This window comes from Sapajus apella, unplaced genomic scaffold, assembly GCF_009761245.1.
Source record: "Sapajus apella isolate SASKATOON/1434 unplaced genomic scaffold, GSC_monkey_1.0 scaffold16, whole genome shotgun sequence".
Taxonomy (NCBI): Eukaryota; Metazoa; Chordata; class Mammalia; order Primates; family Cebidae; genus Sapajus; species Sapajus apella.
The window spans coordinates 13,370,040-13,442,128 of record NW_022436956.1 but is presented as its reverse complement, the minus strand read 5'-3'; the positions used below and the strand labels follow the sequence as shown (position 1 = coordinate 13,442,128).

Genomic DNA, 72,089 nt, shown 5'->3' with positions numbered 1-72,089 from the left:
CATTTGACCATTTGCCTTCGCCTGAGCCTTGGGTCCACAGCCCATCTCCTGCCACATAAGAAGTACCAGAAGAACCAAAGTTTCTGTCACTCTTATCTTTTAAAAGATGGCAGCACTGAACTCAATATCAAATATCAGCTGTTGGGGGAGAATTTCAGACCACAGACAGGAAATATATATAGGGGTTAGGGCCCCAGTAGGTCAGATAGTAGACTGAGATGGGTCAAACACAAAAAGGTTCAGGACAAAAGTTGAAACCCTGGCAAGAGTAAGAGAGAACCTGTGCTCATTAGGATGTAGCCACATGGAAAGGTGCTGCGTCCAACACAATTTTCTATCTTCTACATCAAGGGAAGTTATGTACTGCCCAGAAAGTGGGGGATAGATATGAATGCTTTCTGTTTGTGTAATGCTTTGTAGTTTACCAAACCTTGCTGCATAAACCATCCCATTTGAACCGGTCAACAACCCCACAAGGTACGCAGAACAGGTGGTATTGTTCCAATTTAATTAATATTGAAAATCAGAGTAAGAGAGATGAAGAGAGTTGCCTACCACTACAAATGGCAGGGGTAGACCTAGAACTCAGGTCTGGTGATGCTCAGTTTGATGCCGTGCCTACTGTGTCATATGACTCGATCATGTAACATCGTTTATAGAGAATTAAAACACAAGGGAGGTACAGGAAGTAATCCCCTGCCTGTTTACAACGTCTCACTTCAGGCTAGTTACATCCTGAAGTACCAAGAAAAATTACAGCTGAAAACAATGATGCGAAGACTAAAACAGCATTAAAGAATTAGGAAGTCTTAGGGAAATATTAGCAATAGATGATGCTGTCCTATTTTCATAAAGGGGAACAGTCTGCAAATGATGGTAAATTTGGCATTGACATCTAAGACAGTTTTTTTTCTTTTTTTTTTTTGTGAGCTGGAGCCTTGCTCTGTCACCCAGGCTGGAGTGCAGTGGCATGATCTCAGCTCACGGCAACCTCTGCCTTCCGGAGTGGTTCTCCTGCCTCAGCCTCCTCAGTAGCTGGGATTACAGGCACACACCACCACACCTGGCTAATTTTTGTATTTTTAGTAAAGATAGGGTTTCACTATGTTGGTCAGGCTGGTCTTGAACTCCTAACCTTGTGATCCACCCACTTCAGCCTCCCAAAGTGCTGGGATTACAGGCATGAGCCACCGCACCTGGCCTAGGACACTTTAAAACAGATTATTAAATGTGTGATTCTCAAATAATCAGAAAAGAAGTTCCTGGCACTGGGACCAAGAATGGGCTCACTAGGAGCAATTAATGTAACTGTGAGCTGCTATCATTTTGATAGTTATTTGACTGGTAAATTAGGAAAATTGTTAGACAACATAAATCTGGAACTTAGGGAATGTTTGGGATAAATCAATTTTGATATTTTAGTGGAGAAAATAGAGAAATGTGGGCCAGATTATATAATTAGTTGCATTTGTACATGTTTAACAGGGGGGCAAAAACTCAATAAGTGCCCAGTACTTGGAGACTGGGAAACTCTGCAGAGAAAAGGGCTCCTTCTGAGGCTGATGGGGCATCAGCTCAGGCCTAATGGGACCAGTCCAAGAGGTCTGAGGCAAAATTATGTGAAAGTTAGCACGTCTGATGGATCTGATCCAAGATCATTTCAAGGTTTCTGAACTGTGTCTCTTCTGTCAGGCGAGAATTCAAAATTTTAAATTAGAAACTCAATCGAACGCCAGGAACCCAGGAAGATGGTCCAAACTCAGGAAGAAGGAGTCAGGGGCCCTGGTGACCTCAGACTGTGGCTGCAGTGTTGACCCTGGGATTTTGTCTCCACTGACTAAGGCGGGGCCAGGAATTGGTAGATGGCCCAGTCTTGCTCCACACAAAGGGAATAGACAATGCTCTTGACAACACTTCCTATTTATGTCCAGGCACTTGGACAACAGATAGAGGGAGGAAACCACTGATATGCTACCAGAATGACTCTTACTGATCTTAGGAACAGCCAGGGCTGAGGTACACGTAGCTTGTGATCACCAGTATAGCCGCAGAAGGCTCATGGGCATGGAGGTGCCCACTCACTGCAGGCCCACCGTCAGTGAGGGAGAGGACGTTGTCCGGGGGTTGAACCAAGTGGTCTTTGAGGTTTTCTCCAAGACTCTGATTTTCTCGAGGAATGGAAAGCCCATTTTAAGCCTTTCTAATACCATAGATCAGCTATTAATCCGCAGCAACTTTTCATTCTAAATTCAGTTGAAAAGGTCCCATGTGCTAGTTCCCATTTTCCATACTATGGAAGTAGCAGCTCATAGTTACAATAAATTAAGACACAGTGGAGAAAGTACTGGAAGTCTGGGTTCTAGCCATGATTTGCCAGTCCGCTTTTTATGTATCATTTAACCTCCTTGGGCCTTAGATTTCATTGATAAAAAAAATCATTTTATTGTGAGATATTCTATACATGAAATATATTAATATATTCATGGACAGATACAACATTAATACAACACATCACATTTCACCTCATCCTCTAGCTTAAGGGAACATTACAAGAGTCTTCAATGACTTTTATCTGATTCTCCTGACCATTTTCTCTTTCCTTGCCCCTAAGTATAAGCATTCTCCTATGCCTTTTATATTTTTCATCTCCTTTGTTTTTGTTAGAATCTTATTACCTATATATGTGTTTCTAAAAAATACATTACTAAGTTCTGTATGTTTTGGACTTTACATGAATGATTTCAACTCTACATAGAGCTTTAGTTTTCTTAGGTGTAAACTGGAGATATTAATTTCATTTTTAGGGCTCTTTGCTTCTAAGCATCAGAAACTGAGCTTGGGTTTATAAAGAAAGACATTTGCTGGCAGGATCTAGTGCCATTCAGACTCAGAGGAGGCACTCAACAACCAGACCTCAGGAAGGGCGGGATAAGGCAGTTGCTGGAATTTCAGTACCAGCAGTTGGTAAAGCTTTCCAGCAATGCTACTATTGACTAAAGTAGCTCCAGCAGGTTTTAGTCCCTTGGATTTTCTTCTTCAAAGTGCAACCTTGGTGGAAATTATTTATTTGGCTCAGTCTGGACATGTGCTCTACCTTGCACTCAGGAGAAAGGTGTCCCCTGACTGGCAGCCCAGCAGATGTCCATGGTGCTATAGAAGAGCATATCTTCCAAGGAAGGGGTCCTGGGCTTAGTTTGCCTCTCTCTGAGGGTTAGTATGAGGAGTTCATGAAACCATAAATATGGAAGTCCTTCTAAAAGTATGAAGCACTGTACATATTCTTTTATTTGTTAAATGAAAAAAATTTTTTAAATGCCTGCACTGTGCTAGGTACCCTGCTAGGTACTATGGATACACAGATGACAAAATCTATCCAAATACAGAAATGAAAAAATGTGGTAAAAGCAAGGAATTTATTGCTTGGTGACTTTGTCCCATGTACTGCATAAAGCCCTGGACACAGACTATTTTTCATTAGACCCTAAAAAGGCAGTTATTATTCCAATTTTACAAATGAGGCCCAGAAGTTAAGTAACCTGCCCAAGAAAGGGGTAGCCTAGATTGGAAGCCTGGTATCCTGACTCCAGGATGAGTGACCTTGCCTCCTGAGATGAGCTATAATAGAGCCAGACACACAGGCAATGAGAGAAGGACAATGATGAGGGCACTGGTACAGGCTTCATAGAAAAGCTATCTTTGCGGGTCCGTGAGGGATTTACTAGGAGGCAAAGTGGTGGCAGGAGGAACATCCCAGGCTGAGCGAAGAGCATGGGGAATGTTAATTGTGGGTGTGTAGACCAAGAACAGGCAATGGCCAGCAAGGAGCTATTTCTTCCTCTGCCTCTTCCTTTTTCAGGTTCATTTCTCAAGTTTAATCTCGAGGCAGAGAAAACCTCTGCTGCAAATTTCAGTGTTTGTCTTTCCACTGAGGAATAATTCCATTCAAAGAAAAACCATTCTGGGTGGTAAGGAGGGTTGCTATTTATTTATTTAAGATGTGGGCAAACTCCTAATCAAAACTTCTACCATCCTCTTAGCTGGCATTCCCAATGCGCTTTGTGAAAACTTTTGCCTAAGGCTTGCAGATTTGGTTTTCTATTTAAAATAATATAATTTGGCAATTGCTGAGGCTTTTTGTGCATTTGTTATGTGTTTAAGTGGAACCTCATGGAAGATTGGAAACTCAGTCCACAAAGGCAGCCTTAGAGCTGCCTTCCATTGGATTCATGGTAGGAGTCCATCACTATTACCATTTTCAACATAGAGTTAATCATCATCATGATCATTGTTTTCAGCCACAGGCTGTGTAGACTTCAGTTGTCATTACGAGACCACAGAGTACTGTTCTCTGAGAGAAAACCGTTTGCACTGTGTATTGATATGGACAAACAGAAATAAACGGGTATTTATGCAGGATACATAAAAGAAACCAGGAAACTCTGAAATCAAGTTAGAAGGTTGAACATTTATAGGAGTTTAGTTTGCAAGAGGATTTAGGTGGGCTGTGGGAAGTGGGGCTGAGTGGGAAGGCAAACTAGCATATTTGAATATTTCTATCCTCACTTGAAATTCCATAGTTAATTTAAAAACTTATCTTTTAAGTATTTACTGTTCAAATCTATTGTCTATAGGAGGAATAATGTATATCATGGTGCTTTGTACCTTATAAAGTCCTGGTGAATGGTTAGTGGTTCCCACTTTTATTTTGGGACCTAAGGCTTGTGCTTGTTATTTTCATGCTCCAGAAAGCAACCATCAGAAATCTGGTGACCAGGGCAGAATTGCTGAAGAAATTAACAGAAAAGGATGGAACTAAAATTCAGGTCTTACAACTTTCCATGCATTGAGTTTCACGTGAGATCTCCTCACCAATCTGTATCTTACTTTCACTCATTGGGAATCCCCTTCGCAGTATATAGGATTTCAGGTAGAAATACGATTGGCAGAATAGTTCATTTGCAGAACCTATTTATAACACTAGAATCTACCCCTCTGGGGACCTATTTTAAAATCATGTGATTTAAAAGAATGCCTCCCTATCCTGAAGCAGGGATGTATCTCAAATGATCTTGATCATGACCTATGATTTTATATTGTGCTGAGTAGTGTCTCTTGTCTTCATGATGATAAAGAAAGTGGAGAACATTGCACTCAGCCACTATTATCTTTATTAACCCAGGCAAAGCATTGACCTTCGACTGCTCCCACATTTCTTCCTATTGCCTCCACCAGTTGCATGTTCTTAATGTTGTACATAAATGAGTCTAATTAGGAACACAAGTCTCAGACTTCAGAAAAGCACTTAGCAGCTCTCCATGGATGCTGTGTTTAAAGGAAATAGAATTACAACGTGGAGCAGTATTACAGTATCAGTTTCTCTCTCTTTCTCTATCCTCCTCTCTCTGTTTCCCTCTCTGTGCCTCTGTTGCCTTCTTTTCTCTTATGCTTTCCAACTACAGTGATTGTCTTGACTCAATATTCCTAACCAACATCTTGCCTGTTGGATTTTTATCTCAACTCATTCTTTTTTCATAGTCTTTTCCTGCGCCTTACAGATAATGTGAAGCAGATATATTCTAAAATGTACTCCTGCTTTCCATAGTAAATCATTTCCAGAGGCAAACTCTTCTCTTTTGTTCTTCAGGATGTTTTCCCCAAGTTCTATGTGAATCCATTCGTCCATCCAACCATCGATCTTAAGTAATGGTTTATCAAGAGCAGACCTACTCAAACCAAGTGTCAGCCAACACACAGGAAACATGATTTATACCTTGCACCCACCTCTCTCACTGTGCATGATGGAGGATGGGGGAAAACTGTGTGCTCAGTTTTCTGCAGAATGCACGTAGTATGCTTTCCATAAATGCAAAATTTGTGGGTGCTACTATTGGTATCATCCTTTTTCTAAGGCATATCCAGATGAAACAAAGTTAAAAAAAATTATTCCCTGTCCCCTATTTAGGAGATTGATCTATAAGGAAAATTGTAAACCAATTTGGGATAGTGCATAAGATGCAATTAGATATCAAAAAAGATAGATGCAGGCCTAAAAGCATGTGCATATTTAGAGAAGGCTTGCATTGTCCAAAGAAAGCTCATTAAGGAATTAAATTGGGTTTCGAAAGATGGAAAATATTTGGATAATTAAAAAGGAGAATAAAGGACAATAACATAAAATATTTACTATTTTCTAGATTGTTCTAAGTGCTTTTAGGCACATATTAACTCATTTAATCATTTAATTCTTACAGAAACTTATAGTGTAGTACTATTAATATATTGCTTTTGTGGATAAGTAAATTGAAGAACAGAAAGGTTAAGTAACACTTCCTAGCTAGGAATTGGCAATTAGAGTTTGAACCCAGACAGACTTGAGGTAGGGCATGTGCTCTTAACTATTGTACAGTTGGACTCTTGAAAGTAGACGAGGTGGGTAAAATAGGGAAGGGTGGATGGGAGAGGCCTGTGGAAGGAAGACTCAACCATGGCTGCCTTCCACAGGGAAGATGAGATGTTAGCATTCTTTATTTCACTAAAGAAATGAATCATTTCAAAGAGTAAATAAAATCTTGCTATTTACCATGGTTTTTCAAAGGAATATTTACTGATTCTTGATAAGTTCAGCCCCAGGGAGCCTCAACAATGGGTTAAGGTTAATTTTTTTTTCTTGAGTTGAGTTTTATTTTTTCCCTGGTAAAAATAATATTTAATACAGAGCTCAGACCATATGATTTATTGCCTGTTTGAAAATCCTTTTCATCACTGTATGTTTTACCAGTAAATATTTGATCCTTGGCACCAAGTGCCACCCTGTTTATTAAATTTAGAGTTCATATTTTACAGTCAACTAAATTCTAAAATTTCCTATGAAGAGAAAGACATTGCATCTACATAGCCCACTGAGAAATTTTGCCAAAAGAAACCCCATGTTATACTGCTTGGTCATATCACCCCTTTGATTAGTGGAAAGCCTGATCACTAGGAAAGCAAACTTTCCTTCCCAATAATGTCAATATTATATTACACTTGCTGTGGAATCCCAAGTTTTCATCCCAAACAATTGTCTCACACCCAAAGACACGATCAGAATAAATGGCCGGGATAGAGGCTTCATGCTTTTGCATGGGTGGTCCCCTCTGACTGACGATTCCGTTTTCCTGTCTTGAAGGCTATGGTTTCAAAAACTTAAAACCACCAGACCCAGAAAAGATAAATCTCTCTCAGTTTGCTTCAGAAAATCTAAACTCAATAAAATCTACGTTGGTGGCTTCTGGAGAGAGTTACTCAACGGTCTGTCAGGAATGGGCCTTTTGGGTCTCATTGACTCAATCTGGGACTGTTGGAGTTTTGCTCTAAAGCAGGGTTCTGAATCAGTGCTTGTGAGTTTCCTCTCACTGCCTCAGCACATACTCATTTAATTTTTAAATTTTTTTTCTCCTCTCTTTTTTTTCACTTTTGGTTTGGGTTTAGGGGTACACATGTAGGTTTGTTATATGGGTAAATTGCATGTTGTGAGGGTTTGGTGCACACATTATTTTGCCATGCAGGCAATCAGCATAGTACTCCATAGGCAGTTTTTCCATCCTCACCTTCCTCCCATCCTCCACCCTCAAGCAGCCCTGGTGTCTGTTGTTCCCTTCTTTGTATCCATATGTACTCAGTGTGTAGCTCCCATTTGTAAGCGGGAACATGTGGTATTTAGTTTTCTGTTCCTGTGTTAGTTTGCTTAGGATAATGGCCTCCAGCTCCACTGATTTTGCTGCAGAGGACATGATCTTGTTCTTTTTTATGGCTGCACAGTATTCTACAGTGTATATGAACCACATATGCTTTATCCAGTCCACCATTGATGGGCAATTAGGATGTTTCCATGTCTTTGCTATTGCAAATAGTGCTGTGATGAACATGTGAGTTCATGTGACTTTATGGTAGAATGATTTCTATTTCTTTGGATATGAACCCGACAATGGGGCTGCTAGGTTAAATGGTAATTGTGTTTTAAGTTCTTTGAGAAATTGCCAAACGGCTTTCCACAATGGCTGAACTGATTTACATTCCCACCAGCAGTGTATTCAGTGTTCTTTTTTGTCTGCAACCTTATCGGCATCTGTTAATTTTTGACTTTTTAATAATTGCCATTCTGGCTGGTGTGAGATGGTATCTCATTGTGGTTTTGATTTGCATTTTTCTAATAATTAGTGATGTTGGATATTTTTTCATATGCTTGTTGGCCATGTGTATGCCTTCTTTAGAAAAGTGTCTCTTCATGTCCTTTGTCCACTTTCACACAGGACTGTTTTTTGCTTATAAATCTTTAAGTTCCTTATAGAGTCTGGATATTAGAACTTTGTTGGATGCAGCGTTTGTAAATTTTTTCTCTCATTCTGTAAGTTGTCTGTTTATCTGTGGATAGTTTTTATTTTTATTTATTTATTTTTTTCTGGGCAGGAGGTCTTTAGTTTAATTAGGTCCCATTTGTCAATTTTGTTTTTGTTTCAATTGCTTTTGGTGCCTTGGACATGAAATCTTGGCCAGGCCCTATGTTCAGAATGATATTTACTAAGTTATTGTCTGGAGTTTTTATAGTTTTAGGTATTACATTTAACCCTTTAATCCATCTTGAGTTGTTTTTTATATATGGTATAAGGAAGGTGTCCAGTTTCAATCTTCTGCAGATGACTAGCCAGTTATCCCAGGAGAATTTATTGAATAGGGAGTCCTTTTCCCATTGCTTGTTTTTTATTAATTTTGTCTTGGATCAGATGGTTATAGATGTGCAGCATTATTTCCCAGATCTCTATTCTATTCCATTGGTGTGTGTGTGTTTGTGTGTTTGTGTGTGTTTTAACCAGTACCATGCTGTTTTGGTGACTGTAGCCTTATAATATAGTTTGAAATTGGGTAATGTGATGTTTCCAGCTTTGTTTTTTTGTTTTTTGTTTTTTTGCTCAGGATTGCCTTGGCCATTCACGATTTGTTTTTGTTTCATATAAACTTTACAGCAGTTTTTTTTTTCTAATTCTGTGATGAATGTCATTGGCGGTTTGATAGGAATAGTACTGAATCTGTAAATTGCTTTGGGCAGTATGGCCATTTTAGCAATATTGATTCTTCCTATCCATGAGCATGGAATGTTTTTCCATTTGTTTGTGTAATCTCTGATTTCTTTGAGCAGTGTTTTATAATTCCTCTTGTAGAGATCTTTTACCTCCTTGGCTATCTGTATTCCTAGGCATTTTGTTATTTTTGTGGCTGTTGTGAAGAAAACTGAGTTCTTGATTTGGCTCTTAGCTTGGATATTGTTGGTGTATAGAAATACTACTGATTTTTGTACATTGATTTTGTATGCTGAAACTTTACTTAAGTTGTTTATCAGATCAAAGAGCTTTTGAGCAGAGACTATGAGGTTTTCCAGATAGAGAATCCTATCATCTGCAAACAGGGATAGCTTGACTTCCTCTCTTCCTGTTTGGATGCCTTTTATTTATTTCCCTAGACTGATTTCTCTGGCTAGGACCTTCATTATTATGTTGAATAGGAGTGGTGAGAGAGAACCTGCTTGTCTTGTTCCAGTTTTCAAGGGGAATGCTTCCAGCTTTTGCCCATTCAGTATGATGCCGTCTGTGGGTTTTTCATAGATGGCTCTTACTATTTTGAAGTATGCTTCTTTAATGCCTAGTTTGTTGAGGGTTTTTAATATGAAGGGATGCTGAATTTTATTGTAAGCCTTTTCTTCATCTATTGGGATGATCATGTGATTTTTGTTTTTAGTTCTGTTTATGTGGTGAATTGCATTTATTGATTTGTATATGTTGAACCAACCTTGCATTCCAGGGATAAAGCCTACTTGATCTTGGTGGATTAGATTTTTGATGTGCTGCTGGATTTGGTTTGCTAGTATTCTGTTGCATGCTCTCTACTTTAAAACATACTATATGAGGACATGCCTTTCTTTACCCACTCATTTCCTCAGTTATTAAAATTATATCCATTCTTAAAGTCTAACTCCAATGACCATTATTTTACCCAAAATTTAATATGAAGTTCATCTTTCATGAAGCTTTCCCTTATTTTAAGATGTTAAATATATAATTCTATAGAAGTATCATAATTCTTAACATATCAACACTTTTACTGATTTATTTTTCAGTGTCAATATTTCTCATTTTTTAAATATTTACTAGAAATCTTAAATTGTCTAAGTTGTTGTAATGGGGAAGATTTAAGGAGATTGGAGAAAGATCAAATCTATTAAAGCAACTTCAATTAAAGTGAAGTAAAAAGAATAGAAAATAACTACACACATAACTGTTCATCGTTTGATTTACTTTTAGTTTATTACACTTATTAAATGCCTGGAAAAAAGGGGATTTACAAAGAGTGGCTTGTGTGTACCTGGTAATGTGTGTGATAGAATGCTGTAAACAATAAAGCATGTTATAGATGATCATTATTAATATTATTGTGTATAGCAGAAACTCTTTTAACATGCCTCTGTTTAATTGACTTGCTAGATTAATGAATGTTCTTCATTCCCTCTAAGACATTCTAATTAATGTCCTTAGCAGAGTAAGCACTTATAACTAGCAGGCTACTTTCTAGTAAGCCTGTACAATTCTGCTCAGAAAAAAATTGTATGCTTACTGAGAGAGCCAGTTGAGTTTTTTCCAAAAGCTGTTTATTCTAGTTGCACTTGAAATTATAATTGTAAAATTTAATTTGATATTATATAAAGCAATAGAATGATTCTGAAAAGATGTTTGCTATTTATTTACAAACTTGAAATATTTTTGAATGACTCAATAAAGATGGATTACTTTACAAAGCTGCTATTGATTTTATAGTTACGGGACCACTACAAAAATGTTGACCAAAAAATCTTGAATTCTGCACTTAACTTTTTTTTCCCCCTATGTGGTTTTCTTTATAAATGACTTGAAGTTCTGGCCTCACTTTAAAGAAACAAAAACCAGAGATCATGGGTGATGCTTAAAAGTGTATTGTTTATACAGTAAGAACTAAGCAGAATTCTGATCAGAAGATTCAAAGAAAAAGTTGTGGCCTTATTATCATAAGATTGGTAAATAAATTTACATTTCTATTTGCTTTAGTTAAAATTATAAGCTATAGTACTTTTTTATAAGTTCCCATCCACATATTCTCATTTTAAATGGCCTTTTGTTTAACTATTAAACCTTAGGTTTCTGCTAGAACATGTTTCTGGTTAACTATCTCAATGCTGGATGGTACTAGGTGCTAATGAGGCTAACCTTGTTTGATACTTTCCAAACAATGACTCCTAAATATGGGAAGATCTGGGTATTGGCTGGAGACAACATCGAACTTACTAACTTAGGATCTAAGACACACACACACAAAAGACTGTCCCTCTGATGCAATAGCCTTCTTTATGTTCTTGCATGGTATGACTCCTTAGGCCTAGTCTAGATGAAAAACACAAATGGGAGCTTTGGCAGCCTGCAAGCCCAGATGTCAAGTTAAATCAGGTGAGCCATTGACCCAGGATGATTGAAGGCTATGGAACTGGAAGGAAAATGTGAATCATATTTGAAAGGAGAATCAAAAGGTCATGTCCAGGGAAGTTGCGCCAAATGTTGAGTCTAAGAGCTAATTGAAGTTGTAAATGGAAAGGTGAGTCAAAGGCACAAAACTCGCGTGGTTAGGAGCAGGATGAGAAGTTTTATATGAAATTAGTCATGGAGAAGGTTGTGATCAGTGTAGGAGTTTTAGGAACCTAATTTCTTTCCCTGGTCAATTTTGGCTTACAAACCAAGTAGGTGGGGAGAAACTAGGGGAAGTTTAAACTTAGAATCTTTTTTGGGAGATATATGTATATAAAACTTTAATATATGTAACTAATTTATTGGTGAATTGCATTTTGTTGGATATATAAAGTTTAAAAAATTTACTTCTTTATCTCTGCTCCCACGTCATGTTGAATTCACTTTTCATCTCGGATAGTGGCTCACTTAATGATAGCTTGGCATGGTTGTATAACTTCTATTGCTGTTAGTTATTTAGGCAGTTTTATATTGGTTTCTGAGATCCAGTACTTTCAACGTAAAACTTTCATCTCACATTATATTCAAAGCAGTTCTTCTCTCCTCCACCAATACTGGGGCTTTACTGTCTTGGAGCGAGGATCCGTGTTGTGTGGACTGGCTCTCAGAGAGTTCTACACAGTTCTCCTTCCTGCAAGTAATTTCTTAGATGTTAGGACAGGTGAAAGGAAAAAAAGAAAAATGGAAACTTTGTTCGTGACTGAGCCATGTTGCAGTCTTGCCCTTGGATGGTCATGATGGCTGCTCTTGCTCATTGTCCATGAACTCCAAGTACATGGATAATTGCTAAACATGGCTTGCAGACAAGGAACTCTTCCATAGAGTAGTAGCTTCCTTAGTCATTGGTAACGTCTTATAAGATTTGGCTGTATCTTCCTGCTGATTTCCAGGAGGTGGCATCACACTTCACTTCTATATGGCCCTCTTACCTTGCTGTGTCAGTTCTGGGGAGACTATAGCTCTTAATCTTCTCAACTCATGTCTAGTTCCAGCCACAGAATGAAATATCAGCCTCTCCATCTTGCTGATACCCTCAAATTTTATAAAGTGATTTGTTCTCAGTTATGGGGCAAGAGAAGTTCCCTCAGATGAGGCAAGGAATAGCTCTTCTTCACAAGCCCTGCAATGTCCTACTCAATGTTTTTCATCAAGCTTTCTTCTCATATTCGCAGGGCTGAATAGAGGCACCAGTTTGTAGTATGGGTAGTCCTTGGAATTGGTACTTTTTAGTAGCCTTGAGAGTGACACTTCCCTGAATTAAGAAGTGAAATGCAGGGGCCAAGTGCAATAACTCACACCTGTAATCCTAGCACTTTGGGAGGCCGAGGCAGGTGGATCACTTGAGGTCAGGAGTTTGAGACCAGCCTGGGCAACATGGAGAAACCTCATCTCTACTAAAAATACAAAAATTAACTGTGTGTGGTGGAAGGCACCTGTAATCCCAGCTACTTGGGAGGCTGAGGCCAGTGAGCTGAGATTGAACCATTGCACTCCAGCCTGGGTGACAACAACAAAACTCAGCCTCAAGAATAAGAATAGAAGAAAGAAGAAGAAGAAGACAAAGACGATGACGAAGAAGAAGAAGAAGGAGGAGGAGGAGGAGGAGGAGGAGGAGAAGGGGAGGAGAAGGAGGGGGAAGGGGGTGAAGGGGAGGAGGAGGAGGAGGGGGAGGAGGCGGAGTGGGGGAGGAGGGGAAGAAGGCCGCAGCTTGGTTCTTTAGTTGTCTTCAGCCTTAAGTCTTAGACAGTAAGAAAAACCAAATTTGATTTCTCTGACACATGCTTTGGTGGCAGTGATTTTGAATTTTTTTCCTTTGCATCCTTGCCATTGGTGAAGTAAAGGAGTTTTTTAGTTCCAGGTAACTTCTTTGTTCCAGATTATCCAGAGAATCCTGGGCCATACAGACTGCAAATGAAGTCCACTAACCTTATCTCAGAATACATGAATGTCAGTTCATCACCATAGACCAATTTATTGTGCATTTTGAGTGGAAATTATCACATTTTTTTTTTTTTTTTTGCTTTCCTACTGTATGCAAGTGCTGCAGAGTGACAAACAAGGTTCATGGTCACAAAATGCAAAGTACTTTAGGCAGGTAGAAATCACTCTTTACCTATATATAATGTAGTATTTGGGGAAAAGTAATTGGACATGTGTTCAGGTGAATTATCTTATGCCAGGACATGCCAAAAATTGTGAGGCTGTATGAGTTTTAACAAGCTGCATCAGCTCTCTGTGTCTCAAGTTCTTTGTTTGTAATACAGAATCTTGGGCAAGGCGATTTCTAGGGATGCAGCTCTAATATTTCTTAGTAATAGGAACCATAGAGACCTATTTCCCTTTGCTCATGTTGTCTTGCATTAAGGTACCCTCTCTGCTTCCTTTTTGTTTTAAAACTTTCTTCTGAAGAATATTTAATTCAAAAAAAGATTAAGAATCTCTACACTTCACATTCTCTCTGAGCAGTGAAAAGGAAAGATGTCCTAGAAGTGTATTGAAGTATTTTAGATACATAGATAATTGAGGATAATTGAAATCTTAACAAGATTAAGTCTTCTAATCCATGAACATGGTATACACCTTCATTTGTTTAGGTCTTCTTTCACAGTGTTTTCAAGTTTTCAGCATACAGAGTAAGCACATATATATATGTGTTTTTTAAAACACCCATACTTAAGTATAGTATAATATTTATTTTTGGTGCTTTTATAAATTATATTTTGAAAATATTCAGTTTCAAAGTATTCATTACTGGTATGTAGAAATAAAATTGATTTTTTTGTATATTGACTTGCAACCTTGCTACACTAACATATTAATTCTAGTAGTTCTTTCATATTGTCCATGAATAGAGGCAGTTTTGTTTCTTCCTTTCAATTTGCATATCTTTTATTTATTTTTCTGCATTATTGCATTGACTGGGACCTTCAGTATGATGTTGAGTAGAAGTGATGAGAGAAGACATCCTTGCCTTGCTCCCAAACTTAGGGGAGCATTCAATCTCTTCATCATTAAGAGTCATGCTATGCAGGTTTTCTTGGTAGATGCCTTTTATAAGGCTAAGGAAGTCTCTTTCTATTTTTAGTTTATTGGGAGGTTTTTTTTTTTAATCATGAATGCATGTTGAATTTGGTTAAGTGATCTTTGTACCTATATTTAGATATGCATTTTATTCTGTTAATATCATAAATTACATTATTTTATATTTCAATGTTGAACCGACCTTGCATTTCTGAGATAAATCTATTATGATGATTTTTAAAAATATACTGCTGTTTTTGATTTCTTAATATTTTGTTAAGGATTTTGGTAAATTGTTGGTGAGATATTTTGTAACATAATTTTCTTTTCTTGTAATGTCTTTGTTTTGTCTTGGTGTAAGGATAATACTGGCCTTATAAAATGAGTTGAGGAATATTCCCTTCAGTTTTTTGTTTGGATGAACATGTGTATAATTTACAGTTATTCTTTAAGTTATTGAATTTTATATTAGAAAATATCTCTTGTGAATATTGAAAATGTCATTTCTTTTTCTTGTTTTATTGCATCGTTTCAATATTCCAAAAATATGTTAAATATTAGTACACTGCTTTATTCATTTAATGAGGGTGCCTCCAGTATTTTACTATAAAAATGCTAAAATATAATATTAGTTTGATATTCCCTATTGTGCTAAACAATTATTAAATTCCACTTTGCAAAGTTTCGTTTCTATCATAAATAAATTTAGAATTTTATCAAATTACTTTCCAGCATTTATTTTAACAGTGTGGAGATGTAGTTCACACACATACCATTTACCTATTTAAAGTATAGACTCAACCTAGTTTTTTGTATATTTACAGAATTATACAACCATTACCACATTTTAATTTTAAACTTTTTCACCACCCCAAAAAGAAACAAGTTCATTTATTATCACTTCCCATTTCTACCTCCCTCTGTCTCCTGGAAACTGCTAATGTACTTTGCATCTCTGTATTTGCCTCTTCTGAGCATATTATATTTTGTGTGTGTGTGTCTGGAGTCTTTTATTTAGCATGACGGTTTTAAAGTTTATCTATGTTGCAGCATGTATCAGTATTTTCTCAAATTATATTTTATTCTTTGGATATACTACATTTTGTTTACTATTCATCAGTTGATGGACATGCGGGTTGTTTCTACTCTTTGGTTATGCTGCTGTGAATATGTCATTGTGTGGACATATGTTTTCATTTCTCTTGGGTATATATCTAGAAGCGGAATTGCTTGGTCATATGGTAACTCTATGTTTAACATATTGAAGGATTTCCAGACCAAAGCGTCTGCCTCATTTTAATTCTCCTCAGCAGTGGATGAGGGTTCCAATTTCATTCACATTTTTATTTGTCTTTCTGATTATAACCATCCTAGTGGGTGTGTAGTTGTATGGTTTTGATTTACATTTCTTAATGACTAATGACATTGAACATCTTTTTAGATATTTATTGACAATTTGTTTATCTTCTTTGGAGAAATGCCTATTCACATGCTTTGCCAGCTTTTCAATTAGATTACTCATCTTTTATTATTGAGCTTTAAGTTTCCTTATTCTAGATACTCATCCTTTATCAGACATATGATTTGCAATATTCTCTCTCATTCTGTGGGATGTCTTTTAATTTTCCTGATGGTTTCACTTGCAACATGAAAGTTTGTAATTTTGATGATGTCTATCTTACCTGTTTATTTCTTTTTCTGTTGGTAACTTTGACAGTGTTATGCCTAAAAAATATCATTGCCTAAGCCAAGGTCATGAAGATTTACTTCTACGTTTTTTTTTTTTTTTTTCTAAGAATTACATAGTTTCAACTCTTACATTCATTTTGAACTAATTTTGTGTATGACTTGAGGAAGGGGACCAAATTCATTCTTTTACAGGTAGACATTTATTTTTTCCAGCACTACGTGTTAAGAAGACTATGGACTATTGTTTTCCCTATTGAATTGTATTGGATCCCTTGTCTAAAATCAACTGACCACAACTATAAGGGTTTATTTTTGGGTTTTAAATTTTATTGCATTGATCAATCTGTTTATCCTTATGTTAATACCACACTGTCTTGATCACTACAGCTTTGTAGTAACCTTTGATGTTTAAGAAGTGAAAGCCTTCTAACTTTGTTCTTTTTCAAGAGTCTTTTGGCTATCCTAGGTCTTCAAAAATTATTGATGTAATAAATTATACAAATGGATGTCCTGTCAATCAATCATCATTATTGAAACCATACAGAAAAAAATTAGAATGCTTGACTACAAACTTATATATGTAATAAAGTATTGTAAATCAACCTACAAGGCAAAGTATAAAAATATTTGTAAATATGTTAAAAGCACTGAGTCAATATATGTAATTTGTAAAGTATTGTAATAAGTTAATAGAAACATGATATATGTTTAAATTTAGAAATAGCAGAGAACTGATAATTTATGAGTGAAATATGAATGACCAATAAGCTTAGACAAAAATTTTGTCATGATCATAAAAGAGATTAGAATTAGAACAATCTAATATCCTTTCACCCTCTTTTGAAATTTACTTTTATTTTTACTTTTCCATTAGGCAACTGTATGTATCTTTTTCGTGACAACAATCAATGTTAGCATCGTTAAAACAAAACTCAGGTCTTGTGGCTGGAGAGTATATATTTATTGAAGGGTAATTTGGCAGTACTTGTCAAGAACCATTTATGCTTATACTCTTTGATCAACTAATTTCACTACAAAGTATTGCAGATTCTCACAGAGAGTCATATACTAACAAATACAACATGGTATTAGTTATTATGGTGAAAAACTGGAAAACATAATGGTCAATGATTAGTAATAAGTAAGTATAATTTAGCTGTATAATAAGATATCTTGGAGACATTAAAAATAAAGAATTAGAGTCAAATTTACAAGACAAAATGCTCTTGAATTATATGCATATATGTGCCTTATAGTATTTGGTTGCACACAACTACAAATGGTACAAATGCTCTCATTTTCCACCATTCATTACCTTAAATCATATTTTATCAGATCTGGAGAAAGTCCTCATAAACTGGGGCTAGAAGTCAGCTAAAACTATGTAGAAAATTAAATTCAATTGGTTGTATTTTAAAATATCCTTAAAGTTGTATGAACCTAGTAATGTTGAATAATGCACAGTCTCATCACACTCAAAGGTTTTTGTTTCTAGATTATACAGAACTACCTATAAAAAATTCTTGAAACATTAAGGAACTGACTAGAGAAGCTAAAGAGAAACCAGAACTCTTGAAAGGAAAGTTGACCATGGAAGCTTATTTTCTTCTGAGGGTATTCTTTCACTTTTAAACTATTGTTTTGATGTAAGAAGAGGATTACAGAGGTAAAACTCCAGGTTTCAAACAAGGTGAGAAATCTGATAAAAGACAAAACAAGGTGGTTCTCGATTGATGGTTCTTTTGGGCACCTGACAGAAGAAAATCCAAGTATTCTATGAAGAAAGCCTGAGATCATTCCTGCATTTTTCTTTTCAAGTAGAAAGGTCATAACACTGCTAAAAATAACCAAGCCTATAGGAAAACAAATTGACATGCATAAGAACCAATAAAAACAAACAAAAAACAAAATGAAAAAGTCTTGCAAATGTTTCAGTTATTGGAATATTGGAGAAAGCCTGTAAAACAACCATGTGAAATATGCTTAGAAAAATAGAAGGCAAGTTTGAAAATGACTTCAAGTAATAGGATACTATAAAAATGATGTCACAAATTTGATGAAAGAACCAAACAGAAAACCCCTAGAAATAAAAATGTCATAACTAGTATTATAGGTCTTTCAGAATTTGTCCCCAACTGCATAAATAAAAAGATATCTATACCTAGACACATCATAGGAAAACTGTACAACACCAGAGACAAAGAGAAAAATCTTAAAAGCAGCCAGAGAAGAAAGATATATTATCTTTAAAAGAATAAGAGTCTCAGGTTGACTTCTTGGTATTAACAATAGAAGACAGAAGAGAGTGGATTATTCTCAATTTGATGTAATTGCCAACCAAGAATTCCACTCTCAGGGAAAGCATATTTCAAAATAAAAATAAATAAAGTTATTTTTAAATAAACAAAAACTGAGTTTGTCATCAGCACATTTTCTTTAGAGGAAATTCTAACGTGTTTTTCATGCAGAAGGAAAATTGTAGATAGAAGGTCTAAGGTACAAGAAAAAGTCAGGAAAGTAGTAAATACATGGTAAATGTAACTTAAATTGAAATAATATTAACTTGAGGGTTTTTTTTTTATCACAGAATTTAAAAACAGGAAAACATTAGCATATTCATTGCAGAGTGTCTGGAGCAGCCTCTTATGGACCTGAGGTGATTATCCTGAGAAGAAAATTGTGACAGACACAAGGAAGCAAAAGAGTGATCTCTTGAATGAAGAGTTGGCTGATTGAAAGCAAAGGCTGAAGTGTCCTTAAGAAGAGCAGCAAAACCAGTTTCTCTGCATCAGGGCAAAGAGTGAGGAGGAATAAGATGCTTGGATCAGTGGGACCAGAAATATGAAAGCAGGAGAGGATGGGATGAGGACACTCAGAACACTAATATTTCCCCCCAAATTGCTCATCTCCTGTGGAGGGACTCCATGACGTTAGAATTACTTCCTGTCTTGTTTTTTCTACCGCCTGTGATCCATACAGAGAGGCGCTGGGGAAAAGGCACGGCAGACAGACTGGTGTAAGAAGGCTAAAAGAAGATGACATGTCAGCAGCATAAACATGAGTTTCAGAATCTGACTGGCTGCTAGTGTGAAAATGTCAGAAGTGAGCTCTGCCCCAAGATGCTGAGGAGGTGTGATGTTAATGCTGATGACACAGATGGAGTCAGCAGGAAGCTTTGGCAGCAGCATCTCCAATACAGCTCCAGCCTTGTGTGGGCTTCTGATGGCTTGAGTCATTGTTATAGAGGTGGCTGAACATTTCACCCCTCATCCTTGTGGTTTTTGGTTATGGATCCAACTGTTCAAGGAGCTGGTGTGAACTGATTCCTAAAGCTAGAATTAGTCCAACTCTGTTGCGGGTGTGATGGCTTGTGGTGGGGAAAGCACTCAACTCTAAATTAGAATTATCTGATTATTTCACTATCTCCTTCCATAAGTACAGTGTCAACTCCTTCAGGGAAGAACAGTATTCTTTATCTTCATATCACCCGACACATGTAAGTGCTCAATAATAGGGTGTTTTGTTTTTTTTTTAAACTGACTAAGCTCCTAATAAGTTGCAGCTGTTGAAATTCAGATTTGATTTTGTGCAGTATCACTGGCATCTCTATTTTCTCTTTCTCCTATTCAGCACCTTTTGGGGAGATCATTTGGTATTATCAAAACTGGGGGGAATGTTTGATGTCTTTTGCTTTTCATGTAGTCCCTGGTCAGAGTCATAAAATAGTTTTGTACGAGGATTGTGTTAGTCTTTTTTACATCATCAAGATAAGGAGTGGGACTGCTCATCAGTTTTAACCTAAAAACAAGGCCAGGCAGTCCAATTTTGTCAACATTAATGGGTACACAATAGCTATAGTCAAAGAATTTTCCATTAGAGGAATTTGAAAACTATGATTTATCAGTGAAAAACCTACCTACTGGTATTGGAGAGAATGAAATGACTGGGCTGATGTCATTTTGTATTCTTTTGCTCTATGCGTAAGGGTTAGAAGCTAACGTTTTCTGTAAATCTGAAAAAAAATATTTTCATGGGCAGAATGAGTTAACAAGTGATGATTAAAATGGTCTCCTCTCTCCCTTCTTTTCCCATGACCAGCTCTGGAAATGGGTTTATTTTCTTCTTAATCTCAAATGATTCGGTCACCTGTAATAGTATTATGCTATGGTTTCTCAGGCATACAAAGGACTAGTACCCTTAGGCAGGGTAGTTAGCAATTTAACAATGTCCTTGGTTTTAAAGAAAGTCTCCAGCCTTGGATAGATAAAGCAGATGGATTTTATTATGACATTTTCTCCTTTAATTTTACTTTGGTTACAAAGTAAATTTGGGTAGAGATAATAAAGATCTAGGAGAGACGATATTGAAGTGGAAAGTGAAATCCCAGAAGCAAAGGTGCCACGAAGAAGAGAAAATGCCAGGTCTTGGAGCTTTAAATGAGACAATGCTCTGTGTTACTAAGTCAGGTGAATACCAAGGAACTTTTCCTCCACACATTTTGTGATGGTTAAGAAAATGCAACTTTTCATCCCTGAAACCAACTCTTAGTCAATTAGTCAATTTATAGGGATGAAATGGGTTTTAGATGTAAAACAATAAATTTATTTTAAAGCAGAGGATTAGCAGGACAGAGATTTTGAATGAGTTGCCCACTATTTACTGCCCAAATTATGATCAGAACCTAGTTTTCCAGTCCATTACTTAATTCACAGTACTTGCTGATTTTCTACTTCACAAAGACAGTATGGAACACTTTGTAGATTAAAATAAAATGTTTAAAAGCAGTGTGTTAATTATTCTTTCAAAAGGCTGAAAGAGATATAATAGACAGGTAGTAGGGTGGTTAAACTTGAGCTTTGATAGGCTGGGTTCATGCCACTTCCTTGCTATATAACCTGAGGTAAGTTTTAAAATCTCTTTAAGCTTTTTTTTTTTCTTTCTGTGCAATGGTGATAATGAGTGTATCTATCTCAGAGTTATGAGATAGCTAGATAATGCACACAAAATACCAAGCTCAGAGCCTGGCATGTATCATCTCATTCAATGTCTTGGCCATTATTTTGTGTACATGCACAATATGATGACTTAAAACACCTTGGCTGCTCTATGCAATGGCTGGCCTGCGTGCAATGACAACTCACCAATCTTTTCTCCTTGTTTTTCTGGCCTGTAATCACTCTACACTAGCTTCAGCACTTGTTGGATGTCCTTTCTGAACAAATTAATGATGATTGCACAACCAGTAGAAATGGTGAATGATGGCTTGAGATATTTAATTATAAAATAAAGACTTGGTACCTTAGAATCGAAGTGATCTTTGGAGGTTATGAAGCTAAATGCTCCTTGAAACATCTTCTGTATAATACTCCAAGGTAAAACAAGAAACAAACAATAACAGAAAGAACCCATCTGAATATCTTAGGTCTCCTCCCTCAATTTAATCTGACCTTGTTTATATCACAGCTAGTATTTACAGAGCACATCCCTTGTACCAGGCATTGTATTATATGGCCTATGTGTGTCATCTCAGTTAATTCTCACAATAGCCTTGTAAAAGTTGCTCTATTTGCATCCAATTTTAAAGATGTGCACACTAAGGTTCACAGAAGTTAGCAATTTGCCTTTGGACACAAGAACATCATGATTTGAAGCTAGCTCTATTGGACTTCAAATATTGTGCTCTGAACCACTTTCCACACAAAGAACAAACCTTGAATCATCCCCTCTGGACCACGTATATGTTTATTTGCTCAAATATACCTGTTCTTGACAGTTCAGACAGATGAGATTGCACTAAGGCAAATTTAAGGTGATTTCTCATCTAATTCCTTAAATGCTATACTACCTTTGAAAAAATAGCCAGAACTTTGGCTTATAGCATATCATTGAGTTAAACAAAACAAAATAAAAATATACATGGCTAACTGCAGTCACCACTGGTGCCCGTATTCCCTACTCAGGGACCTGAGGACTGCCCTGTCTGACTTGTTGTTGCCATTACTAGCACCACATACCCCATCTGGGGTCCAAAGACTGATTCACTAGGGGAAAGCCATCACCACTGCTGGTGTCCCCACATGTGATCTAAGGGCCTGAGGACTGGCCCAAATGGTGCATCCCTCCCCAGAAAAGCCACATTATAGGCTCCACAAAAAACCATAGCCTACTCAGGAACTCAGGAACTCACAGACACTGCTGATATTGATTACAGCTGAAATAATCATTCAGTAACTACACTACAATGCCCACCCAGAACCAAAGCCAACTGACATTATAGATACATCTACAAGAAAATATTTTTCTTTATGAAGCCACTCTATAAAATTGGAAGAAGCAAGAACCATACCAGATGAATAGATATAAATGTAAGGACACAAGAAACATGAAAAAGCAAGGAAACATGAACACTTCCAAAGGAACACAATAATTCTCCATTTCCAAACCTCTGGAGAAAATAAAATTTATGAAATGCCCAAAAATAAATTCAAATAATGATCTTAAGAAAGCCCAGTGAGATATAAGAGAACAGAGAAATATAGTACAAAGAAAACAGGAAAACAATTCATGATCTGAATTAGAAATTCAATAAGGAGATACATATAAAAAAGAACCAGTCAGAAATCCTGGAACTGAAAAAGTCAATGAATCAAATAAAAAATTCAATCAAGAACTTCAAAAATAGACTAAATTAAACAAAAGAAATAATTTTTGTACTTGAAGACAGTTCTTTTGAAATAATCAGAAAAATAGAAAAATAAAAAAGACTGAAGAAAACTTAGGTGAAATATGGAACACTATCAAGCAAACAAACTTTCAAATGTTTGGAATTTCAGAAAGAGAAAATATGGAAAAAGGCATAGAAAACCCATTTAATAAAATAATAACTGCAATCTTCTCAAATCTTGGAAGATATATATATATATATATATATATATCCACATAGAGGAGGCTGAAAAAACCTTAAAAGGTACTCTGTGAGACACATTATTGTCAAACTGTCATAATTGAAAGACAAAGGGAAAATGATAAAAACAGGAGGAGAAAAGCATCAAGTCATGTATAAGCGAATGCCCTTCAGACAAATGGTGGACTTCTCAGTAGAAATCTTACAGGCCAGGAGAAAATGAGATGATATATTCAAAGTGCTGAAAGAAAAGAATGGCCAGCCAAGGACATTATCCACAGCAAAATATTCTTCAGAAATGAAGGAGAAATAAAGTCTTTCCCAGAGAAACAAAAGCAAGGGAAATTAATCACCAGTAGATTGGCACTGTAAGAAATGCTTTAGGGAGTCCTATGTTTGGAAAAGAAAGGACAATGTCCATTATCATGAAAACACACTAAAATATAAAACTTGCTGGAAAAGCAGATACACAAATGAAAGAGAAAAAGAAATTAAACATCATCACTATATAAAAAGTCACCAAATTGCAAAGATAAACAGTAACAGAGGATGAAAGGAACAAAAGCTATACAAAACAACCCCAAAAATTAACAAAATGACAGGAGCAAATCCTTACCTATTAATAGCAACCTTGAATGTAAACAGTTTAAATTCTCCAACTAAAAAATATAGACTGGCTGAATGGATTTAAAAAAAACACAAGACTCGACTATATGCTGCCTTATAAGAAACTCACTTCACCTGTAAAGACACCCATATACTGAAAGTGAAAAGATGAAAAAATGTATTACATGCAAACAAAAACCAATAGCATGTAGAAGTAGCAGACTTATGTCAAACTAAATAGGCTTCGAGTCAAAAAACATGAAAAGAGAAAAATAAGATAACTATATAATGATAAAGGGATCAATTCAGCAAGAACCTGGAAAAATTGCAAATGCATATGCATCAAATACTGGAGGACTAGCTATATAAAGCAAATACTAGTAGAACAAAAGAGAGAGACTCCAATACAACAAGAATTGAGGACTTCAACCCCACTTTTAGCCTTGGACAGATCATCTAGACAGAAAATTAACAAAGAAACAGCAGACGTAAACTGTGCTATACACCAAATAGATTTAACAGACAAATCTTAGAACGTTTCATCCACCAGCTGCAGAACACACATTCCTCTCGTGAACCCATGGAACATTCTTCAGAATAGCTCACATGTTAGGCCAACAAACTAGTCTTGAAAATTATTTTAAAATTGACATTATATCAAGCATCTACTCAGATAGCAATGGAATAAGTCAGAAATCATTAACAAGAGGAACTTTAGAAATTTTGGAATACAGGGAAATTAAATAATATGCTCCTAAATGAATACTGGGTCAATGAAGAAATTAAAGGAAATAAAAAACTTTCTTAAAACAAATAAAAATTTAAACACAATGTACCAAAGCCTATGAAATACAACAACAGTGGCACTAAGAGGGAAGCTTATAGAGATAAATGCCTATACAAAAAGTAGAAAGATTTTAAATAAATGCCCTAATAATGCACGTCAAGGAAATAGAAAAGCAAGAATAATTAAATCAAACATTAGTAAAAGGAAATAAATAGTGAAGATCACAGCAAAACTAAAAACAGAAACTAAAAAAAAAAAAAGAGAAAATCAGCAAAACAAATTTTGTTTTTTTAAAAAGATAAAACCCACAGACTGTTAGCTAGACTCATAAGAAACAAAAAAAGGGAAGACCCAAATAAATGAAATCTGAAACAAGGAGACAACTGATATCACAGAAATGCAAAGGATCATTAGATACTATCATGAACAACTATATACTAACAAATGCAAAAACCTAGAGGAAATGGTCAATATCCTGTACACGTATTATCTACCTAGATTGAACAGGAAGAAATAGAAAACCTGAACAGATCAATAATTAATAAAAAAGACTGCATCAGTAATAAAAAGCCTCCCAACAAAGAAAAACCTAGGACCAGGTTACTTTGCTGTTGAACTCTACCAAAATTTTTTTAATATATATTTTTTATTTTACTTTAGGTTCTGGGGTACATGTGCAGATCATGCAGGATTGTTGCATAGGTACACACATGGCGATGTGGTTTGCTGCCTCCATCCCTCCGCCACCTATATCTGGCATTTCTCCCCATGTTATCCCTCCCCAACCTCCCTATCCTCCCCTGCTGCTGCCTCTCCCCTAGTCTCCTGAACAGACCTGTGTGTGATGCTCCCCTCTCTGTGTCCATGTATCATTGTTCAACACCTGCCTGTAAGTAAAAACATGCAGTGTTTGATTTTCTGCTCTTGTGTCAGTTTGCTGAGAATGATGGTTGCCAGGTTCAACCATGTCCTCACAAAGGACACGAACTCATTGTTTTTGATTGCTGTATAATATTCCATGGTGTATATGTGCCACATTTTCCCTGTCCAGTCTATCATTGATGGGTATTTGGGTTGGTTCCATGTCTTTGCTATTGTAAACAGTGCCGCAATGAACATTCGTGTGCATGTGTCCTTATAGGAGAACGATTTAGAATCCTTTGGATATATACCCAGTAATGGGATTGCTGGGTCAAATGGAATTTCTATTTCTAGGTCCTTGAGGAATTGCCACACTGTATTCCACAATGGTTGAACTGATTTACACTCCCACCAACAGTGTAAAAGTGTTCCTATTTCTCCACATCCTCTCCAGCATCTGTTGTCTGCAGATTTTTTAATGATCGCCACTCTAACTGGCGTGAGATGGTATCTCAATGTAGTTTTGATTTGCATTTCTCTAATGACCAGTGATGATGAACATTTTTTCATATGTTTGTTGGCCTCATGTATGTCTTCTTTTGTAAAGTGTCTGTTCATATCCTTCCCCTACTTTTGAATGGGCTTGTTTGTTTTTTTCCTGTAAATCTCTTTTAGTTCTTTGTAGATTCTGGATATCAGCCCTTTGTCAGATAGGTAGACTGCAAAATTTATTTTCCCATTCTGTTGGTTGCCAATTCACTCTAATGACTGTTTCTTTTGCCGTGCAGAAGCTGTGGAGTTTGATTAGGTCCATTTGTCTATTTTGGCTTTTGTTGCCAATGCTTTTGGTGTTTTAGTCATGAAGTCCTGGCCTACGCCTATGTCCTGAATGATTTTGCCTAGGTATTCTTCTAGGGTTTTTATGGTATTAGGTCTTATGTTTAAGTCTTTAATCCATCTGGAGTTAATTTTAGTGTAAGGTGTCAGGAAGGGGTCCAGTTTCTGCTTTCTGCACATGGCTAGCCAGTTTTCCCAACACCATTTATTAAGCATGGACTCCTTTCCCCATTGCTTGTTTTTGTCACGTTTGTCAAAGATCAGATGGTTGTAGATGTGTTGTGTTGCCTCCGAGACCTCTGTTCTCTTCCATTGGTCTATATCTCTGTTTTGGTACCAGTACCATGCTGTTTTGATTACTGTAGCCGTGTAGTATAGTTTGAAGTCTGGTAGTGTGATGCCTCCCGCTTTGTTCTTTTTGCTTAGAATTGACTTGGCTATGCAGGCTCTCTTTTGATTCCATATGAAGTTTACGGTGGTTTTTTCCAGTTCTGTGAAGAAGGTCATTGGTAGTTTGATGGGGATAGCGTTGAATCTGTAAATTACTTTGGGCAATATGGCCATTTTCACAATATTGATTCTTCCTAACCATAAACATGGAATGTTTCTCCATCCGTTTGTGTCCTCTCTTATTTTGTTGAACAGTGGTTTGTAATTCTCCTTGAAGAGGTCCTTTATGTTCCTTGTTAGTTGTGTTCCTAGGTATTTTATAATCTTTGTAGCAATTGTTAATGGCAGTTCGTTCTTGATTTTGCTCTCTTTAAGTATATTATTGGTGTATAGGAATGCTTGTGATTTTTGCACATTGATTTTTTATCCTGAGACTTTGCTGAAGTTGCTTATCAGTTTCAGGAGATTTTGGGCTGAGATGATGGGGTCTTCTAGATATACAATCACATCGTCTGCAAATAGAGACAATTTGACTTCCTCCTTTCCTATTTGAATACCCTTTATTTCTTTTTCTTGCCTGATTGTTCTGGATAGAGCTTCTAATACTGTATTGAATAGGAGTAGTGAGAGAGGGCATCCTTGTCTAGTGCCAGATTTCAAAGGGAATGCTTCCAGTTTTTGCCCATTTATTATGATACTGGCTGTTGGTTTGTTGTAAATAGCTTTTATTATTTTAAGGTATGTTCCATCAATACCTAGTTTATCGAGGGTTTTTAGCATAAAGGGCTGTTGAATTTTGTCAAAGGCTTTCTCTGCATCAATTGAGATAATCATGTGTTTTTTGTCTTTGGTTCTGTTTATGTGGTGAATTACATTTATAGACTTGCGTATGTTGAACCAGCCTTGCATTCCTGGGATGAAGCCTACTCGATCGTGGTGGATAAGCTTTTTGATGTGCTGTTGCAAATGGTTTGCCAGTATTTTATTGAAGATTTTTGCATCTATGTTCATCATGGATATTGGCGTGAAGTTTTCTTTTCTTATTGAGTCTTTCCTGGGTTTTCGTATCAGGATGATGTTGGTTTCATAAAATGATTTGGGAAGGATTCCCTCTTTTTTGATTGTTGGAATAGTTTCAGAAGGAATGTTACCAGCTCCTCTTTGTATGTCTGGTAGAATTCAGCTGTGAACCCATCTGGACCTGGGCTTTTTTTGGGTGGTAGGCTCTTAATTGCTGCCTCCACTTCAGACCTTGTTATTGGTCTATTCAGGGTTTCAACTTCTTCCTGGTTTAGGCTAGGGAGGATGCCAGTGTCCAGGAATTTATCCATTTCTTCCAGTTTTATTAGTTTATGTGCATAGAATTATTTGTAATAATCTCTGATCATGGTTTGTATTTCTGTGGAATCTGTGGTGATATCCCCTTTATCGTTTTTTATTGCATCTATTTGATTATTCTCTTTTCTTTTTTATTAATCTGGCTAGTGGTCTATTTTGTTGATCTTTTCAAAAAACCAGCTCCTGGATTTATTGATTTTTTGAAGGGTTTTTTGTGTCTCTACCTCCTTCAGTTCTGCTTTGATCTTAGTTATTTCTTGTCTTCTGCTAGGTTTTGAGTTTTTTTGATCTTGCTCCTGTAGCTCTTTCAATTTTGATGATAGGGTGTTGATTTTAGATCTCTCCTTGCTTCTCATGTGGGCATTGATTGCTATATATTTTCCCCTAGAGACTGCTTTAAATGTGTCCCCGAGATTCTGGTATGCTGTGTCTTTGCTCTCGTTGGTTTCAAAGAACATCTTTATTTCTGCCTTCATTTCATTGTTTATCCAGTCAACATTCAAGAGCAAGTTGTTCAGTTGCCATGAAGCTGTGCAGTTCTGGGTTAGTTTCTAAATTTTGAGTTCTAACTTGATTGCACTGTGGTCTGAGAGACTGTTTGTTATGATTTCTGTTCTTTTGCATTTGCTGAGGAGTGATTTACTTCCAATTATGTGGTCAATTTTAGAGTAAGTGTGATGTGGTGCTGAGAAGAATGTATATTCTGTGGATTTGGGGTGGAGAGTTCTGTAAATGCCTATTAGGTTTGCTAGGTCCAGGTCTGAGTTCAAGTCCTGGATATCCTTGTTAATTTTCTGTCTCGTTGATCTGCCTAATATTGACAATGGGGTGTTAAAATATCCCACTATTATTGTGTGGGAGTCTAGGTATTTTTGTAAGTCATTAAGAACTTGCCTTATGTATCTGGGTGCTCCTGGATTGGGTCCGTATATATTTAGGATCGTTAGCTCTTCTTATTGCATTGATCCTTTTACCATTATGTAATGTCCTTCTTTGTCTCTTTTGATCTTTGTTGGTTTAAAGGCTATTTTATCAGAGATGAGAATTGCAACTCCTGCTTTTTTTGCTCAGCATTTGCTTGGTAAATCTTCCTCCATCCCTTTATTTTGAGCCTTTGTGTATCCTTGCATGTGACAAGGGTTTCCTGGATACAGCACACTGTTGGGTTTTGGCTTTATATACAATTTGTCAGTCTGTGTCTTTTTATTGGGGCATTTAGCCCATTTATATTTAGGGTTAATATTGTTATGTGTGAATTTGATCCTACCATTTTGATGCTTGCTGGCTCTTTTGCCCGTTATTTGATGCAGTTTCTTCATTGTGTTGATGCTGTTTACCATTTGGTATGTTTTTGGAGTGGCTGGTACTGGTTGTTCCTTTCTATGTTTAGTGCCTCTTTCAGGAGCTCTTGTAAAGCAGTCCTGGTGGTGATGAAACCTCTGAGTACTTGCTTGTTCGCAAAGGATTTTATTTTTCCTTCACTTATGAGGCTTAGTTTGGCTGGATATGAAATTCTGGGTTGAAAGTTCTTTTCTTTAAGGATGTTGAATTTTGGCACCCACTCTCTTCTGGCTTGTAGGGTTTCTGCTGAGAGATCTGCTGTGAGTCTGATGGGCTTCCCTTTGTGGGTAACCTGACCTTTCTCTCTGGCTGCCCTTAGCATTTTCTCCTTCATTTCAACACTGGTGAATCTGATGATTATGTGCCTTGGGGTTGCTCTTCTTGAATATCTTTGTGGTGTTCTCTGTATTCCCTGGACTTGAATATTGGTCTGCCTTGCTAGGTTGGGGAAATTTTCCTGGATAATATACTGAAGAGTATTTTCCGCTTGGATTCATTCTCTCTGTCACATTCAGGTACACCTACCAAATGTAGATTAGGTCTTTTCACATAGTCCCATATTTCTTGGAGACTTTGTTCATTCCTTTTTACCCTTTTTTTTTCTCTAATCTTGCCTTCTCATTTTATTTCATTGAGTTGATCTTCAATTGCTGATATCTTTTCTTCTGCTTGGTCAATTCGGCTGTTGAAACTTGTGTGTACTTTGTGAAGTTATCGTGTTGTGTTTTTCAGCTCCATCAATTCACTCATATTCCTCTCTAAGTTGTTTATTCTCATTAGCATTTTGTCAAATCTTTTTTCGACATTCTTAGTTTCTTTGTATTTGGTTAGAACATGTTCTTTTAGCTCACAGAAGTTTCTTATCACCCACCTTCTGAAGCCTTATTCTATCAATTCATCCCACTCATTCTCCATCCAGCTTTGTTCCCTTGCTGGTGAGGAGTTGTGATCCCTTGTAGAAGGAGAGGCATTCTGATTTCTGGTGTGTTCATCCTTTTTGTGCTGGTTTCTTACCATCTTTGTGGATTTATCCACCTGTCATCTTTGTAATTGTTGACTGTCAGATTGGGTCTCTGAGTGGATGTCTAGTTTGTTGATGATGAAGTTATTTCTTTCTGTTTCTTAATTTTCCTTCTAACAATCTGGCCCCTCTGCTGTAGGACTGCTGAGGTCCACTCCAGGCCCTGCTTGCCTGGGGATTGCCTGCAGCAGCTGCAGAACAGTAAGGGTTGCTGCCAGTTTCTTCTTCTGTTATCTTTGTCCCAGAAGGATACCCGCTAGATGTCAGTCTGAGCTCCCCTTTATGAGGTGACTCTTTGGATATACAGGGGTCATGGAGCTGCTTGAGGAGACAGTTTGTCCTTTATAGGAGCTCAAGTGCTGAGCTGTGAGCTCCTTTGTTCATTCAGAGCTGCTGGGCAGGTACATTTAAGTCTGTTGCAGCAGAACTCATAAACCCCCCCCCCCCTTGTTTTCCCCAGGTGCTCTGTCCCAGGGAGTTAGGGCTTTATTTATGAATTTCTGTTGTGCTGCTGCCTTTTTTCAGGACTGTCCTGCCCAGCAGGAGGCAGCCTAGTCACTGTCTGCCTGCAGAGGCTTTGCTGAGCTGCTGCAGGCTCCACCCAGCTGCTGTGTGAACTTCCCTGCAGTCCTGTTTATACAGGTGTAGTTAGAACTGCCTCGGCAATGGCAGCCCACCTCTATAATGGTGTACTCTCTCTGTAATGGCAGGCTGTCTTGGCAATTGAGGGCTGCCTCAGCAATGGGAAACTACCTCCGTAGTGGTGGACTGCCTCAGTAATGGTGGACGACCCTCCCCCACGGAGTGGGACAATCCCGGGTTCAGCTGTGCTTACTGTGAAACTCTCAATCCAGCCCATTTCTGATTGTTGCTTTTGTGTGGGGGTGGGACAAGCCAAGCCTGATCACCTGGCTCCCTGCCTCAGAGCCCTTTTTTTTTTGAGTTGAATGGTGTTCCTGTTGCCTGTTGAAAAGATGCCGGGATCTGTTTGATTTCCTACGTGGTGACCCAATGCACTGGCTGAAACAGCTGCGCTGTGATTCATGGTGCTTTTTTGCCTGGGAATCTCCTGGCCTGGCTCCCTGTTTCAGTCCCCTTTTTAATCAGTTGAATGGTCGACTCTGTCTGCCAGGAGCTCCAATCGCCAGCTAAAATGGCACCTGGACCCATGTATTTTGTATGGAGAACCGCCAGGGCACCGGCAAAACAGCTGTGCCAGCAAAAACAGTCATGCCAGCCAAACAGCCACACTGGCCTAAACAGCCAGGCTGGCCAAACAAGCCTTGCTGGTGATCCATGGGGCGCCTCTGCCTGGGAATCTCCTGGTCTGTGGGCAATAAAAATCTGTCTGGAAATGCGGCTTCCACTCACCCTATGTGCTTTGACTGGGAGTTGCAATCCTGAGATGCTCCTAATTGGCCATCTTGGATCCCTCCCATCTCCAGATTTTTTAATGATTGCCATTCTAACTGGCGTGAGATGGTATCTCAATGTGTTTTTGATATGCATTTCTCTAATGACCAGTGATGATGAGCATTTTTCGTATGTTTTTTGGCCTCATATATGTCTTCTTTTGAAAAGTGTCTGTTCATGTTATTTGCCCACTTTTGAATGGGTTTGTTTTTTCTTGTAAATCTGTTTTAGTTCTTTGTAGATTACAGATAGTAGCCTTTTGTCAGATGAGTAGATTGCAAAAAGTTTTTCCCATTCTGTTGGTTGCCGGTTCACGCTAATGATTGTTTCTTTTGCTGTACAGAAACTCTGGAATTTAATCAGATCTCATTTGTCCATTTTGGCTTTTGTTGCCAATGGTCTTGGTGCTTTAGTTCATGAAGTCCTTGCTTATGCCTATGTCCTGAATGGTTTTGCCTAGGCTTTCTTCTAGGATTTTTATGGTGTTAGGTCTTATGTTTAAGTCTTTAATGCATCTGGAGTTAATTTTAGTGTGAAGCATCAGGAAGGGGTCCAGTTTCTGTTTTTCTACCAAACTTTTAAAGAATAACTAACACCAGTTCTTTTCAAGCTGTTCCAAAATATTAGCACAGAAGGAATTCTTTCTAATTTATGCTATGAGTCAAGCCTTACATTGATACCAAAATCAGTGAAAATGCAACAAAAAGAAAGCTACACACCAATATTCTTCATTAATATATATTCAAAAATTCTCAACAAAATCCTAGCAAATTGAATCCACTGATACATGAAAAGATAATACAGTATACTCAAATGGGATTTACCCAGTAACACAAGAATGGTTCAACATACACAAATCAATATATGTGATATACCACATCAACAGAATAAAGGACAAAAACCATATAATAAGCTTAACAGACATAGAAAAAATATTTGGTAAAATTCAGTACCCCTTCCTGATAAAAACTCAACAAACTGAATATAGAAGGAACATATTTCAAAACACTAAATGTCGTATATGACAAACCCATAGGTAACATCATACTAAATGGGGAGAAATTGAAAGCTTTTTCTCTAAGACATGGAACAAAACAAGGGTACCATTCTTACCCCTCTTGAACATAGTACTTGAAGCCTTAACTGGAGCAATTAGACAAAAGGAAGAAATAATTGATATTCAAAATGAAAAGGAATAAGTCCTTGTTTGCAGACATGATCTTATATCTGGGAAAATCTAAAGCCTTCACCAACAAACTCTTAGATCTGATAAACGAATTCAGCAAAATTTCAGGATACAAAATTAGCATACAGAAATCAGTAGCACCTCTATACAGAAATAAGGAACTACCTGAAGAAGAAATCTAGAAAGAAATCCAATTTATAATAGTCACAAAAATACCTAGAAATAAATTTAACCAAAGGAGCAAAGTTTTCTGAAATGAAAAGAATAAAACACTGATGAAAGAAATAGAAAAGGACACACAAAAAAGAAAGATATCCCATGTTCATAGATTGGAAAAATTCATATTATTAAAATGTCTGTACCACCCACAGTGAGCTACAGATTCAATGTAATCCCTACTAAAATTTCAATGAGATTCTTCATAGAAATAGAAAAACAATCCTAAAATTTATAAGGAACCACACAAAATCTTGAATAGCCAAAGTAATCTTGAGCAAAAAGAACACAACTGGAGACATCACACTAACTTCAAAATATACTACAAAGCTACAGTGACCAAAATGGTATGGTACTAGTTTAAAAACAGACATATTAGACCAATAGAACAGAATAGAGAACCCAGAAATAAATCCACACATTTAGAGCCAACTCATTTTTGACACCAAGGCTCCAAGAGCATACTTTGGGGGAAAGGACAATCTCTTCAATAAATAATGTTGGAAAAACTGGATATCCAAATGCAGAGGAATAAAATCAGGCTTTTATCTCTCATTTTTAATAAAAATCAAATAAAAATGGATTAAAAATTTAAATTTAAGACCCACAATTATGAAACTACTAGAAGAAAATATTGGGGAAATGCTTCAAGACATTGGTCTGGGCAAAGGTTTTTGGGTAAGACCTCAAAACCATAGGCAAGAAAAGCAAAAATATATAAATGGAATTACACCAAGCTAAAAGATTTCAGTACAGTGAAAGGAATAATCAACAGAATAAAGAGACAACCTACGGAATGGGAGGAAATATTCACAAACTGCCCATCTTACAAGAGATTAATAACTAAAATTATCTAAGAATCTCAAACAACTCAATAGCAAAAAGCCAAATAATCTGATTTTTAAATGGGTAAATGATATGAATGGGCATTTCTCAAAAAAAAAAAAAAATAGCTGACAGGTATATGGAAAAAAAAAAAAACTCAACATCTCTCTAATCATCAGATAAATGCAAGTTGAAACCACAAGGCAATATCACCTCACCCCAGTTAAAATGACTTATCAAAACCAAAGAATAACATGCTAGTGAGGATGCAGAGAAAGGGATACTCTAACACAGTTGGTGAGATGCAAATTAGTACAGCCATTATGTAAAACAGTATGGAGTTTCCTCAAAAAAAAAAAAAAAATAGAACCACCATATGATCCAGCAATCCTAATGATGGGTATATATTCAAAAGAAAGGAAATCAGTGTATCAAAGAGATAATCTGCATGTCCATGCTTGTTGCAGCACTATTCACAATAACCATAATATGGAATCAACCTAAATGCCCATCAAAGGGTGAGTGGATAAAGAAAATGTGGTATTTATACACAATGAAATATTATTCATCCATAAAAAGGATGAAATCTCATCACTTGCATCAACATAGATGAGCCTGGAGGACATTAAGTGAACCAGGCAAGCACAGAAATGTTAACAACATGTATTCTCAGTCATATGTGGAAATTACAAAAGTTTATTACATGAAGGTAGAGAGTAGAATGCTGGTTATTAAAGTGTAGGAAGTGCTGAGAAAAGGGAAGATTGATAAGAGGCTGGTTAATGGATATAAAAATAAAGCTAGAAAGAATGAGTTTTAGTGTTTGGTAGCACAGTAGCATGACTATAATTATCAATTATTTATTGTATATTTTGAAATAGCTGGAAGATTTGGAATATTCTTAAAAGAAAAAAATGATAGATGTTTGAGGTGATGAATATCCCAATAACCCTGATATGATCACTACATATTGTATGCATGTATCAAAATATCACATGTACCTCATAAGTATGTATTTTACCATATATTAGTAAAATAGGAACTTAAAGCTGTCTTTTAACTCTACTTTTACATTCTTCATATTTTCTTCCTTGACTCAAGCATGGTGATGACAAAACATTTGGAGAGAAACTCAAAGAAAAAATGATGTCGGTTGTTTGGATTTTTCTAATTCTCCAAATATTTGACCTCATGTAGCCCAAACATGCAGATAATTAACCAAAGCTGCCTCTGCAAGCATGGCAACCAAACTGCTACTAAGCCATTTCAGCCAAACCAGTCAGCCCTGGCTCCAGGACGACTGATTTTTTCACCCTTGTCAATTCCATCACTGTGTGGTTGAAACAAGAGGGGCCATCTGCCTGACTGAGTCCATTCCACCTATGAAGAAGCCTCATTTCTCTCTTTTGGGTTATGTCCTGCTGTTCTCTCTATAGGCACAATCTGAATTTTAATATTTTCATATGGCATTTGGGTGAAAGGATCAATGAGCAGCCCTTCTGGTCAGGGCTTTTTGCTGATCCCATCCTTTTGGAATGCTGTGAAGGTCTGTCCTCCCTCCCCTTGGGGATATTTAAACATTCTGTCTTCCAAACTCTGGCCTAAGATATAAAATCTTTTCCTCACATTCCACTTAAGGCCCATTTTTCCATGGTATGAAAATTATTTAATCCTCTTCTAGGAGGTGTACTTTGCTGCCTTGCCTTTGTCTGTCATAGTAACATTGCCTGCCACCATGATAAGAGGTAATATAGATTTCTCTAACATTGTGTCAAGAGAAATCTTAACACAGTCACTTTCTTTTCTTCGTAATATCTATCCTTGACATTAGGGTGAAGATATTTTTCTCTTAAAACAACTACTGAAAATTCTCGTCACTTTTGTTCTGCCTGGGTTTGAGTGCCCTCTTATTTCTTTGTGGTCCTCGGTTTTATTTTTGCTCTGGTATCTCTGGCAATGATGGTGTCTCACTCAGTAACGTTTGCTATGAAGATTTCATGAGCCACTTTATCCTTTATCCCAGCCAACTGCAGAAGAAACTCAAATTCTTCTGACATTACTGCATTTGGAGATCCTTGCAGTGGTCAAGCTCACTGACTTTATTTTATCAATGTTCCTTCTCCATGCTTTCACCAACAAAGCTTTGTGTTCCTATTGTTCTGCGTTTTACTTCATCTGGACGGGGATCTTGTGGCTTTTGCACTCCAGTTTAACATTCCTTGGTATATGTTCAGTACTCCAGAATAACTTGTGGCCAGCTCAGTCTTTCCTAAATAGCCTTTCTGGCTCTAGCATTCTGGGCTCAGCAGTTCCTTTTGGCCTGGCTGTTCTTCCTTCCCATGAGTTTATAGAATGGAGCCATGGTGCCATAGAAGGAGCATTAGCTGGGTTGGTAAATGTTTGTGTGGCATTGGACAAGTTATGGCACCTCTGTGGGGCTTTGTTTTTTCCTTCTACACACATGGACTGGATTAAATTATCTTTAAGGGGTCTTCCCTGCTGGTGAGACATGCTGTGAAATGTTGGGGACTTTCAAAAGCCCTGGAATGCACTGCTCATGGGAAAATCAGTTGAATCGGTCTGTGGTAGTCCTTGATGATAACAATTGCAACAACCTCGATTTCTGAACAAGTGAACTGACTGTTTTCTTCAATGGTCTTGCCGATGCCACCTTAAGATAGATTAAATACTTAACCCATTTTATTTACTATCTTCTCTAACCCTTTCATATTGACTGGTTCACCTTGAACTAATGAATATGAGCTTTAAAAAAAAACAAGCCATTCATTCCTCAACTCATTCGATCATCAAAACTCTATGATAGACACTATCTACATCTTCAAAACATTTATATTCCAGCTAACTTAATTTTGTTGACTGTAGTCTGTTTAGAAAGACGGTCAATTTTTGCCTGGATTTGCCGTTTTTCCTTTCGAAGCAGTCCTATACTTCTTGTGTTACTTTAGGATGTAGAAATTTTTAAAACACAACAAAACTTATAAAAGATTCATTCAATTTGGGGTAGTTCTCTCAGTCCGGTTGGCTCTAGATTCCTATGAAATTGGTGTGATTCAGTTCGCTGGAATCAATGCTAGAGTTTCACTTAGAGACATTGGCCTCACCAGAATTTCAACGAATACACTTTGAGAATGTTACTTTTTATTGTTGACATAAAAAACTGGCTAACTAGTTCTGTGATTCTGACATTAAGGAAAATGAGATATTCACCTTTCACGTAGATTTTTCTTAGGCTTCTTTGTGAGCAGAAAAGAAAATTCAGTAGAAAACGTGAAAATGGCAATGTTATTATCATTATTTAAGATGCTATGATTTGGTAGTGGAGGAACAAAAAGCTTCAGACTTGCCTACAGAGTGCTAGATATCAATTGCCCAATTATTTGGACAGATGTCTGACCTATGATTCTGCATATATCACCTGATTCAAAAGACATACTTCTCTCCTTGCATAAAGGAGATCTACTTAGTATGGTAACTTAAATGGTATTGCGGAATTCGAGAACCAGAAGTGGCTTTGATGAGCCTACAGCACATTTTTAGAGGATGTCACTTTGAAGAAAATGATCCAAACAAGAGACAAAACAGAAAAGATAGCCTGAAAGATATTAGGTGAAAATTACTCCTTGCCTAAGTAGAGAATGAGAATATAACCATAAGATAATTATAAGCTACTTGGAGCATAAAGCAAAGTCAAGCCCCACATGGCTTTCCTTTAATTTCATTCCTACTCTGTGCTTACCTTGTCTTCTTTTCAGGCTAGGATTTTTTCACTTGAACCACGCACACCCACACCTAACTTTACTAATCCCTGCTTCTGGGCCTTCATCCCAATCTTTTCTCAACAGCTGGAATGTTCCCCTTGTTTGTAGCCATGACTCCATAAACCATCCTGTCTTAAACAACTATGTAGGATACCCCTTCAAACAGTTGCTTTATTTGCATGTTTAGGTATTCTTCACAGACATTGTCTCATCTTGCCCGCTGGACTTTAAACTGTTTGAGAGACAGAATTGTCACTCCTCTTTGTCTTTCCTTAGCACATTTTGTCCTATCTCTTCTGCTTTTTGAGAAGTAAGTTGGCAATATTTTTGATAGGAAAATAGACTTCTGACCAGAGCAGTTTAGTTTCAGCAAGATAGAATCCTAGACTACTCAATGCCTTACAGTGTGTGCCTGTGGAGAGTAAAAGACATTTTGGGGTGACATTTGATCTCTCCCATATAATTGAAATACAAAGGAGCCTAAATGTCAACCAAGTTTTGGGTTACTTACAGACAAGCTTCCCACTTCAGTGATTTCAGAAATTGAGTGGATTGTTCTTTGTCTCATAAACAATTCATTTTTAAGATGCTGATGGCCTCAGCTCTGGCTTGTGGCCAGCTTCAGGAAGTGTGGTTCGCAAGCCATCAAGGCCTGTGCATACTCCGCATTCCTTGGGTAATGCAATTCTGGACCAAAATCGATTCCAGAAGTCTGATCTTCTGAGAGAAGCCAGTGCTCTGAGCTGGTTGAACAGCCCCCTCCAACTCCCCCTGCCCACCACCACAATCAGCCTGGAAGGGTTAAACAGCCAATCAAGGAGCTAAGCGAGCAGTTTGGTGAGACCAAAGTTGCAGGGATCTGAACAAGTAGATGAGCTTGGCAGCTTGTGTTTGAAGAATTTGTTTCATGTTTTGGATAAAGTCTGGGAATTTATCATTCAAAATTCCTTAGATTTAGTAACATGTCAATGCACTGTGTTAATGCAAAGAGTTTTCTTTCTCTTTCTCTTTTCTCTTTTTTTTTTTTTTAAGGTTAAAAGCCGCCTTCCTTTTTAAGTATGAGTAATCCATCCAAATCCTGCCTAAGAGAACAAAAGGGGTGCCGGTAATTTTCTCTTTCACAAAATGCAGAGACTTCCTCTCTGTCCTCTCCAAGTACCATCATTCTATGAAGTGAAGGGAAATTACACTCCACCATTGAAAAAGAGATTATGCAAAATGAGAAGGTAAAGCCAATCGCTATAATACAAATACAAATACCAGCTTAATTCCTTCCACCTAGAAACCTATGCCTTTTCTTTCCAGATGTGGATGTCTATCCACATCTGCCTTAAAAAAATTACATTATCTTGTATTTTTAAGGGCTCATGCACAGTAGAATCTTCAGTAGGAACATCATGAGCTCCAGCATGGGGCTCCACATCTTGCTAAACTCATCTCTTTACCTTAAATATGGACCATCTCCACTGAATCATCTCACTGGAGGCTACAAAATTCAAGGTTATTTATTTATTTATTTTGAGACAGAGTCTAGCTCTTGTGGCCCAGGCTGGAGTGCAATGGCGTGATCTTAGCTCACTGCAACCTCTGCCTCCTAGGTTCAACCAATTCTCCTGCCTCAGCCTTCTGAGTAGTTGGGATTATATCTATCATCCCCAGCTAATTTTTGTATTTTTAGTAGAGGCAGGATTTCACTATGTTGGCCAGGATAGTCTCGAACTCCAGACCTCAGGGGATTCACCCACCTCAGCTTCCCAAAGCGCTGGGATTGTAGGCGTGAGCTACTGCGCCGGGCCAAGGGTTTTTTTTTTTTTTTTTTTTTTCCAGGTAGTCTTGCCCCTTCATAATTTGGGAGATGGTTATTTAATTTTTCTTTCTTCCCTTACATGTACACATAACAAGTAGGGGTGACTTACTCTTCAGTGTGACAAGGTAGCAGAAGCCTCTTCTCTTTCCAGCCCAGACACTGGGATAGCTCAGGAGCCTTTTTGTGCTCTGTGGAATGTCTTGGGTTCATGTTAGGACTACGAGAAGGCAGGAGACCTGCAGTAAATCTTGGGAAGAACCATCTTATAGCTGGGGCTAATGGAAGGACAGACACCTGGAAATCCAAAAGTGGGGAGTTCAAATGCATGCTTTGTTGTTGAAGTCAAATTTATCTTTCAATTTATCTTCACTGCTTTTCCATGTTCAATATTAGATCAATTTGCACTTTGTCAGAGTTGGTGCCAATGTGCTGAAGGGAATGATGGGTAATAGGCAAAAGCTAGCATAGGGGTAATTACCGGTTTCAGATTATTTAAAATATCGATTCCCTCATTTACGAATTAATTAATTGACAATATTGGTTGAGGTGCTGCTCTGCAACAGACACTGTGCAAAGAGTTGAGAATAATTGTAAATCTGAATTATCCTCAAGTTTCTTACAGTGTAGATATGTTCTACACTGTATGAAATATTCTGCACAGAATGAATATTCTGTGACTTTTGCTGTAATGAAACATTATGTTGTTTTAGAAAACATATGAATAAAAACAAAGAGCACAAGTTTCTAAACCTGAATGTGTTAAAATACAGGTTCAGTTGTGATTAACCCATAAAAACCTGCAAAAACCATGGCTCAACCAAGACACATTTTTTTTTTTTTTTTTTTTACAAAAATAAGTCTGTGGATAGGTAGTCGAGGCTGACATTATAGCTTTAGATGTCAGCAGAAATCTGGGCTTCTCCTACATCTTTCCATGGTTCCTAGCTTCCACCTCATGATCCAAGATATCTCTATTTTGCTCCAGCTATCACATGCTCATCTGTCCAGCAGAAAGGAGGAACGGGGAGAAGAAAAGACAACCCCTCCCACAAAGAACAACTGTCAGTTGTATGCTAACACCTGATTGGCCAGAAATTTATCATATGGTCACACTCAACTGCAAAGGAAGCTGGGAAATGCAGTCTCTATTGGGCCTTATATCCTAAGGAGGAAGAGACTATAGTCCTGAGTTTGAATCCCAGCTGTGTCATTAACTAGCTGGGTGACCTCTGATGAATTCGTCTTGTGAATCTCAGTTTTCGTATCCCTGAAATGAAAAGATAATATCAAACTTATATGGTTATTGTAGAGGTTGAGTAATAGTGCGACTTCGTAGTACCTAATGCACAACTTAACGGTAGTTGCTATCTGTAGGAGCAGTTACTATTTTGACAAGATGTCATTGTGGGACAAAAAGGGGGGTATCGTATCTCAGAACGTCAGGAAAGGATCTAGAGAAGTGCTCACTGACAGCTGAAATATTAATGTGTGTGATTCTATTGTAGTTCTTATTTAGCTAAAAAGCTAGTCTCAAACTAGAACAGTAACCATTGGCACAATTGTCATGTCTGTTAGCTCCTCAGTATCTGCCTATCTGCCCCATTCTTTTAATTTCTACAGCTATCACACTACGTCAGCCCCTTATTATCTTGTAGCTGGGATGAGGCAATAGCCTCTTAACTGGTCTGCCTATCTTCATTTTGTTTTTATTTTGCCAGCCCCCTCCCCTCCTTCTATTCCCAAGAGTGATTTACTGAAATCATAGGTACGTGGTTCTTCATTGGTTGCAGAATAAAGGAAAAATGCCTCAGCATGGAGTTCAGAAATTCAATCTATTTTTTAGCTTCATCTCCACTTGTCCCTCCACAGCCTATCATACTGGACTCAGCGGGGTTTTATGCTGGTTTGCATTTGTTCACGGTGTTTCTGAGCCTCTATTCTCTTCCCCTTCTTTTCTGACAAGCTAAATCCCACTTATACCTGAAGATAAGCTAAGATGCTACCCCCTCCTTGAAGATTTTCCTTTGTCTCCTTGAGTAAATTTAAATATTTATTTCTCTATGTTTTTTTATCATACTCAGTTTGAATTCAACTACAATCAAAAGATACTTCTTGAGGGTATTCTATATATTAGATATTGAGCATAGTCCCTGCCCTGAGGGAGCTTGTAATTTAGTAGGGGAAAAGAAATGTAAGCATACTGTGATACAGTATGATTGTGCCACACCAGAATATGTGTATAAGGTAAATAGATAATAAAGAACAAGGACTGACTAACTGGGAAACAGATGGGGTTCAAAGAAAAGAGAGTACAAGGAAATCTTCCCCAAGATGATGATGTTTGTCTTGGGTTTTGAAGAAGGTATAGAAATTATTCAAACTAAAAAGGGCAAGAGGAAGAGGATGAGAACATCTGAAACAGAAGAAATAGTTAGATAATTTAATTTATTTGGGAATTATACGCAGCCCCGCATAATTTGATAGCGATCATAGTTACCACTCACAAAATGCTCACGATGTGCCAAGTACTGGGCAAAATCATTATATTCTTTGTCTCCTTTTACCTTACACACCCTGTGAATAAAATTTATCTCTAGTTTATAAGTATGGACACTGGGGCCCGGCACAGTGGCTCATGCCTGTAATCTCACCACTTTGGCAGGCGGAGGTGGGTGAATCACGAGATCAGGAGTTCAAGACCAGCTTGGCCAAGATGGTGAAACCCCATCTCTATTAAAAATACAAAAGTTAGGCGGGCATGGTAGTGGGTGCCTGTAATCCCAGCTACTTGGGAGGCTAAGGCAGAGAATTGCTTCAACCCGGGAGGCACAGGTTGCAGTGAGCCAAGATCGCACCACTGCACTCCAGCCTGGGCGACAGAGCAAGACTCCGTCTTAAAAAAAAAAAGTATGCACACTGAAACTGAGAATGGTTAAATAATTTGCTCAAGGCCAGACGTTTAGTAAGGGATAGATATGGCATTCATATATGTTCTCAGTGCTGCTGGGGGTGGAAAGCAGTAGATTAATGGGATCCAGGATTCATTAGAAGTCAGATGCCAAAGGAATGTGGACTTTATCTTCAGGCAATATGAGATGGGAACAGTGTAAACCCTTGGGGGAGGAGGTATGATTAGATTAGTGTTTTGGAAAGATGGCTTTGTTGGCCCTGGAGAGGATGAATTAGATCAGGTTATTCTATATTTTTATTTAAAATCTTTATCATGAACACTACTTTATATTAAAGTCAGCAATTTTTGCAATTACTTTTCTGTTGGATGGAGCTGTTTATTTTTTTAATCCCTCTCATGGAGTATGTTAATTAATAAATGAAGTAATTAATTAATGCAATTTTAATTGAGAAAGTTTCTATGTATAAGGAGACCAAATAGCCACTTAGCTGAGCCTATTTGCTGACACCTAAAAAATGTCACGAATAAAAATAAAAAATGGTCACTAACTTTGGAGATAAGCCTTATGAAGTATGAAAATACAACTGACATTAGGGGAAAGATTGCTAAGTGACATCTTAGCAAAAATGGAAGTGAAAAGTGTTCTAGTGTTTAGGAAACTTGGATTTGAATTGTAGCTCTGCCATTTTTTAACTGTGTATTTGGGCAAATTCCTTCACCTCTCTGAGCTAGATTTTTCCCATCTCTACAAGGAGAATAACTTTTGAGTGATTCAGAGAAGGCACAAAGAAGGTGGATTCTAGGTACTAATAATGTTTAATTTCTTTATTTGAACAATGGTTGTATGAGTATGTCCCCTGTGAAAAATTATCAAGTATGAATTTATATGTATATGTTTCTTTATGTGTTTTTTTTTTATTTTGAAAAGTAACTTTATGAAAGAAAACAAAATGAAGAAATTGCTTTTGACTTAACTTACTGTTTTTCCAGATTGGGTAATCAGTAGTCATAATTATTGATCTTTAACAGAAATAAAAGTATAGATGTCACATCAAAACACAAATATCATGAGAGGCTAGTCCATGAACTCTTTGGAGCAGCTACTAATGAATTAAAAGGAAGCTACAATAAAGAGACTGCTTGTGAAACATGCTTATCACTACTTCTGAAGAATCACTAAAAGGGCAGCAAAAAAAAAAATACAAAAAATGTACAAATCTTTTCTGACAAAGAAAATGGGAGCGTAGATGGTAGAAAATAAAAGTAATGTTTGAAAATTTATTTTTATTACTTTTGATTTTGAAATAGCTTAATATTCATGATCAGTTGCAAAAATAAGTACAGAAAGTTCCTGTGTTTTCTTTGAACAGCTTTCCCTAATGACAAAATTTTACATAACCAATAGTACCTTTTAAAAACCAGGAACCTAACATTGGTACACTATTACTTAAGTACAAGTTTTATTTGGTTTTCACCAGTTTTCACATGCACTTCTTTTTATGGTGGATAGTTCTATGAAATTGTATCATATGTTAGATTTGGTGAACAGTCATCAGAATTAGGATACAGAAATATTCTGTGACAAAAAAAAAAATTATTTCATGTTGTACCTTACTAGTCTCACCCTTCTGTCAGCCCCTGACAATTATTGATCTGTTCTTTACCACTATAATTTTGTCATTTTGAGCATGTTATATAAATGGAATTATATAATAGATAACTCTTTGATATTAACTTTAAAAGAAAAATCAAGTTGTTACATGTATGAGCAGTTTGTTCCTTTTTGCTGAATAGTATTCCTTGACCTGGACATACCAGAGTTTTTAATCCATTCACTTGTTGAAGCGAGTTTATGTTGTTTCCAGTTGTTGCCTATTATAGTAAAACTGCTATAAACATTTGTGTACAGGTTTTTGTGTTGACACAACTTTAGATTTTCCTAGGAAACATATGCAGCAGTGTAACTGCTGGATCATATGATCAGTATATGTTTAATTAATAAGAAACTGCCAAACATTTTTGATGACTATATCAGCAATGTGTGAGGAATCCAATTACTCCACCAGCATATGGTTATCACAAATATTTTAATCATCAGTATTAATTTCAATATTTTAGCTTTAGCCATTCTAATAGACGTGTAGTGATATCTTATTTGTAGCTTTAGTCTGCATTTTCCTAATGGCTAATAATGTTGGATATATTTTCATGTTTATATTTGCCATCCATGTATCCATGTACCCTATTTGGTAGTGTCTGTTCAAGATTGCCACCCATTTTTGAGTTAGATTGTTTGTTTTCTTACTGTTGAGTTCAGAGAGTACTTTATGTATTCTGAATACCTTTGTTATATATGTATTACATACATACATTGCAAATATTGCAAGTACTTTCTTAAGATCTTTCATAGAACACATATTTGTAATTTTGATAAAGCTCTATGTATTAACTTTTTTATGGATCATTCTTTGGTGTCATATCTAAAAACTCCCTGCCTAACCTTTAGCCATGAAGATTTTCTCTGGTGTTTTCTTCTAAAAGTTTAAATAATCTTATGCTTTACATTTATGTACATAATTCATTTTGGATTAATTTTTGTGTAAGATGTAAAGTTTAAATTGAGGTTCGTTGTTTTGCCTATCATTGTTCCAACAGCATTTGTTGAATAAACTATCCTTTCTCCATTGAAATACTTTTGCATCTTGCCAAAAACTAGTTGGCAATATCTGTGCAGGTCTGCCATGGGACCCTATATTGTACTCCATTGTGCTCTGAATCATATTATGATGAAACGTTTAACTTTATTTTATTTTATTTTTTATTTATTTGTTTATTTTTGAGACAGAGTCTTGCTCTGTCACCAGGCTGGAGCACAGTGGCACAGTCTCAGTTCACTGTAACCGCCGCCTCCCAGGTTCAAGTGATCCTTCCACCTCAGCCTCCTGAGTAGCTGGGACTACAGGCATATACCACCACACCTGGCTAATTTTTGTATTTTTAGTATAGACGGGTTTTCGTCATGTTGGCCAGGATGATCTCAATCTCTTGATCTCATGATCCGCCCACCTTGGCCTCCCAAAGTGCTGGACAAAACTGTCAAACTTCTCTAGTAACTGTATTAACAATGTACCTTTACCAATACCACACAAGTCAAAATCAGGTCATGTTGTTCCTCTACTTTCACACTTCTATTTAAAATTGTTTTGGCTATCTTGTTTCTTTGCCTTTTTTACATAAATTTAGCATTAGCCTATCAATATCTGCAAGTAATCTTTCTAAGATTTTGATAGAAATTGCTTTAACCCTATAGATCAATTTAAGAAAAATCGGTATCTTTACTATGTTGAGTCTTTCAATCTCTGAATACAGTACGTCTCTTTACTAATTTAGATCTTCTTTGACTTCCATCTCATTGTTAAAGGAGCCCTAAGGTTGGGGAAAGGGTGAGGGTGGGGAGCTACTAGTAGAAAAGTACTGAGTACTGAACCAGAATGGGGAAAATTGTCTTCAAGACTTCTTCCTCCTTCCGCCATAAAGAGACTCCCACCATTGTAGTATCAAATATTAAACCAGTCTTTCATATCTGCAATAAACCCAATTTGGTCATGGTGTACTATTATTTTTATGTATTTCTAGACTTGAGTTGCTAACATTTTGATGCAAATTTTTTTTCTGCATCTCTGTTCAAGAAGGATATTGGTCTGCAGTTTTTGTTACTTCTTTTTTGACAAAATTAGAAATTCAGTTTCTCTAACACTATAGAATTGCATGAATTATCCATTTTATCTTAGTGAGTTTTGATAGTGTACTGATTTGAATGAATCAGTCAATTTCATTTCAATCGTCAAATTTACGTATGCAGAGTAATTTGTAGCACTTTGTTATTATTTTTTAAATGTCTGTTGGGTCTGTAGTGATATCTCCTTTTAGTTCTAGTATTGTTAAAGTGTCTTTTCTCTTTTTTTACTTTGTCGGATTTGCTGAAAGGTTTTTGACTTTACTATTTTTTTCAAAGTGTCTGCTTTATATTTGATAAATTTTCTGTCTTGCTATACTTTTAAAAATTGTTTTGTTTTAAATTTTATTGAATTCTGGACTTGTTTTTATTGTATCTTTCCTTTTGCTTATTTTGAGTTTTTCTATTTTCTTTAGGTGAAATTTTAGATTATTTATCTGATGCTTTTTCTTTTACAATATAAGCAGTTAGTGCTATGGATTTCCTTTTCAGAACTGTTTTAGCTGTATCCTCATATTTTAATATATCATATTTTCATTTCAGCATAGTTTAATATATTTTTAAATTTTAAATTTGCTTTGAGATTTTTCTGTTTGAGCCATGGATCATTTAGAAATATCTTGTTCACTTTCCAAGTGTTTGTTCTGCTACATTTATTTTATTAATTTCTACTTTAATTCCATGATAGTAAGATAATATAATTTGTATTATTTTAATCATTTTAAATTTGTTAATGTTTGTTTTATGAATGTCCTATGAACACTTGAAAAGCATGTGTATTCCATTGTCTTTGGGTGGAGTTTATAAGTATCAGTTTGATCCCATTAGTTGAAGGTATTATTCAGTTCTTCTAGATTCATGCTAAATTTTGTCTCATGGTTCCATCAGTTACTGAGAGAGGGGTTTTAAAGCTCTTAACTATATTTGTGGATTTTTTTCTCTCCTCATTTATCTCTGGTAGTTTTTGCTTCATACATTTTGCAGCTCTGTTTTTTGGTGCATACACATTTAAAATTGTTATGTCTTCTTAGTGAACTCACCCTTTTATCATTATATAATATTCTTATTTATCTCTGTTAAATTATTTTTTCTGTAGTTTATTGATACAGCCACTTCAGCTTTCTTTTTGTTAGTATCTGCATGGAGTTTTTTTTCCCCACCCTTTTACTTTATTTTTAATTTTTAATTTATTATTTGTTTTTGAGACAGGGTATCCCTGTGTCGTCCAAGTTGGAGCAGTGGCATGATCATGGCTCTCTGTAGCCCAGCCTCCTGGGCTCAAGCAATCCTCCAACCTCAACCTCCTGATAGCTGAGACTATAATCATGTGCCACCATGCCTGGTTAATTTTTAAATATTTTTAGACATGGGATCTTGCTATGTTGCCCAGGCTTACTTTATTTTTAATCTGCTACTGTAATTATATGAGAAGTTAGTTTTTTTGTAAACAGCATATATTTGGGTCATGTTCTCCATTTTTTTCTTCTTTTTAATTCATCCTGTCAATCTCAGTCTTTTAAATGGTACCTTTAGATGACTTACTTTTAATGAATTCACTCATATGTCAGAATTTAAATTTGCAATTTTAGTTTATGTTTTTTGTTTGTTTTCTCTATTTTCATTCTTTTATTTCTCCTTTTCTTTCTTCTTGTGGAATACTTACACATTTTTTAGAAATCCATTTTGATCTATCTATAATTTTTTTTAGTATACTATTTCTGTATTCTTAAATAATTACCTCAGGGATTATCGTAAACATACATAGTGTTTTTGCAGTCTACTAGTATCAACATTTTACCATTACCACTTTAAGGAGAATTATAAATACCTTATCACTATCAGTTCCCTTTTTCCATGCCCCTTTACAATATAGTCATCTTAAATATTACATTGAGAACCTTTTGTGACCCTGATGACACAGATATTAGATCATAATTGTATACTGTTACTCTCTCCTCCCAACCCGCTCCCTGCAAGTCATAGAATCAGATATTTTACAGGTGAGTTTACAAGGGCAGATATCTTCTCAAGTCATATTATGAGGGAAGTATAACTTTGATTCCAAAATCCAGATATAAGTATTACTCCCAAAAATAAAATTGTAGTCCTATTTTATTTATAAATATAAGTATATAGATTCTAAATAAATGGCAAGCTAACTAAAATAAACAATGCATTAAATAATGTATCAATATTGTGTAGAATTTTTACCTGAAATGAAAGGGGAAAAAAATGATTGTCTCAGTAGATTCGGAAAAGAACTATGATGAAATTTATAAGCTATTTATAGTTGAAGCTATCAAATAACAAGGAATTTTTTAAAATCTTTAACATGACATAAAAAAAAAATAACATCAAGCCTAATATTCAACAGAAAAACTTTACAGGCATTTTCTTTAATGTCAGGAATAAAATGAGGATGTCCACTATCATTGTTACACCTCAACAAAGTATTGGAGGTCTTGGGAGATAAAATAAAAAAGAAGTAAAAGGTATAAAGTTAGAGAGAGAAGAGGTAAAACTCTTATTATACATAGACAATAAGATTATATACACAGAAAATATTTTAAAATCAGGCTATTAGGATGAATAAGAGAGTTCTGTAAAAGTTATACTGTTCTTCTACCTAAGTGATAAATAATTACAAAAAAATAAAAATATATAGTACCATTCTAAATAGCATAAGAACCTATGAAATATGTAAAATTAATGAAACTCTATAGCTTCATGTGGATAATTTGAAAACTCAAAAGGACATAAATGAAGAGTTATATTGTATTTGAATAAGTTAATATGGCAAATATAAAATTTTTCTTTCAAATGTAAATTCAATAAAATTAAAATTATTTTTATAATATTTTTGAAAAAAATCAACAAAATGAAAACAAAGTTAATACTTAAAATTAGAATTTTTAATGAATGAGCCCATGACTAAGTAAATTTCATTGCAAAGCAAAGAAACATACCTACCATGTAATCTATCAGATATGAAGATATACTATAAGGCGTAGGAATTTGAAACAAACTGTGATACTGCTGCAGAAATATAAAAATAAAACATAATATACAGCTTAAATATCAGCCATATATGTAGATAAATAATATATGATGGAAGTGCCAACAAAATCAGTGGAGAAAATATAGATTATAAATTGGATGGTGGAAGGTCAACTGGCTCACTCTGTGCAGACAAGTTGGATTTTTTATTGCATGCCATTTACAAATGTGAATGGCAGGTGAATTAAAGGCCCAAATGTAAAAAGTGACACTGTAAAGCTAATAAAAAAAAAAAAACACACAAACACAAAAACAAAAAAACACCACAGACTATGTTTATGATCTTGTAATGAGGAAGAAGTTCTTAAACAATATCACAAAAGCACAAACAAACTGAAAAACCGGTAGATTTGAGTGAAACCACTTTGGAGAACTGTCTGGCAGTTTCTTTTAAAGTAACACTTGTGATTACCATATGAACAAGCAATTCCACTCTTAAGTATCTACCCCTAGTAAATTAAAACATATGTCTACACAGAAAACTGTACATAAATGTTCTTAGTACTTTGTTTTTATAAAAGCCCCAAACTGAAAACAACCCAAATGTCCACCAGCAGAAGAATGGATAAATATACTGGCAAACACAACATGGATATAGCTCAAAAACCTTATCCTGAGTAAAATAAGCAATACAAAAGATTACATATGGTATGATTTCATGTAAATAAATTTCAAGAATATACTAAACCAACCAACTGTAATAGAAAATAGGTATATGGTCTTGAGGCCAGATGCCAGAGGCCGGGATGGGGTATTAACTTTAAGGGGCTATAAGAGAATTGTTTGAAGTGATAAACATGTTCTGTGTCATGATTGTGTGGCGGTTACATGGGTCATTTATTTGTCAAAAATAAACTGTACGCTTTAAAGGTGGTATATTTTACTGTGTGCAAATTATACCTCAATGAGGTTAATTTAGAAAAACATTATTAAACAAAAAATTATTAATCTGACTATATCAAAATACACGATGATTGTGCCCTAAGAACACCATAAACAATTTTAATAGAACTGTGCCTTGGATCAGATGGGTGACACATTGGAAGAAGGTATTTCAATGTCAAAAACTGAAGACATTATTATGTGCAATAGTCAAACCATCAAAGAGCTTTGTTAATCAACAATAAAACTGAGAAACCCAATAGAAAAAAAAATGGGAAGGATAATAAGTTGATAATCCACAAAGGGGAAATTTAAACAACCTATAAATATACAAGGAAATGGTCAACTTCACTAGGAATTAGAAAAATCAAAACGAAATTTCGAAAACATTTTATATATGGTAAAAACTAAAGTCATATAACAAAATACTGAACTAGAATGAGAGAAGTGAGAATCTTCATGCCGCTCACAGTAATAAAAACTGGTATAGCCATTCTAGAGATTAACCTGGCAGTTTTTAATCAACAAATATTTGAGGGCTAATAATGAACCAGAAACTATTTCAAGGGCTAGGAAATCAGCAGTGAGTGAACAAAACATATAGAAGCATTTGCCTTCCTTAAGCTTATAACGTAGTGAAGAGAGAAAACAACAAACAAAAAGTCAAACTAAGGTATGTTAGATGGTCATAAGAGATACAGAAAAAATAAAGACAGGATGAGGGTAAAGTAGGCGGTCAAAGGAAACATTACAATTTTAAATTTGGTGGTTAAAGAAGACCCCATTAAGAAGGAGACATTTGAGCAAAGGCCAATGAGAGATAAATCACATGTATACCCTGGAGAAGAGAGTGCTAGGCAGAGTTCACGGCAAGCACAAGGCCTTAGAGATAATTAAGGAAAGCAAGGTTAGTGTGGCCTCATCTGAAGAAATGGAAAGGGAAAAAAGAGATACACAGTCAGAGAGGTAAATTGGAAGAGAGAGAAATGGGCCTTGTAAGTGTTTTGACAACTTTGTATTTCACTCTGAATAGGATGGGAAGTCATTCGACGGTTTTGTGGAAGGGGTCCTTGTAAAAATTAGATATGTATATGGTCTAATATATAGCATTTCCACTCCTGGACAAAACACAATCAGTAGATAGATGCATAATAAGACATACACAAGAATGTTTTCCTCAGGATTTTTTTGAATGAGGAATAGGAGGTCATTGAGTCATCCATCACTATGGGTCTCTGTAAAAACTCTTGAAACAGAAGGAATAAACAGTAGACACGTATATTGTCATGGATAGATCTAAATAGTATTGAGTGAAAAAAAGGGAAAGAGAATGAGGCCTACTGCACAGTGCAATAAGTAAATTTAAAATACAAACGGCAATACTAAAAGTTTCCAAGACACAAATATCCAAGGATGTTGACCAATTAGGTGCCTATGAAGGGGTAGTGAGAAAGAAATAAGAATCAAGTTGTTCAGTCTGAGACTCTAAGAGGTCTTTACAAAATTTCATTTCTGGTCTTAAGCCAAGTCATTGCACTGCCCTGGATTCCAATCAGAAGTTATGGAATCAGGCTCTGTCTCTCATTCCAAGTTTTGGTGAGCCACAACTGCCTGAACCTTAGTTTTCATATCTTTAAAACAGAAATTACAATACCTGTTTTGACCAAATCATGGGGTTGTTGTAAAGAACAAATGGATTGATGTATTTGGAATTGTTCTTTATTAGCACTGTCCAGTACAAACATAATATGAGCCACATATGTAATTTAAATTTTTCTGAACCACATTCAATAAAAGTGTGAAGAAACCAGTGAACTTAATTTTAATACTATATTTCACTTAACCCAACATAACCAAAATATTATCATTTCAAATATTAAGGAGATACGGATACTTTACATTCTCTTTTCTTTACTACTTTTATGAAATCTGGTATATTTTACACTTACAGCATCTCTTAATTTGGATGCTAACTTCTTATCAGAAATACCTGATATGTATTTAGATTGCAAAATGTAGTTGACTAAATAGATTCCACATCCCTAAATCTCCCCAAGCCTAAAAAGATTTTCTGTAACTGAATCGAGTATCAGTTTTTAAATTTAAGTTAATTAAAATGTAGTAGAATTAGAAATTCAGTTTCTCAGTCACATCAGCTATATTTCTGGTGTTTAACTCTCACAGTCGGCTTGCAGGTACCATATTGGGCAGTGCTGCTGTATGAACTGGAGCTCTATAGATGTGACTGACTTTACTAAAGTTCTCAAATCTCAGTTAGATTTTACATTGTTTATTTCACTTTGGTCCTCCACATGAGATAAACGAGTTTCCTTTGCTTTGATCTACAAAGAATTTTCCAAGGAAAAACTCCCAGCTTTCCTGACAACTGGACAGCAGATTGCTTCCATTTCAGTAATCCGAATTTACTTTGTCTAAGAGTTGCTACACATTCTGGGAAATAAATATGTCTCTAAGAGTGGAGGAAGGATGACCAAAATAGACTGCTTTTAAAAAGCTGAAAAATCGATTCCTGGTAGTAATGCAATCTGGAGTACATGAAAGCATTAGCACAGGGGAGCCCACAGCGAGGTCAGGATCTATTCTGAGCCATGAAGAATCAAGCTCCATGTGACTTCGGTGCATTACCAAGAGCAAACTATGATTCCAAGCAAGGGTAAACCCATCAACTTAGGGTGAAAAGCATTCTAGGTTTCACCTCACACAGTTGGGATCTGCTAGCAGAAGTGAGTAAGAGCATGGAGCAATGACCCAGGATACTGTACCTCAAATTTTTTTTCTTAAGAATTCATCACAGAATGAATAACAGAGTATTTCTCATCTTCTTCTTAGTTGAGCAGTACAATAGGAACTTTTCACAGCTATTCCTTGCCTTTCTAGGGGATCTTTTGAAAGAATCTCTTGCCTTCAGTCAGATTGGATTTTTTGAACGAATACGTACCTGGCATTCACCATGCTTCAGATATTGTTCTAAGCTTATTTTTTTTTCCTCTTTTTTCACCTTTCTTTCTCTCTTTTTCTCTTTCTTTCTCTTTCTCTCTTTCTTTTTCTCTCTCTCTTTCTTCCTTTCTTTTTTTGGATAGAGTCTCACTCTGTTGCCCAGGCTGGCGTGCAGCGACATGAGAAGAGAATACCAATAAATTACAAAGCATTTGTCTAATCAGAAAAAGGTCTCCTGAGGAACTTTTTTTCATCTTTCCCAACCTTTTACTGCTTAATCTGGAATACTGGTTTTTCTAAGGCTGCCTTAAATTAAAGCAATGTCTTTCTTCTCCTAGCATCAAGCCCCTGGGGGATTAGAAGTGCATTTTTTTTTTTAATTTTTGTATCCCTCACAGACCCTAGCATGATTTTGTTTTGTTTTTTTTTGCCTTCTAGGCACTCAGTAAATATTTATTAACCTAATTTGACCATAAATATAATATATTGCAAAACGCATTGCAGTGGGTTTCAAAAAACTTGAGTTTCAAACTTGGTTTTATCACCAATTAACAGTTTACATTTGGGCAATTTATATAACCTCTGTGAGTCTTTACTGTCTCATCTGTAATTGGATGAGATAACCTCTGAGGCCTCATGATGCTTACGGAATAGGCTATTCTTTGCTCTGAATTTATGTACACAAAAGGTTTTTAAACAAGTCCCTAAAGGACATTTCATATATTCTGAGATCACTCCTGGTAAAGACGCCCTGCTGAAAGAGGGTGGAAGGAGCATCCCACTACCTGAGGCAGTTGAAGCCCCCGAGTTGTGCTGTCTTAGGGAAGGTGATTGATGGTAAAGTAGAGAATACGGATAAATTACAAAGCATTCATCTAATCAAAATCGACTCTTGGAGTTAAGTCTTGGTGTAAATAATACATTAATAATTAGTGGAAAAGCTCTGAAATTGTTGCTTCAATTTTCAAAACAGTTATTTTTCAGCAGGTAACACACGCACAGTGGGGGGATCACCTGAGGTCAGGAGTTTGAGACCAGCCTGGCCTACTTGGTGAAACCCCGTCCTACTAAAATACAGAAATTAGCTGGGCGTGGTGGCATACACCTCTAATCCCAGCTATGCAGGAGGCTGAGGCATGATTATCACTTAAACCCAGGAGGCAGAGGTTGCAGTGAGCTGAGATTGTGCCATTGCGCTCCAGCCTGGGCGACAAGAGCAAAACTCCGTCTCCAAAAAATAAAAAACTAAAAAAAATTCCAAAAAATTTATTGGAAATACTTTTTTTTTTTTTCAAGTTGTTTGGATAAAAAGCTTATTTCCTTTTTAAAGTAGGCACGGAGTGGAAATATTGGTTGTTCTGTCTGATATTACATGAAGGTCAGATGCCCTCCATGCAGCCATGAGGTCAGATGACAGTTTGATGCTGAACCAGCAAACAAGGTAAGGGTGAAATTGTCATCTGCATTGTACAGAATGGGAAGCCAAGGTCTTGAATCAGGATATAATTTAGACAAGGTAACCTAGAGGGATGCTGGAGGAACCGAGTTTGGAAGGCCAGCTAGCTTGACTGCCCGCTCACCGTGGACATGATCTTTCTTGTCTTCCTACTCAGCTTAGTTTATTTGAAAGGGAAGCACACTGCGGTTCTGGGGTCAGGCCAGGCCCACCTGGTGGCTCAGCACCTGCCTGTAAAGGTAAGAAAGCCTCTCCCATCAATGATAGACTGGACAGGGAAAATGTGGCACATATACACCATGGAATATTATGCAGCCATCAAAAACGATGAGTTTGTGTCCTTTGTAGGGACATGGATGAACCTGGAAACCATCATTCTCAGCAAACTGACAGAAGAGCAGAAGATCAAACACCGCATGTTCTCACTCATAGGTGGGTGTTGAACAATGAGAACACATGGACACAGGGAGGGGAGCACTACACACTGGGGTCAGTTGGGGGGAAATAGGGGAGGGACGGTGGGGGGTGGGGAGTTGGGGAGAGATAGCAAGGGGAGAGATGCCAGATGTAGGTGATGGGGAGGAAGGCAGCAAATCACTGCCACGTGTGTACCTATGTAACAATCCTGCATGTTCTTCATATGTACCCCAAAACCTAAAATGCAATAAAAAAAATACAGGAAAAAAAAAAAAAAAAGGAAACCTCTCCAGCTGCGGCTTGTGATGGTGTCAGGGGAGAGTTAAGTTCTCTTTGGAAAAGAACCCACTGGGATCTTTGTTCCCAAACAGGTCCCATTTCCTCATGTTTATTGAATTCTCTCAATCATACACTTGATCACTGTGTCCCAAGAAGGGAGACTGGCTAAACCAAGAACATGCAAAGTGGAACTTCATGTACTCTTGGTAAGAGAACCAAAAGGAAGTTAACTTTTTACCCCTTTTATTCTCAAAGCTATCAAAAGAATTATGAAATCTGTTTGAGTGCAAATGTGGAGGTTCTTCACAAAAGTGGTCACAATGAACTAATTTGCGGCTCTTTTGCACCTCTTTCACTTTGTGCTGAAATGAGCAGGATGATTTTTCTCCCCTGTGTGTGGCTCTGCAGGCCATCGGGGACCCTGCTCCTTTCTCCCTGCAGGCCTCCTCTGCCACTTGCTACTCCTTTGTACTGGCTCCACCTTGCAGAGCCTGAGGAACCCAACTACAATGCAGGTATTGGTATCTAAATAAGAGGCTCCGAAAACAGTTCGAGAAGGGAAGTTTTGAGGCTGGGATTCTGGAGAAAGGCATTCATCTCCCACTAGGCCCGAGCTCACTTCCTTCTCCACTATAGAACTGCCTCCATGCGTTCGAGAACATTTTGTCCTTATTGTGAATGCTCCCAACTGTCTTGCTCCAATCAACACATTTCTTTAATTCCTTTAAAACCAACTTGTTCGAGCTGTCTACGATGCCATGAGGTTCCAATTTCCTCTGATTAATTGGGAGGCTCAGAAATGTGTGAGTATATTTTAGAAACTGTACTGTGGGTGATTGTAGCAAGTCCACTTATTTAATGTTTAATGGTGATCTATTTTCTACTCTCAAGATAGATTGGGGGAAGGGGCCCTTTGATGAGAACATGTGTTCTCATCTCTAGTTCTTTATGGCGTGTGTTGCTGACCTACTTGCCCCAACTCCCTACCCTGTTCCCCTCACCGTCAGCCAAATAAGAACAATAAAGCTACAACATGGGAGAACTATTGTTCTTCAGACATGTAGCAAAAGGAAGCACCGCTAAAATTATCCAGGCAACTTGGATTCCAGGCTCCCTTTGGAAAGGAAAGCTTTTGGGATATGCGCCATGATAATTTATTACAGGTGGCAAAAAGACTTGTTATATAACACACTGCTGACATTTCTGCATCCTTGTTTTGCAGTAATGCTAAAGGCCAGCACATTCCAGTCAACCTAGCCTGGGCTTGGGTGTTTCTCCATCTCCTTAGCTACCCGTTTTCTGTTTGGCCTCTAAATCCCAATCTGATCACTTTATTTTGTATCTCATCATTTCATTGTCAGATACAACCCTGTTTCAAAGTCTGGGACTGTCATATGAACCTTTTCCAATTTCCCCATGATAGTTCATTGACTCATCTACTCAATAAATAAATATGTATTTGTAATTTCGGGGTAAGGTGTTGTGTGTTCGAGAATGAATAAGACAGACGGATCCCCTCCTTTCCTTTGGAGTATCTTGTTAACCTAGGAAATAATCTTTGAACAAAAATTGTGAATGTGACTAGTGTCATGCTGATATGTAGGGAGCTTTGGGAACAAATTAGAAGAGACCTAACCTAGACTGCATATGAGTCAAGAAAGGCATCCCGAACAATGTGCCATTTAACTGGAGACCTGAAGGGAAAGAATGTGCAAGGAAATGATTTCAGGTACTGAGGAATAACATATGTGAAAGTTCTGGGGTAGAAAGGGGTATGGTGTGTTCTACCAAAGAGAAGATCAGTGTGGCTATGGCATAATCAAAGGTCATATGAATTTGGCATTTTATGTACCTGGCAATGTTCAAAGCAGTTTAATTTATTTAACCTTCATAACAAGTCTATGATGAGAAAACTGAGAACTCAGAGAAGTTAAGTAACTTGCCCAAGGTCACAGAGCTAGGAAATTCCACATCTGGGCTGTGAGCCAAGACAATCTGGTTCCAACCCTGTCCTCCGAATGCAGCACTAAACTGCAGAGAGAGCACAGGGAGAGCAGATGAGGACCACATCACAGAAATCAGGGAAAGAAAAGGAAAATCATTTAAGTAAAACATCTTGGATAGCACTGAAAGGGAAATACAGCATCCAGGTCTTTTAGATACTGACTTCTATTTTTTTCTTCAAATGGAAAATTAGAGAAGCCCACCAAGAGACTCGCTTTAGGTTAGGCACTGTGAGAAAAAAAAGAAGCAGTCAAATTCATCCTCAAAGGGTTAAGGACGGAAGAGGTTAGTGTGTGGTAAAGAGCTGAAGGATTCATGGAGCAGGCTGCACTTGAGGTGGCCTTCTAGAGATAATTAGGATCCATTGTCTATTTCTTTTGCATTCTTTCTTTTTTCAGCGTATACTTGTTATGTACCTTCTATATGCCTGGTTCTCTGCTAGGAGTTGATGGCAAAGCAGTGAATTGGACAAATAAAATAGAAGCCAGCATCCACAAGGGCACAGTAGTGGGTAAGTCTGTGATCATGGGCAATATCGAAGAAGATAGTCTGGTTGGCACCCAAGGGCCATGTTGAGAATGAATGGGGTTAAGCTTTGGGAATGGGTGATGAGGGTAGGGGGATAAAGCATTTAATTGCTCAAATTTCTAACTATCAGAATCAAGAATGGGAATTTCTGGCCTGATACAGTGGCTCATATCAGTAATCCCAGCACTTTGGGAGGCTGAGATGGGAGGATTGCTTGAACCTAGGAGTTTGAGATCAGCCTGGGCAATACAGCAAGACCCTATCTTTAAAAAATAAAGAATGGGGATTTTTTTTCTTAAATAGGTAATGGAAAACCATTGCTAATTTTTGAGTTGGAAAAAAAATAAGAGAATTTCTGGAATGATTTGCCTGGCATCTGTGCACAGGCTACGCTAAACATTAGTATTAGTCCTGTGGCAAGCCAGTTAGAAGGAGGCTCAAGGAACAGAAAAGTAGGGTGAAATACTATTTACTCTTTTTTTCACTTGTCCTGAATATGCGTTATAATGAAACTGCTATGGATTACTAGGTTCTCTCATTCTTGAAGAGCAAGATCAAACTAGTTTCTCTTGGTTTCTGACCAGTTTTATTAACCAAAAACTGCCTTCAACTTGGCACCTCTTCAGCCAGAAACAAACATATTATTCACCCTGGACTGCCATGAAAAGGGTAAGAGAAATGAATGTAATTTAAGAAGACCGTCCTTAATTAAAGGAGCCACTTGGTAAATTCCAATGGCTGCCTTGTTTTGGCTGAACCTTCTTTTCCTGTAAACTTTTCTCTTCGTTTTTCATTTAATACACTTTCCCACATTGTCCTGTTGGAATGTTCACCACATTTAGGTTTTACCTGGTAAATTTTGATTTAATCTTCGGCGGATGCTGCTTCAGGTTGACTGTAATTCAGGGACTGGCATGCACATTGTATCTTGGCGCCAGAGCATGTGGGGCAGTGGATGGCTCTGGAGCACTGAATGCACCCCGTTGTGTGGCTCCAAGTTCTCAGGATGCCTGGGCTGTGCCCTGGCATTTCAGTGAAGCCAGAAGGGCAAATGGAATGGATTTCTTTTTCTTTTCCTGGCATTTGCAATTTAGGACCTACTTTCTCTGAGTAGCCCCCGAGTGGGTTTTTCTCTACTCCACATGTATATTTTCACCGTTAACCTCACATTATACACTTTGCTGATTGATAATATTTAATGTGTGGGTAGAGGTGCTGTGGTGATGAGTGCTTCCTACAGTCAAACAAATCAAAGCAAGAATGATTGTGCCGTTTTAGTGAACAAGCTGCTTTGCCCATTCTACCTCTTGTAGAGCTAAGAAGATGCAAGCATGCATGTGTACACACACACATACACACACGCACAGTGTTCTTTGCCCTCAAGGATTTTTTTTAATAGCATACCAGAGCGCTAGAATTGGCAGGGATTTTATAAATGATAAAGTTTATTCCCATTATTTATAGACAAGGAAATTGAGACCTAGACAGGAGAGAGGCATGTATGCCAAATGCCACAAAGTGAGCAGGGAGTGCAGAGATCAGAATACAGATTCATATTCACACTGTGGCCTAGGGTTCTCTGTACACCTCACCACCCAAAATTAATGCACTTTTAGAAAGAAGGAACTATGGACTTGTGAGATTGAAAATTTGTAGCGTTGTATTTTAAAAGCAATGAATTTAGAAGAGTTTCACATATATATGTCTTTTTTTTTTTTTTTTTTTTTTGAGATTGAGTCTCACTCTGTGGCCCAGGCTGGAGGGCAGTGGTGTGATCATAGCTCACTGCAGCCTTGACCAGGCAGGTTTAAGAGATCCTCCCACTTCAGCCTCCTGAGTAGCTGGGACCACAGGTACATGCTACCCTGACTGGCTAATTTTTATTTTTATTACTATTTGTAGAGACGAGATCTTGTAATGTTGCCCGGGCTGGTCTTGAACTCCTGGGTCCAAGAAATACTCCTACCTTGGCCTCCCAATGTGCTGGGATTATAGGCATGAGCCACGGCACCCAGCCCTTAGGTAGGTCTTGAACTCAGGTCTCTGGGCTACCAAACCAGGACCATCGTATGGGAGTGGCATGTGGGTGGTGTTTAGGTGTGCTTGGAAAAGCAATGGTGGAATAAAAACAGTTAAAAAATTCTCCAAACACCATACTCTGTGTCCTGACCCCCTTCAAGCCCTGACCTCATCATCCTCAGGAATTCCGCTGACTGTATTTTTCTAAAACATTTTAAGAGACTGCAGACAGCATGGCTCAGGGTCTGTTGAGATAGTCCGCTGAGTAGATATTTGGACACAGCCCTCTGGTTATGGTTGATCCTTCCCCTGGTACAATGTTGCCATGGTCAGAGTGCATTGCAAGCGAAGGGCTGTCTTGAACCTGCAGCCTCCAACCCTCTCATTTGCAGAAGCCCCACTGCCCCTAGAAAAAACAACTGCCCAGGGCTGCCCACTCTAGCACCTTGTTCTTATATGTCTTCCCTTGACAACAGTCCGTATGCTGAAATGGTCTTTCCCATCTACTTTCAGTACCCCTTCTTCCAGCTAAACTGGCCTGTTTTCAGTTTCAGTGCTGTCAGCTGCTCTCTGTGGTGACTGTCGGGGGTCTCACTCATTGGTCTATTTGAAGACACTTTCGTTAACATGGAGAATGCACATTTTGTGGCATTTCAGACTTGTTGGCTTAAACAACAGAAATTAATATTCTTACAGGTCTGGGTGCTAAAACTTCAAGATCAAGGTGCTGTCAGGGTGTGGTTCTCCTGAGGCCTTTCTTCCTGGTGTGCAAACAGCGCCTTTTTGCTGTGTCTTTACGTGGCCTTTTCTCTGTGCATACACGTTCCTGGTGTCTGTCTTGTATCAGGACATGGGTCATATTGGACTAGGGCCCCACCCATATGACCTCATTTAACCTTAATCACCTTCTTAAAGGCTATATCTTCAAACACAGTTATACTGGGGATTAGGGCTTCAAGATATGAATTGGAGGGGGGCATAATTCAGTCCTTAACAGCACCATAGATGCTTTTTCTCTAATAAAGATATCTGCAGCCTTATCCCAGAGCAATAAGCCCCCATTGGCGCTTCCACAACAAATGAGGGCGGTGTTTTGGACAGAGGCTTCAACTCCTGCACATCTGTTAGGCTGCCTACAAATAAAGCTAGATATGAACAACTAAAGATTTTTGTTCCAAGTCAACATGTGTTGGGTAAGTACAATAATACCATTTCCAGGATTATAACTTCTGAAGCAGCCCAGATGGCACTTTCAGTAGGTACAGGGGATTACCCAAGTAATGTGCCTGTATTTCTTGGGAGCCAGTTTCCTTTTGTTTGACAACTTCAGTTTCCATCTTAAATACTTAATTTTAGAAAGTAGGAAGAAGTATATGGATATCTATAAGTGTGTGTGTATATTGCGTGTCTTATGTATATATGGCAAAACTTTATTCTACCATGAGCTTTGAGAATTTTCTAGAAAGCTAACAGACTAGATCAGGTGCTGGAGAAAAAGGTCATGCCAATTAGAGACTTACGTGTGGACTGTGAGGCCATGTTACTGTGACATTGAGCCAGACACCTCTGTAAGGGACTGTTTAACATCAATAATATCTAACACTTAATGAACAATTGCTTCAGTCAATCCTCACTGTAATTTTCTATGGGGTGTTACATTCTCCCCATTTTAGAGAGAGAAAACTGAGGCATGGAGAAGTAACCTGCCTAAGGTCACAAAACTAGTCTGTGGGAAGTTGTGCCTCTCTGATATCAAAATCTAGACATACTGGCATCTACTTGAAGAGACAAAGCACAAACATCAGAAATAAAGACCAGAGAGCTAATCTGTGTAGATGACTCAGTAAAGTCTTATTTAAAAGAACACGGGGTAATCATTGTGAGGATAAGTTGTTGGAGAAAGCCCTGTAAAAAAAGATATCACTGGAACCAAGCTTTGAAATACAGGTAGAATTTAAAGAGAGACAGAGGTGGGGAAAAGAGTTCTACTCAGAACTGGAAGTAGAAATGGCAAATTGAGTGCAGGAAAGAGAAAAAAAAATGACACGCCTTTCTCTGAGGGTTTAGAAGCAAAGAATGAAAAGGGAGTGTGCACTCCTATTTGTTAAGATTGGCACTGGACTCAACTCAGCATGGGTAGGATTTAGAGCTGGTAAATTTTCACAGATGGCAATTCACCTGGATCCTGGAAGTAAACTCTTGGGTCAACTGGTAAGAATTTTTATATTGAAACTATATTAATTTTAAATAGCCACCAGCCTTTCTGTTTACTGAAAATAAGAATTAAGGACAAGAAAGTGAAAGAGAAAATCAACTCTTGCATTTTGTACCTTTGCCCTCATTGGGGTGCAGATGGACTTGTAGGGAAGTTTTCTAATTTTCAGTGGAGCCACAGTCTGAGTGAAAGTGTGATTCGGACAGAAAACACTTTGTACACAATCAAATATCTTATGTTTTTATCGAAAAACATGTTTAATGTTGTCAGCTCAGACTTTGAGACTGCTTTTATATGTCTCAAATTACCTCGAAGTTATTTAATTCCCATTCACAAAATGAAAATGTATATGACTATGACCTAAGAATTAATTATTTTCCAACAAATGTGTCCTCTTTCTTTATGGGTTTATGTGATCAACCATTTTAGCCACTTCACTGGAGCTATGTGGTCTGTTCCTATATGATTCAGAGTTCTCCAGAGAAATAAACAATGGGAGATATGGATGGATGGATGGATAGATATAGATAGATAGAAATAGATAGACAAAGATAGACAGACAGATAGATAGAAGGTAGATAAATGAGGTAGATAGAAAATAGATTAGATCGATAGAAGGTGATAAATTAAAAAGAAGATAGATAAAGAGATTTGTTTAGATATAGATAGACAGATAGATAAAAGATAGATAAATGAAGTAGATGGAAAATAGATTAGATAGAAGATGATACATTAGATAGAAGATAGATAGATAGATAGATAGACAGGAGATTTGTTGCAGGATTGGCTCACACAATTATGATGGGTGAGAAGTCCCACAATATTCTGTCTATAAGCGGAAGGACCAGAAGAGTTGACGACATAGGCCCTGGCATTCAAAGGCCTGAGAAACAGGATCTCTGATATCTGAGGGGAGGAGAAGATGGATGGTCCAGCGTAAGAAGAGTCAGAGAAAATCCACTCCTCCATCTTTTTGTTCCATTCTGGCATCTGATGGATTGGAGGATGCCCACCCACATTGGTTAGGGCAGATCCTCTTCACTCGGTCTACTGATTCAAAGGCTAATATTGTCTGGAAACGCCCTCACAGACACATCCAGAAATAATGTTTTACCCACTGCCTGGCCATCTCTTAGCCCAGTTAAGTTGAGATAAAATGGACTCTCACAGTTTCTAATCAAAGATGGCTTTTTATCTGCTTCAGGACCTTTGTCTCTGTCCTCTCTCTAGATTTCTCTTCTCTTGGGAGATGAAGTGATAGGAGAGAATGAAGAACTTAGATGAAAACTTTGGTCATATGGTAATTGTCACCCCCAAAAATCATTTCACAGAGGTAGTATCAGAAGCATTGGGCATGCCAGGCGAGGTGTCAGAGCCATGGCATTGGAAAGTCGTTTACTCACAGGCTGGCAAAAAAAATTACCAACGACAGTATAGGTTTGAAAAGGGGAAGTTTATAAGAAAGAATGAATGCTGCAGAAGAGTACAGCGGCGTGCCTCAGCCGTAGGACTGAGCCCTGCCTTGGAGTTTTCTTAGGGGTATTTATGGGCCTTAAAGTGGGAGCTTAAGATTGTAAAATGAGTTTCTGCATGGCATTCCAGAGACGTATAGAAATTTTAGTCACTTATAAGTTTGTTCAGCAGCAGTGGCGAGGTAAGAAATCTGGAGTGAGATGCTTGCTTTAGATAATAGGAAAGTCTAATTACGTCAACTTTTCCCTAGATGAGGAATTTTGCAAGGAGTTTTTGTCCCCAGGGCCTGTTCAATGGTCACCAGGTGATTTTTTTTCTCCTTAGGGAGTTAAGTTGCTGTTGGTAGTGAGAGATCTTTAGCATTATTGCATTAGATGTGGGGAGGATGGACAAGCTGGGAAGGAAAGCTGGATGGGAAGTTCTAAACATTCCAATCCCTAGGACAAATCTTCAAGGGCTGAGTAAGTGATGGGTAGGCTTTGTGATATTAGTAAGATAGCGTCATGAAAAACCAGCATGTCCTCAACCTATTGCTGTTAAAATTAACACCAAAACCCAAATTATACTAGCATCTTCTCCAGCAGACATTTTCTGGGTGCCTCTCAATGTGCAAGGGAAGGGGAATATCAAGAAGGAGATCATAGTTCACTTTTGGTGGCTCGGCCCAACTTGTGAAAAGTTAACATACAAGAAGACATGGCAATGTAGAATAAGTCCTAAACAAATCACTCAGAGCCCTGTGGTGCTCCAACTATTTTATGCATTAAAATCAACCATGAACTTGTGAAAGTACAGATCCTTGGGCTCTGATCCTGGAAATTCTTCCTGGACCTTTGGATTTGGGTTTTTTGACAATCTGGAGAACTGTTGGTGAAGACAATAATGAGAAAGAGAGGGGAGGATTACTGTAGACTGGGAGTCAGGGACACCCCCAGCACTAAGTACAGAAGTAGAAGAGCCAAGTTCATGGAGCTAAGCCTATTACTATGGGTAGACAATTGGGGTGGAGTGAGGAGGAGATATCAATGGGGTACATGCCTAGATGGTCTGTGGGTTATTTCCACCCTGTGAGAGCAGGAAGGTAAGAACAATTTGGTTCCTTCAAACAAGGGCTCTGATGGAGAAGGAGATGAGTTAAAGAGCCTAATGGCAGGTGGAGAAAAGTGGTTTCTGGATCTTCAGATGGGCAATCGGCTAATAAGGCCTCTCAGGAGAAAGAAAGAGCGGTGGGTGTGTTTGTGTTCCTTCCCTCTCCCCGTTTGCTCAGTAAAGCGAACTGATTTCTAGCACAATGCAGGGTGCACTTTAAACAAAACACTAAGATTAGCCAATCCACTTACCTCCCCCAGAGGAGATCATTCACCCAGAGGAAGGCTGACAAATGATCGTGTAAAATATTATGCTTTTAAGAAGGTCCCTTATATCTCTCAGAGAGTCAATATAGTCCATTATGTCAGTTCCCATCCACTGGCTTCTTTCTCAGCTATTTATATTTCCATTTCATTGAAGATTAGGCAGAGCTCACCAAGGCCCAGAAAATTGAAGTTATCGGAGACTCGTTAGTTATCTTTTTTTAAGACCATCTATCTTTTTCATCCCACTCACTCGAGGCCCGGCGATTTGTCTGTTGCTTCTCACTTCCTTCTGGCCCCTTCCAGTGTGAGATCCTGCCTTGATCCAATGTTTCCACTTCTGTTCTTTTGACAGTATCTTTCCCTCCACTGACCTTCTTTCCTGTTTCTCTTTTTTGAAAGGGAGGGAGGTGGGGAGAGGACACAGGGACTGGAGGTGGGGAAAGAACTGGCCTGTTCTGCTTCTCTGGCACTCTTTCCTTCACTTTTCTCTCTTATACCGTCATGTTTACATTTTACACTCCACACACCCTTGCCGTTCTAATCTTCCTTAAACACCACTTCCAGAATCATAGGAGGGATGAGATAGATGAATATTGACACAGACATAAGCCAACAGTGTCTTGAAAGATAAAGTTGGACAATGAGAAGAGACTCTAGGGACAAAGGGGTGAAAAAGGAAGACAAAGACCAGTATAATAATAGAAATAATAATAATAATTACTATATATTAAACAACCGATATGCATCAGACAGTGTGATGGCATAAGTCACATAATCTTCCCAATGCTCCCTTGATTCTCTGTTGTGTTCTTATTTTTGAAATAAGTGTGATAAGACTCAAAAAGTTTAACCTTATTTCTCAAGGTTGTACTGCTGGGATAAAGGACAACCAGAATTCAAGCTCAGTCTGTCTTTCTCCTCCTCATCATGGAGAAGTAAGCAGGCAACTGATTTTAGATTTAAGCTCAAGATATATTTTTAAAAGAAAGTTCCCTCGATGCAAGTATTTGAAAGTGCAGATAATTTTATACGTCTCTTCCCTTGATACTTTAACAATACAAGTTTGAACTTCGTAAGTTCACTTATACGTCGATTTTTTTCAGTATAAATTATATCAAGTGTACTTGCCTCCCTGCCCTGCCTTCCACTTCCTCCACCTCCTCTACCTCTGCCCCTCCTGAGACAGCAAGACCAACCCCTCCTCTTCCTCTTCTTCCTCAGCCTACTCAGCATGAAATGATGAGGATAATAACCTTTATGATGACCCACCTTCACTTGGATCAATGATTAGTAAGTACATTTTTTCTTCCTTATGATTTTCTTAATAACAGTTTTCCTTAGCTTACTTTATTGTAAGAATATAGTACATAATATATATACAAAACATGTGTTAATCGACTATGTGATCAGTAAGGCTTCCAATCAGCAGTAGGGTATTAGTAGTTGAGTTCTGGGGGAGTCAAAAGTGACATGTTGGATTTTCCACTGAGCATTAGTGTTAGTGAGCAACACTAATTCCCTTACTGTTCAAGGGTCAATTCTACACAAACATACACACATGCACCAATCCACAAATCAAGTGTAAGTTATTTGTTTGGTTTGGTGATATTATTTCACCTTGTCTTACAATCTTTAGAGTTGGGAGGGACCACAGGATTCTTCAAGTCCAGTGGCAGGAATCTCTGTACTGTTTCTACCTATACTTAAGTATTTTCAGAGAAAGGGGAACTCCTCACCACAAAGGCAGTCTGGTTCATTGTTGTATAGCTCAGATGTTTACATAATTATTTCTTCTAGGATGCTGTGAGGATTATCTCAGAGTTATCCACGATTTTTGCCCTCTGAAGTTATGTAGAATACATCAAATCCTTCTTTCACAGGGTAGCTGTCTGTATGTGTGAACAAGAATTTGCTCACATACACACACAGAGCCTAAAGTCTCCTCTTCTACAGCTAAGCACTTCTAGTTGTTGCAATTATGACTCACTCGACATAGTTTTCATCTTGTTTATTGTCCTCTTGACCAACATTGGTTATAAAACTGAGTGTAGAACTCAGTATATGGTCAGACCAGCACAGCCTAAAGAGAGATGCTCCCCTCCTCTTATGGACACAGGCTTTTGTTGAGACAGCCTAGGTTTCATCAGCATTTTGCAAGCCAAGAAATATTTACAGGGAACGAAGACCTAAAGTTCTTCAATCCAAGCTCAGGACTTTAAAAGTATCCCTGTTTAAATTTAGTCTTGTTAGCTTGACCCTCCTCGATATATGGTGGTGAAAGAATCACAGCCTAGAACAATTGTTTTAGATTGTTCTAGGCTGTGATTCTTTCACCACCATATATCCTCCCGGCTTTGTATTATCTGCAGCTTGTAAGCATATTTTGATTTTTGTACATAATATATTATTAAATGTAAATAGCTTAAAAACTATATTATGGTGTGAACTTGTTTTATTTAAATTGCCAATTATTTGAACAAAAATGATTCTAAATAGACATATACCAAAATAGTAACAGTCCTTATCTCTGAGATATTGAATAATTTACGATGTATAATTTAGACATTGAAATTTTTAAAAAATTTAGCTGTGTATAGTTTTCTGATTTAAGAAAAGCATTTGCATTTGGTGATTTCACATATTAATATACCCAAATCAAAATCTATCATTTTAAAAGAAATGTTTCTATCGGAAAAGGTTGGTTTATTCCATATATTTTGTTTTGAATCTGTAGTGTCTGTGTTTTTTTCCGAATTGCCATGCATGTCTAGACTCCTGCATTTGATTCAAAGCTCCTTGAAGACAGGGGAACTGTGCTTTCGTTATCCCTCATGGCAGCTGGCATGGTGCTGAATTGATTGCTTTGCTTTTAAATTAACTTGTCCTTCATGCAGCACTGAATTCATGGCCTTCATCTGACTTTATCTCTTGCTTATATCAATACCTTAAAATGATGGGTACATGATGTTTCATCTATGATCTGCACTTAAAAAAATTAAGCTAATTCATTTACTGGTGAATAATTCTTCACTGCGTTAACAAATCTATTTAGCCAATTGAAAGACAATTATTTTGATTTATGCTGGTTGGTTGATAATTATACAATGTAAACATAATAATGGAATAATTTTGGTGAGAGAGGAATACTGGTGAGCTCCCAAGTATTTACTGAAACCAGCCATGTGCTAAAAATTCCTACAAATGAAGGGCAAGGCATGAGTCTTGATTTTAAAGTGCTTACAATATAGCTATTGATATAAAGTTTTCCTCCATATTCTACATCTTTGTTTTAAAAGATGACTCTAGTTTGCTTGTGTTGAATAGATAAGTGAATAGATTGTCATTCATCTGCTACTTCCCTGCAGATTAATGTGTAGGTCATATTCTTTTTAAAATTTTCAAAGAAATGGTTTCTTCATGATGTCATATAGAGAGAGATTTGTTATCAGGAGTCATTAATTTCTTAAGTTTGCTTCACTTAGATCTAAATCATGCTATACATCCACAATGGACCATAGCAGAAGACATTTTCTTTTGCTATCACTGGTAACACAGACAAAACTTAAGGACAAGATAAGAGCTCTAGTTCTGGTTTAATTAGAGCCCTCACACTCTCAACTAGAACTCAGGCAGGACCATCGAAGGGAGGGATGGTAACTATCAAAATGATCTTTTTCTTTCAGACCCAGCCTCCACTGCATGGGGAAAGCAATTGCCCTATCACTTGGACCTACATAGATGGGACCCAGGTCTCTGTCATTTATAGTAGACTAAGGCATAGGAAGGCTGGTGAAAGGCACGACACTAGAAAGCTGGAGAATCTAGCTCCAGTTACCATGCTTAGATCCTTTCCACCTACTCTGTCCCTCCCTCCACCCCATCCTCCCCTCTAGAACTGGTCCAGGAGATAAACCAAGGCCTGGACTTGGGCTAGGCAGAGAGCTCCCAGACGAGACTAGTAGGCTTCAACCAGATTTTTAACTCCAGCTTCCAAATCTGCCTCTTCTTCCACTCTGAACCATACCCCATGTCCTAGAGCGGGAATGATGTTAAGAGTCCTCATTTCACTTGTCTGAATGACCAGGCCCAAGCCAACCACACGCAACTCCCACCTCACAGCCAACTTTAGGGAGGTGGGGCAGGCAAAGGATGTGTTACAGACTTTGGCCCAAGACAAGATGTTTGTAAACTAAATGCCAGGGATGAAAGTTGGGAGGCACAAAAGAAATACAGTTATTCTCCCAGCTTTGAAAAACTCCTACATGGCCTTTGAGAGACTGAATGAGTGCAGAAGCCTCAGGCAATTCATTTTTTTTTAAAGTTTGATGCATAGTGAGTGCCTACTATATGCCATTCACTCAGCTAAGTCCTGGCGATACCATGGTGAGTAATAACTGCAGAAAAGCTACAACCCAAGATGGATGCATAAATTGATAAATGAGTCAGCTCTTTCCCAAATTTCTGTGAGATCCCTCTTCCCAGAGCCTTCTCTAGGCCCTTGAATATTCTGATGTAAAGGCAATCCCACTTGACAGATGGATATGCTGCGGCCTAGTATAACTGACTTTTCAAGTTCACATTGGGAGTTAAACACTATCAGAATGAGAACCCGGAGCTGTAGGCTTTTTCATGTCTGTTGCGTCCCTCCTCTTCATTCTGTCACATGCTACATCCTCAGGTGAGTGGAGCTGGGTGCTGGGGTATGGTCACAAGAGTCTTTGGTGTTGACCTATGCCCCAGAGCAGGGGCGTCCAATCTTTTGGCTTCCCAGGGCCACATTGGAAGAATTGTCTTGGGCCACACATAAAATATACTAATGATAGCTGATGAGAAAAAAAAAATCACAAAAACAACTCATAATGTTTTGAGAAAGTTTCTAAATTTGTGTTGGGCTGTATTCAAAGACATCCTGGGCCGTATGTGGTCCATGGGCTGCGAGTTGGACAAGCTTGGCCAAGAGGATAAAGCCATTTATCTTGCCACTATTGACTTGATAGCCTTGAGATATTCCCATTCATGTAGCAAATGTCCCTGGAATGTCATGCAGAACAGACACTTTTGACCACCACACCTTCTTTCAAGCTGTGTACTTCACTCTGGGGCCACTGCCTGTAGTAGTTAAGATAAAGTCTGCAGACAGTTCTGCCTGGGAGAGACTCTCCAGCTCTGAGGCTAAATACAGCATAATGGCAGAGACACATAGTCCTTTCAGCAACCCCAATGTCATTCCCTCATTGGTAGATGAGTTCCAGTTTTCATTGTGATCCCCTCCCAATGGGTTATGCGGTAACTGTAATGTAGTGGCTTCATAGTCTGTTCCAGAAAGCTCTGGGCTGAGGTGTTTTCAGGATCCGGTTGCTCACCATCTGAGCCAGTCTTCAAGGGTCAGAGGAAAATTCCTGGTTGAAAGTAGGCTCCCTCACTCTGACGCTGGCATAGATCCATGATCTTAGGAACTTTTACCCTGTGATAGTGGAAGTTCTTGCCATGGGCAGGTTCTTGTGCAGATGCCAGAGTTTGAACACATGGAGCTCAACTCTCAGAACCTTCTCATGATTGTCCCCTGAGGAGATATTGAAGAAAAGGTGGTTCTGGCAGACAATTCCCTTCCCTTAAGACATTGAAGCATATTACCTGTGCAGGTGTTGGGTTTGTTTGTTTGTTTATTTATTTATTTATTTATTTCATTTTGAGATGGAGCCTTGCTCTGTCACCAGGCTGGGGTGCCATGGTGCGATCTTGGCTCACTGCAACCTCCGCCTCGCAGGTTCAAGCGATTCTCCTGCCTCAGCCTCCAGAGTAGCTGGGACTACAGGCACGTGCCACCACATCCAGCTAATATTTGTATTTTTAGTAGAGACAGGGTTTCACCATGTTGGCCAGGATGGTCTTGATCTCTTGACCTCACGATCCGCCTGCCTTGGCCTCCCAAAGTGCTGGGATTACAGGTGTGTGCCACTGCGCCTGGCTGGTGTTAGGGTTTTTAATCCCCTACTTGGGATGAACCCTCTGGGAGAGGTCCACCATGAAGCTGAGTGGGCATCAGAGTAAGTCTTGTATGATGTCGCTCTCTCACTGTGAACAGGTGTTCCATGTCCTGCACCAGCTCCTCCCACAGCCAGGCCTGATCCTTGTATCAAGTGCCACCAGGCTGCTGCACAGCAGGGCCAGGATACCCAGGGTCCATGATGAGCAATGGCGTGGAAAGTCACCCAGGCACTAGCCTTACACACTCTGAAACACCATGTCTTTTTATCACAGAGCTCAGAAGTGAACGATTAGATGAATGAGTAGATGAATGAATTAATCTTATTCTTGCTGAGAAAATACATCCTTGCTTATGACAACTTTGCTAAAGGATTCTAAGACAATATTCTCTGCCAAGCTTTCCTATTGCCTATGATTACAATGGAAGAAGGGAACCATTGAATAACAAAATCCTATGGGAATCCAGCGAAGGGAAGAAGCATTACGTTCAGAGTTTGAAAATACATGGGACTTGAAGGAAACGTTGATTTTAGGTGGCAAAAAGATTGGAGAGTTATTCTAGGTGGGAAAAACAACAACAAAGGGTGTAAAGGTAAGGAAAGCACATGTTCGTGTGAAGGATAGGAGTCCAGTTTGTCTGAAGCCCTTAGTGTTGTTTTGTTGGAAACCATGAGAAGAAAGGTTGTATAGGGAATGATGTTGACGGATGGAGGATCTTCAACATTAAAAATTCAGGATATGCCATTTACTTTTGTATCTTCAGTGCTTTGCCCAGAACCTGACATAGAGTAGGAGCTTCACAAATGTTTATTGAATGAATGAATGAATAACTGAGTGGATGGATGAATAAATGGACAAATGAGTAAATTTAATGGGAGAGAACATGTTTAGGCTGAAACCAACGAGCCCGGAAGAATGGGAAGGAGAGAGATGGGAAGTTTAGGCATAGTAAGTTAGAGATAATGGTAGGATCTTTGCATAGAAATTTCCCATAGGAAGCTATTTGGAATTAAGAAGAGAGCAGAGCATACCTAGGTGTGGAAATTTGTGAATCATTATTGCAAAGGTAATTGAAACCATGAGCCTGGATAAGCTCTTGAGGGTAGTTAATGTAAAAGCTGAAGAGCAGAAAGAAAGGACTGAGCAGTGGGGTTTACAGTTTCAGCAATGATGGAAAAATAAGTTAGAGGAGAAACCACCGAGTTTAG

General features: G+C 37.6%; 1 long non-coding RNA gene across 1 annotated transcript; it reads left to right on the top strand.

The window, feature by feature from the left end:
- The first annotated feature begins 57,246 nt into the window (after positions 1 to 57,246).
- On the top strand, positions 57,247 to 66,393 carry LOC116556130. Its single transcript, XR_004270857.1, has 3 exons — positions 57,247 to 57,588; positions 57,702 to 57,814; positions 66,115 to 66,393. It is a non-coding gene; the product is annotated as an uncharacterized LOC116556130 (long non-coding RNA).
- The last annotated feature ends 5,696 nt before the right edge of the window (positions 66,394 to 72,089 follow it).